The sequence below is a fragment of the Lactuca serriola genome, chromosome 2 (assembly GCF_051521515.1).
Source record: "Lactuca serriola cultivar US96UC23 chromosome 2, Lser_US96UC23_V15, whole genome shotgun sequence".
NCBI classification, from domain to species: Eukaryota; Viridiplantae; Streptophyta; class Magnoliopsida; order Asterales; family Asteraceae; genus Lactuca; species Lactuca serriola.
This window is the reverse complement of record NC_136409.1, coordinates 190,427,418-190,499,506: the sequence shown is the minus strand read 5'-3', so window position 1 is coordinate 190,499,506 and position 72,089 is coordinate 190,427,418. Positions and strand designations below refer to the sequence as shown.

The following is a 72,089-nucleotide window of genomic DNA, read 5'->3' as shown; positions in this document are numbered from 1 at the left end:
TATATAGTATAATCGATAATTACAAATATTTAAGGACATAATAACAATATTTGTGCTAATAAAGTGCATGAAAAATAGATGTCTTTTAAGTTGGGGACATGCCGAATAGAATGAGACACCCTCCATGATATCTTACGAAACATTTAACAGAAATTAAGGTGTGTTGATAAGTTTATATATTTTTAAAACACACGGTCATTTGATACACGTAATCCCCTTTCCTTAATTCATGCCACATGCTCACTCACCTTTTTCTAAATAAGTAGATGAAACATTATTACATTTAGTCATTTACTAATGTTGTTATGGATTCAAGATTTACTTGCATCGTTAAAAAAATATAATATTCTGTTAGGATGTTTGATAAAAACTTTAGCTTTGATTGTTTGCAGTTTTAAATTCAGTTTAAAACCTTTTCTGATGATATTGATATTGAGTCTCCATATCAGATCATTATAAATGGTTACGAACAAAGGTTGTGTATGATCGGTGTTGGATGAGACGATGAAGACTTAGGTCTCGTTTGATACGTATCTTTCCAGGTCAAAACAGATCTTTCTGGCTGAATGGACCGGAAAGACTGTTTGATTTATACAAAAGAAAGGGTTTTTCCCGGCAAGATATGTCTTTCCCAGAAAGCCCCAAAATTATATCTTTCTGGCTGAATGGGCTGGAAAGACAATTATACACAAAACCCCGCATCTTTCTTTCTTTATTGGATTATTAATTTTTTTAAATAACTTTTTTTAAATTTATTTTTTATTGAATTGTTACTTTTTTTCATCATTCAGCATAGTCAATCAGATGTACAATCAAACAACATGGTTTCTTTCCCAGTCAGAAAACTTTCCCAGACAGCACTTTACCGGACATCACTTTCCCAGACAGAAACTATCAAACGGGACCTTACGGGCACTTGTCCTATTAAGTGTTTTAGGTCCAACATCTTAAATAAAGTCAAGACCGCAACACATAATTTTTGAAATCAAAATCTTTATCTTTATATTTAGACAAAATTTTATAGTTGGTCCTTTGCAAAATACTTTATTTTGAGGACTTTCAAGGAAAACGTACGTCATTTGTCATGTGATTTGCAAAATTACATGAAAGGTTGTTATGCCGTTAAATCTAACTTTTCAGCTGTTAGATTTTAATGAAAAAATATTATTTTACTCTTGTACCAAATTTGCAATATACTACATACCTCAAAGACTATTTGTATAATTTTGTATATTTGAAATTTTATATATATATATATATATATATATATATATATATATATATATATATATATATATAAAGGTTGTAAAAATTGTTTGACGTTAGCTAGTCGGTGGACTGGGGTTAAAGATTAATCGGCTAGGCGGAGATTAATCGGAGACCATTAATTATTGATTTGTTAGATTTTTAAAAATTAAATATGACTAATATCATATAAAAGTTCATAAATATTACTAATGTCATAACAAAATAGGTTAATATGATTAATAAAAGACTAATCATACCTTAAATGGTTTCTATTGAGATAAAACTTCTTCAAGGTGTTAAAATTTCATCGGGTTCCACTGTTTTACTCATTGTGTATGCAGGGATTAATCGCTAGGCATCTCTTATCGGTCGAGTAGCGCGTAAGGATTAATCGGGATTTTTACAACATTGATATATATATATATATATATATATATATATATATATATATATATATATATATATATATATATAAACAATTTGATAACTCTTTCTTTTTAACATTTTGTTTTCTATTTTATTTCATAATTTTAGTTATTTTTAATGTTTTTGTTTATTTTGATTCAAGTAAATAAACTTAAATTCGATAAACCATGTCGAAATCATTTTTCTTTAATTTTTCTTATTTGTGAATTGAAACGTTAATGTTTTTATTTTTATTTTATGTTGTTACGGTTCATGTTTATTTTTTACTTTAATGCACCATAGTTAATATCGTTAACAACTTAATGTTTGCATTTATCATTAACATTATTTCACCTTTTATTTCTATTTTTTTTTATTTTAGTTATTTATTATTCTTCTATTGTTTTTATTTATTTTGATTCAAGTAATGAAAAATAGAAAAGCAAAAAACAAAAACTCAAACACCAAAATTGAAAGATACTCTAATATATTAATACATTTTACACTTTTCATTTTTTTCGTATTTTTTTTTTAAATTTTCATATTATTATTTTTTTAATAATTTTCATATTATTTTTGAAATTTTTGCTATATTTATTTTTTTAATTGTTTCAATTTATTTTTCATCAATTTGATAACTTTTTTTTGTCATTTTCTAAAAAGTATAAAATATATAAATATATTAGAGTATATTACAATTTTGGTGTTTGAGTTTTTTTTGGTTTTCTATTTTTTATTTTAATTTTGGTTATTTATGGTTTTTGTAACTTTTTCTATTTTGATTCAAATAAATAAAATAGTTATATTTACAAATATAAAAAAAGAAAATAAACATAACTTTTTTATTTACTCGAATCAAAATAATAAAAGTTACAAAACCATAAATAACCAAAATTATTAAAAAAAATAGAAAACCAAAAAAACTCAAACACCAAAATTGTAATATACTCTAATATATTCATACACTTTACACTTTTAGAAAAACGTCAAATTTTTTATCAAATTGATGAAAATTAAAACGAAACAACGAAAAAAATGAACGTAGGAAAAAAAGTAATAAAATAATACGAAAAAATTAAAAAACAAAATGCCAAATAAACAAAAAAAAATGAAAAAAAGATGAAAAATGTAAAATGTATTAATATATTATAGTATATTACAATTGTGGTGTTTGAGTTTTGTTTTTTTTTTTTTTTTTTTCTTATTTTTCATTACTTGAATCAAAATAAATAAAAACAATAGAAGAATAATAAATAACTAAAATTATATAAAAAAAATGAAAACAAAAGTTGAAATAATGATAATGATAAATGTAAACATAAAGTTACTAACGATATTAAGTATGGAGCATCCAAGTAAAAAAAAACTGTAACAACATAAATTTTAAAAACACACACACACACACGTTAACATTTCAGTTCACAAATAAGAAAAAAAATTTAAAAATGGTTTCTATATACTTTATCAAATTTAAGTTTATTTACTTGAATCAAAACAAATAAAAACATTAATAAAACCATAAATAAATAAAATTATAAAATAAAAATAAAAAACAAAATGTCAAAAAAAAAAAAAAAAAAAAAAAAAAAGTTATCAAATTGTTGAATTTATATATAGACAAAACTTCAAAAATGGTCCCTATGGTTTTCGAAAATCTGAAGTTTAATCCCTAATTTTAGAAAACCTCATAAATGGTCCATGTGGTTTCAAAACCTTTAACAAATGGCCATTTTCGCTAACACTTTTAGCTTTTGGCCGTTAAGTGAAGGATATTTATGTCATTTCACTATCACAGGGACCATTTATGAAGTTCTGTTTTATTTAAAAATATATATATATATATATATATATATATATATATATATATATATATATATATAATTCTTTAATATTGAAGGGTCTCTCTCTCTCTTGCCAACCTATGACTTCTTTACTCAGACCAGTTAAGTAACTAAGCTTTTGGCTACTAATTTTGTTATTTCTTCATGATTCTTGACTTTTGGTTCTCTATTTCTTCTCTAGTGCTTGCTTCTTGACTTTGTTGCTGAAATTTTTAGATCTAGGTTGGGGTAACTGCCAAATTCCTTTACCTTGTTGGTATTTGGGATGAGTTCGTGCAAAGCCTTAATCCTCTCTGTAATAAGAACAAGGTTTTGAAGAAAACATAATACGAGTTTTGCAAGAAAGATAAGAAACATGGGCCTGAATCTCCTAGCTCTACTTCTCTGACGTGGCTGTGATGGTGATCCATCACCAGTGTTGCAGTTGCAGTCTGTACTTGGTTTATCAACACCGTTGTTGCTGCTCCCGTAGATCGAAGTTCTATCAAGCCAATAACAATAATAATAAAAAAGCATCGATTTCATGGATCAAGGGTCGTTCAGCCTGCCATCTATATTCCTAAAAATCAAAACCCTAGAACTATGTTAACAACAATTTCAACAATGGAATTTGGAACGTGGGTTAACTACTCACGATTCACTTGTGGTTTCTAGTCTAAGACACAAACATAGGACATGACAATAAAAATCACGCACACACATATGGGAAGGGCGGTGATTATCGCGTCCACAAATTTATGATGACAACAAGCAGCTAACAGTGGTCGGGAGATGTAATCAAAATCAACAACGCTAGGGTTTCTAGGAGGTGGTGTCGTCGTCAGAGTCGATGGGTAGTATGTGATGCAGTGATAGATGATGGTGGCTATGAAGGGGTTATGAAGGGGGAGGTCGGAACAGGGGAAGGAGACAGGTTGTGTACGATGCATGATTTGGCGGTGGTGAGTATGTTCACAGAGAAAAGAGAGAGACGGGAAAGAGGGGGGACATTGTGTTCTCCAATTAAGAGAGAGAGAGAGAGAGAGAGAGAGAGAAAAAAAAAGAGAAGAGAGAGGCCATTTAATATTAAATAAGTATATATATATATATTTTTTTTTTAAATAAAGCAAAACTTCATAAATGGTCCCTGTACTAGTGAAATGACAGAAATGCCCTTCACTTAATGGTTAAAAGCTAATGAAGTTAAGGAAATGATCATTTTTTAAAAGTTTTGAAACCACAGGGACTATCTGTGAGGTTTTTTTTCAAATTAGGGACTAAAATTTATATTTTCAGAAACCACAGGGACCATTTTTGAAGTTTTGTCTTTATATATATATATATATATATATATATATATATATATATATATATATATATATATATATATATATATATATATAATTTCAAATATACAAAATCACAAAAATGGTCCTTGAGATTTGTAGTATATTGCAAATTTGGGAGAAGTGCAAAATAGTTTTTTTCATTAAAATCTAACGGCTGTAGAGTTAGATTTAACGACAGGATAACCTTTCATGTAATTTTGCAAACCACGTGGACCAATGGTGTACCGTCTTCCATGAAGTCCTCAAAATGAGATATTTTGCAAACCACATGGATCAATTATGAAAATTTTCTTATATTTAACTTTATCTTTATCATTATATTCTTATAAAATTAGACATTTGAATCAATGTGGTTTAAGATAAATCATATATCTTAAGGTAAATCATCTATCTTGAATAATATTTATTTGAAAGTTCCAAATTATAAACTTATGCTAATTAATTACTTGATTAAAAGAAATTTTTTCATATATAAGAAGTTTATTCCATGCTTCGTTACACACAAAGAAAGAAAAAAGTCAATGATAAAATATTATTATTATTATTATTATTACCTTATTTATTAATATTTGTTTTTATGGTTTGAAAATCTTGTAATATTTTATACGTTTTATTTTAATATATTAATTAATGTTGTTGTTGCTTTTTTTTTTTACATTTTGTTCGTTTAAATTATATAATAATTTTTTTGATATTTTTTTTCGAATAAATAAATTAAAATAATAACTCGGATAACTATCAGTCTTCCAATAAAAAATTTTAATGTTCATTTTTTTCCTTTTACTGATATATATATATATATATATATATATATATATATATATATATATATATATATATACACACACACACACACACTAGATTGAATAGTTTTACTTTGTTTTTTTTTTCAGAAATAGTTATACAAAAAATTATAATTATTTAAGAAATAAATGACAAAGCACTGATATATAAACGAATGATGTAAACGAAAAACAAATATTCCATGAAACATATTACAACCGAATAAAAGAACACACACTAACATATAAGTGAATGATATAAACAAATAACATATAAAAAACAACATTTAATAATTATATTTGATGATTTAGAGTTATCAGTTTTATTATTTTAATTTGTTTATTCAAACAAAATATAAAATATATATATATATATATATATATATATATATATATATATATATATATATATATAATATAAACGAAAAAAACGTTAAAAAAATAACATCAAATAATATACTAAAAAAAAGCATCAAAAATATTAAAAGATTTATAAATCTAAAAATCAAATATAAATAAATAAACTTAATAATAAATTATAATGTGGTTTTATATAACTTAGATAATTGATTTAAAATAATAAAAATAATTTTATAAATAATATATAATAATCCTATTAAAATAAATATCAAATAAAGTCTCTCTCTCTCTCTCTCTCTCTCTCTCTATATATATATATATATATATATATATATATATATATATATATATATATATATATATATATATATAGAGAGAGAGAGAGAGAGAGAGAGAGAGAAAGAGAGAGACAAAACTTCAAAAATTGTCCATGTGGTTTTCAAAAATATCAAGTTTAGTCCTTAATTTCAAAAAACCTCACAGATGGTCCCTGTGGTTTCAAAACTTTTAACATTTGGTCCTTTGAGCTAACTCCGTTAGATTTTAGCTGTTAACTATTATTTGATTATAATATTCGGAGGGTATTTCCGTCATTTTACTACCACAGGGACCATTTATGATATTTCGTTTTTTTTAAAAAGAAATATATTAAACCTAACCCCCGACCCATTCTCTTCCCACCGGACCTATCTATGCCCCTGCCCTTCGTCTTCATCCTGTGTGACAAAAAATCGAAGGTTTGGTATTTCGATTAACATCCTATGAACCATCCCATTAACATCCTTGACCACATAATCAGTCTTGAAGATATCAATTTTGCAAGCAACGAACTCGAGTGCAGTTTCGAGAAAACGAAGGGCTTCGATGAAATCGTGTATGCGTATGTGAATTCAGAACTAAAATCAATTCCCTAGTGGGTGAAAGTCCTCTACACCTGTGTATGTGTGTGTGTTGGCTCTTGTTCCTCCTACGATTACAATGCACCATCTCCTTCGTTCCAATCAGGTTTAATATGTTCAAGATTTGATTTGCAAGTGTGTTAATTTGATATGCTCATGTTTTGATTGCATTTTTCTGGTGGAAGCACTATGTTAGAAATAATTTTTTGATTTCAATATGTTAATATGATTTCTGATCAAGCTCGATTATGATGTTAAAAAAGAGTGCGGTTCAATTGATAATTGGCATTAGAATGTAATCATAGGTTTTAGGCATTTGAGCTTGAACATGAATCGAAATGGAATCAGAGGTTTAGCCATTTCAAAACCAATGGCGACGGAAAGATTTTTGTTGAGGAATGAATCAATGAGCTCCACGAAGCGTTTGACCTTTACGATTTGAATAAGAATGGGTTGATTGGTGATGCACGAACGAAACAAGGGAGTTGGAGTGGACTTACGAGAAAGAAGGCATCAGCACAGTGGAGGGTGGTGGTGGTTGTGAATCGGTGGTGATGGCAGGTGGCCGACAACCTCCTGTTGCCGGTTTTTCTTGCTTTTTCCGGTAAAGTCGAAGGCAAAGGGGAATAGAGAGAGGGTGGAGAAGGGTTTCTAGACATCACACAGTGGTAAAGGGGTGGTTTTCCGGTGGGAAAAAGGGTGGAGGCAGTGGGTGTTTGGTGGTGGCAGTGGGTGGTTGATGCCCTATTTTCTCCTTTCTTTTTGGACATAACTCGATGGGTGAGAGGATGAGGAGGTGTAAGGGAGATGTTTGATGGTTTTAGTGGTGGTTTTTGGTGGTTTAGGGTGGTATAAGGTGGTGGGTTATGGTGGTGGTGTTGGGTGGTTTAAAGCATAACACACACACACACACATAGAGAGAGAGAGAGATAATATATATATATATTTTTAAATAAAACAAAACATCATAAATGGTCCCTAGTAGTAAAATGAAGGAAAATTCCCTGCAATATAATATTAAAAAAATGAGTTAACGGTGAAATGCTAACAGAGTTAGCTTAAAGGACCAAATGTTAAAAGTTTTGAAACCACAAGGACCATCTGTGAGGTTTTTTGAAAGTAGGGACTAAACTTAATATTTTTGAAAACCATAGGGACCATTTTTGAAGTTTTGTCATATATATATATATATATATATATATATATATATATATATATATATATATATTGTTGAAAGAAATAGACAAAAGCAAAAAAAGGTAGTTTGGTATTTTTATATGGACTAAGGACCTACAATGCAATATTCTCAAAGCACAAAGATTTAACCTATAAAATTTAAATTGAAGGACCAAAATTGAGAATTTGATCAAACCACATGGACCATTTCTGTAATATACTCTAACTAATATTATTCATATATATTTCACAGGAATATATATGTTACTCAAGACTTTGACAACATGATGATATATTCAATTCTAATGTAATAAAAAGAAAGCATAGAAAAACAAAAATAGATTTTACTATCAAAAAAAAAAATCTAATTCTTTTGTGTTTCCTAATATATATGTTATAAGAATCTCTTATCCATATTTATATATCTATTTAATTGATGCCCAAACACTTGAAATTCATGCATTTTAATAATGATTGTAATCATAAATCATAAATATTATGATAAATTTTGATATTATGATATGACTTATAGTAGTTTATTTTATATATGCTTTTATTATTAACTAGACGATATTGCGCGTGTCACGTAGTTATACTTAAAATATTGATAAATATATGTTATTAAAATAAATGTATTCTTGTTATTAACTTTAAATTAATAATTCTTACACTAACTTATTATAAAACATTCTAAGTATTTCAAATAAATGATAATCATTATTAAACATGAGTGTACAAAATTACTTTCGTGAATGGATTTATGAGTATGAAATAGTAGATCTCATATTATTTTATTTAAAGTCGCATAATCTTAATAGCCGCTACCTGTAAAAATAAAAATAAACGCAATTTAAATAGACATTTTATGTGATATTATTCCAACGAAATATATATATATATATATATATATATATATATATATATATATATATATAGGTTGTATGTGAATTTGGAATTACGATGTAGGTTTTATGTTTAACATTATATTTATATCTTTATTATTTTTAATAAAATTTAAAACTATCTTTTGACACATGTTTTAGATTTAATATTATATTTAAACTTTTAATATTTTTAATTTATTTTAAACTATCTAATTTGAGGAAAAAATATTACTATAAAAAGTACATTTTAATCTAACTTTTTTTGTTAATTTAACATTTTTATTTAGATCTTATATTTAAACTTTTTAACTATTTAGAAAAAATAGGTTTGTTAATATATTATAAAAATTATGTTTTGAGTTTAACATCATATTTAGATTTACAAACTAACTATTTTATATTGAAAATAAAGAATTAATATTGAAATTACAAAAGTTAAAAAGTTGGGGGTTTCAAATGAACATAGTTGAAGAAAAAAAATGTTTCTATTATAAATATACTAGGCGAATACCCGTGTGTTGTGTAAAATGCAACAATATATTTGAAATTTTTACAACTATATGTTTTTAAATATATCAATAACGTTGTTGTTGGCTTTTATATAATAAATCTTATAATAAATTGGTATAAACATTGTTTGCTTTGAATTATATGATAATATATATATCTTTTAAAATTCTATAATATAAATTGTTTTAGAAAACGTTTTTTAATGGAAATTTTAATCTACTTCCATTTGTCTCAATAACCTCTACTTGCGGGTTACCCATTAATATAATTAAATATAATATATTGTTTAATGATATTTATAGTTGTTGTTATGATTAATTAATTTTAAAAAGTTTATTTGCTTAAGATTTTAATTTCTATCATTGATTATTTTTTATATAATATATTGTTGTTATTTTTAAAGGTAACACTATAATTTTTTTATATAATGTTACTTCTAACTATTGTTGTTGTAAGTTATTTAAAATAATGTATTTGAAAACTATAAATTATTTTAACTTGGTTTAAAAAATTAACTTTTTTAAAATTTATTTGATGAATATTGTTAGTTTCTTTGATTACAATTATTTAAACAAACAAACATTATTTTATGTTTTTAAAGGTAACATTATAACTTTTTTTATAATAGTACTTTTAATTATTTTTATTGTAAATTATTCTTAAGCTACTTATTTGAAAAATATTAATGAAATAAAAAACTGTTTCATGGTTTTTTTTTGTTAATTTATGATTATAATTTAGGTTTAACACTATAATTTATAACTTTTAACTATTTATATAATAATCTCTCGATTTTTTTTTCAATTTTAACCGAAATTTTGATTTAAGTTAACCACTTAACATTATATTGAAATTAATAATTTAATTATTTTACACAAAATCATAATATGCAAAGTTGTGACTTTAAAATTATAATTGCTCACGTAGGACAACATATCTAAACTAATATATTAACTATAATGTTAAAATGTTAAATTCATAATTTTATAAACAAAAGTAAAATATAATATTTTAATATTGTAGTTTAGTTAATTTATAATTAAAATTGTTATGTTATTGACATTAACTTTGACATAGTATTTTGAATAATATTATTCATTGACATCAACCCACCTTCCTCATTAATAAAATTGAATATAATTATCTATTTAATATTATTTTAATAATTTTTATGATCGATTAATTTAAATTTTTACTTACACGATTATTTTCTAATTTTAATAATGATATTCTTTTCAAATACAATTTATTTGTTGTTAACGTTAAGTAATTTATAAATTCATGTTGTTATCAATTAAAATTATTATTCTTTAGTTTTAAACCACTTATTATTATTAATAAGTTAAATCAGACTTTTAAGAAACATTTAATATTACTCTTAAAATGTGAAACATACACTAAATAATAAACTGATAAGATAGACAATTTACATGTTAAAAAAGATTTGCATGGATAATATGACATATCCATTATTTTTATAATTTGATTATATTATTTATAATTATGGTTCATTAGGTTTAAAACCATTTATTATTATTAGTAAACAAAAGAAAACTTTTAAAAGACATGTATTATTTATAATTAAAATGTTAAACACATATTAAAATATAAAGTGATAAGATAGACAATTTGCATTTTAAAGAGACTTACATGAATACTATGGATAATATTGTATATCCATGATTTTTTATTAATTATTACTTTGAAGCAACACAAACATACAAACATATATACAATATTTAATTAAATATTATCTATATCACTTTCCATAATATATGATCGATAATATGAATCTATATCACTTTTAATATTTAATTAAATATTTAATCAAATGAACCTGAACCTCTCTCTCTCTCTCTCTCTCTATATATATATATATATATATATATATATATATATATATATATATATATATATATATATATATATATATATATATATATATATATATATAATTTTATTTTCCGAATAAAAATAGTTTATTACTCATCTATAACATTAAATCTGAGTTACATAAAATACTTTAAGGTATATATTTGTTGCTTTTGTATGAATGATTAAAGGTCTTTTAAGTTTTTAAATTAAAAATAATCATACGAAACTTAATAAAAAGAAATCAAAATAATAACTATAAAAAAGAAAAAGTCTTCAACTTTCTTTGTCCAGTTAGATGAAACTTTGTTCAAGGGTTAGGACCAGAAGTTCATATAAAGTAAGAACTTCATGGAGAACTAAAACAAACAAATTTATTTGTTGAAAAAAAAACACCCTTAATGAACTCAGATTTATGTCATTAATATCGTATTTATTTAGTACAAGTCCTTAATATTTTAAGTGTAAAATAGTTTTTTTATATATAAATATAAGTGTGAAACCTTCACAGGCATGCAATTTTATTTGACAGCACCCGTAAAGAGTTAAAAAGAAACCAAGATTTGATTTAACATTTCAATAGCCAGCGACATCCATAAAAGAACAATACTATCAAATCATATACTAATCATAAAACAATCTAAACAGGTAAATAACAAAATTTCATCACATGCTTCCCAAAAGAAATTATCTAATTGTAAAACAAAGTTTCATCATTGGTTTAAACTTTATTGATACAAAATTATATTTATTGATCCTCCAAATTTTATAGTTTCATAACTTGTTTTTTCTTTTTGTTTTGCATTAATTGTGGTCCAAATTTTTATTTTCTAATTAGTTATTCTATCGAAGTTTTTCATAACTATTTTATCAAATATATATACTTAAGACATTTGATTGTCAATTTAAATTTTGATAGAAATATCGTTATTACAAATAATTGAAAATATTGGTAAGCAATCTTATCGAACTGGAATGTAGGAACATGGGCCCCTGCCCATTTAGTAACCAATGGCATGTGGACCCGACCCGAACTTCGAACTACATGAACCCCCACCTCGGCACCTCACCCTCTTCAAAAACAACAAATTTCTTCTCTCACCTCTTCATCTCCCTCTCTCCTCCTCTCTCCATTTTCTCTCCAACAATGGAACCACCATGGATAGATGACCTCGCCGATGACCTCCAGAGCATTAGTTTCAACTCCACAACCACCACTACAGCCACCGACATCAACCGTAGCACCAGCTCCGGCTCCGAAACCACTTGGACGACAGCTACCTACTCCGCTCGCCATAACCTCTCCACCACTTTCAAATCCACAGCTCCTTCTGGTAACCCCTGCTTAGACGCAATCCGGCTCGCAGGATCTGAATCCGGTGGTAATCTATCCCTCACTGACCTCCGATTCATAAACCGTATCGGCGCCGGAGACATCGGCTCCGTCTACCTCTCTGAGATTAAACGTTCTTCTTCTTCTTCTTCTTCTTCCACCTCCTCCCCTGCTGTTTTCGCCGCGAAGGTGATGGACAAGAGAGAGCTAGCAAGCCGGAACAAAGAAGGTCGTGCGAAAACAGAAAGGGAAATTCTAGAGATGTTAGACCATCCATTTCTACCGACGCTATACGCGTCGTTGGAGTCACCGAAATGGTCGTGTCTGTTAACGGAATTCTGCCCCGGTGGTGACCTCCACGTTCTCCGGCAACGTCAGCCCTGTAAACGCTTCCCTGAATCCGCTGTGAGGTGCGCATTTCACCACTCTCCCTTCCAAATTGCATGAACTCTAAATCTGTTTCATAAAATGATCCCATGTATCGCACGCCTAGCTATCAATCAATATTTCTCCGGCTATTTTATTTAAAATCCACGGCCAATAACGTCTCATGTGCTCCGGGACCACATATGGACCCCTGCTGGAGCATATGTTATGTCGTGGACTAACCCGCACTTGATCATTCAATTAACTTAAACGCATTGAGGTGTGAAGAAAGTAAACAATATTTAACAGTATCATTGGTAGCGATTACACATGCTCGAGTCCACGTGAGTCCGTGTGCAATGTGCATATTAGAAAAGTCAAAACTTTTTCCGACTTGTTTATTGCCACGTGGGTCATAATTGCACCACTTGATCTAAACGTTTAAGAAATAGATCCAGTCTATACCAAATTTACATAAATGCCATTTATGAACTGTCATATAGAAGTTAAATAGAGCCCAGTAGGGGCTCATTCAAATTCAAATATATATATATATATATATATATATATATATATATATATATATATATATATATATATATCATCATAAATTATCGTTCGTTGTCTATGATTTCTCGCATTAAAATTTTCCATCTAATTGGATCAGTATTTTAAAATGGCATTGATTATTTGTATAAAAGCTAAGGTTCCCGGATTATGCGGTCGGGTAAGTTTGACCCGGAACTGATTACTGTTTTTGTTAATCGAAGTCTTTAATGGTTATCGTGCGATTTAAGAAAAGTGTAGTATTATAATGAATGAATGAATGAATGAATCTCCAGGTTTTACGCATCGGAGGTGGTGGTGGCGCTCGAGTATCTACACATGTTAGACATCGTTTACCGAGATCTGAAACCCGAAAATGTTCTGGTCCGATCTGATGGTCACATCATGCTCACTGATTTCGATCTCTCTTTGAAATGCGACGGATCTACTTCCACTCCGGCACAGGTCTTCTCCGATTACAACCGCCCAAATCCGCCGTCGTCAGCCGATCACTACGCCTTCGATCCACCCAAAGTTACTTCGTCTTCATGCATCCTTCCGAAATGTATAGTCCCTTCCGTCTCCTGCTTCAACCCTAGACGGAAACGGAAAACGAAGCTCGGGAATCAAAGAGGTGTGCAGTTCGTGGCGGAGCCGGTGGACGTCCGGTCGATGTCTTTTGTCGGCACACATGAGTATTTAGCTCCGGAGATTGTCTCCGGTGAGGGACATGGTAGCGCGGTGGATTGGTGGACGTTAGGGATTTTTATGTTTGAACTTTTCTACGGTGTTACGCCTTTTAGGGGGATGGATAACGAGCTTACTTTAGCGAATATCGTAGCTCGAGCTCTGGAGTTTCCGAAAGAGCCTGTGATTCCGGCCATGGCGAAGGATCTGATATCTCAGTTGTTGGTGAAGGATCCGGCGTGGCGATTGGGGTCGACGATGGGTGCGTCGGCCATTAAACAGCATTCGTTTTTTCAAGGTGTGAATTGGGCTCTGTTGAGATGTACAACACCGCCGTTTGTCCCGCCACCATTTACTAGCCGTGAGGTTGTGTCAGATGATAGTTGCTCCGACACGGCGGTGGAATACTATTAGCACCATTCCGGCAGCCAATTTTTGATCCTGGTTAGGGTGTTTGAGTCGAGTTGCAGTTAAGATAAGAATTCACACACTGTGTACAGAATTTGGATCATCATGTGACTTGTCGTGGGGGGAAACTTTTGGAATCATATAGTTATAATTTCATCAAACTTATGAAAACAACTTGTTTGAAGTAGCGGAACTATTTTTGTTCAAGGTTAATGAAGTTATTTAACTCGGTTTATCTATTACAGTTAAATATTTATGTCTTTTAGTCGTTATTTATTAACCGATTAAACTTAAAACCGGATCATGTAGTCTATTTATTAATTGATTAAACTACATTGTTGATTTGTTCCAGGAGCCAACTTTTCTTCCAACTTCTGCTCTTCATAACTTTTTCGTTCTATGTTGTTACTATGGTTTTTTATATCCATGTGGGTATATATTCTATAACCCTGTTAAGTCATTTCTCGTTAAGTCACAAAGTTGTCACAAAAAACATAAAATTTTCCATTTACCCTTTTAACCTAAATATATATTCTCATGCATATCTTCTCGTGAACTCTCTTATCTAAAATCATCCACGTGACTTAAACTTATCTTGTCCATTTTTATGGAGTCGCAACTTCATAAACTTAGTAAATTCTCCTAAATGACCATTTTGCCCTTTTGGTCAATAATTAATAATTGACTAAAAATCAAATATCTCAAAATTCTAGGTTCTTATAGGGACAGATTTTGGAACTTCTTGGGGGTGATTTTTGATGATTTTTGTAGGCGTTTGAAGACTTCTAATCATTGCAAACGCTAGCAATTTCAATTTGTAAACATTAAACATTTATAATTTCATCTTTTTGTTTGATTTGTTTTTAGCCATGTGTGGCTAAAAACCCTAGTTCTAGTTCTTGTTCAGAACATGTTGATCGTTTAATTTGATACATATGGCTTCTTGTTTTGTTTATGATTTTATTTTAGTGACTGTGTTCTTATTTTAGCTAGAATCCTTGAATTTGATGTATGTTTGATTGACCACTTATATGAATTGAGTTCTTGTGTAGTTAACTAACTTTTAGGGCACCTAATCGTTTTATAAAGTAATGTGAGGTAACAACCAATAAGATTTCTTATTGTAGAAGATATATCACATGTTTTCACCCTTCCGAGCATATGAGAAGAGAGTGTTTTTCAGTACCATCAGAGAATAGTAATCATGAATTGCATCGATGCACAATCAAGTTAAATGACAAAATTGAGAACTATAATTGGAACCATTTAATTCATTGTTTACAAATCTATTTCATTTTCTACAAGTTTTTCAAAGTAGATTGTTATTTGCGTTATTCAACATTTTGCATACAAACTCCATTTTTTTGTAACCAAAGTACCTCACACAAAGTAGTATAGACTTTTGTCACGTGTCTCTGAGGATCGACCATTCTTGCATTGTACTTCTTTTTAGTGCAATATAGTAGTGTTTTTCGAGTCTATTGCACCCTTATTATTTGTTGGGTTTGACATCCTAGCAAATTGACACCGTTTTCGGAGACACGGTGTTAATAATTGTTTATGCATAGATCGTTTCGTATATGTACATCTTTTCCAAAACGGAACTGAGATAGAAAAGACTGCAAAGAGGTTATGGAATCAAGCAAAGCTTTGGAAGAGGCAACTGGATTTTAGGACTTCTTCTTTATTTACCCCTCCGACCATTAACATTTACGAGGGCGTGCCCCTATCTAGTGTATTAGAAACAAAAACACAAACCCTTTCATTCTCACCTCAACCCTCCTCACCTAGAGATACTTCTCACCTTCTTTATTTACTCATAGTGCTCCAAAATTTACATCTACAGAAGCCTCAATCCAAACTCCCACTAAGTTAGGAAACAATAACAAAAATCTTCTAACAAATTCACCACCCGAAAGAACCCTTCGCCAATGGGCTCAACAAGAAGTTACCCAACAACCTTTATGCATCACTTATCCAAATATGACTAACTTTGAACTAAAGTTCGGTCTTGTGCATTTACTCCCAACATTTTGAAGGGTAGAAAATAAGGATCCTCACAAGGATCCTCACAAGTTTCTCAAAGAATTCCATGTGGTTTGCTCTGGTATGAATCCAGATAATGTCACCGAGGATCAAATCAAGCTTAGGGCATTCCCCATCACAGTCGAAGACGGAGCCAAAGATTGGTTGTATGACCTCCCACCGGGCACGGTCACCACATGGGTTGAGCTAGCACGTATGTTCTTAGAAAAATACTTCCTGGAGATGAAAAGCTTCGGGTCTATTGAGAAAAATTATTGGAATCAAACAAAATAATAAAGAAGCCTTTCATGCATGTTGGGAAGAATTCAAGAAGTTGTGGTTTCACTGTCCGAAGCATGGGATCACAAAACACCAACTCGTTAATGCCTCAAGTGGAGGGTCTTTGTTCAATAAAATCCCAAGTAAAATCCATAATCTTATAAAAAAAATATGACGGAAGATTCTAAACATTCGGATCAAGATGAGGATTGGTATGTGGATGCACCCTGGGGGTGTTAAAGAGGTAATTACTCCCCATATAGAAGTTCAAATTTATGAATTAACGAAGGTGGTCATGATGCTTACCAAAGACAAGGGCGTGCAACCCGCATCTCGTCCTTATGCCATTTGTACTTAAACCAGGCATCCCGTCGACATGTTACCTAAACTTTAAGAAGAATATTATGAAGAAGCAAAAGATTTGTGAGGCTATTCCATGCCTAATCAAAGGAATTATGATCAGCCCCAAGGCAATCAAGGGTGAAATAACAACCAAAACATGGGATTCCAACAAAGACTACCGCCCCAAAATCAACAAAGGTCACCATTTCCACCATAAAACTATCCACCAAGGCAGCCATACCCTCCATCTCCTCAACAAACAGGTTAATCAAGCATGTCCTTGGAGGACATTGTGAAAAGCCTTAATACTAACTCTCAAAGCTTCCAACAAGAAACTAAGGCTAGCATAAAAATCTTGGAGCAACAAATAGCACAACTTAATCAATCCATAAATAGAACGGAATTGCAAGGAAAGTTACCATCACAAACCAAGAAGAACCCAAAACACAATGCATGTGCTATTACCTTCAGAGATGGAAAAAGTTATGATGGCCTACTAATGCCGATTGAAGAGGAGCAAGAATAGTATATTGAAGTAGAGAAAGTTGTCAAGGAGGATGAAAAGAAAGACATTTCAAAGCCAAAGAAGCCAGTTGATACTGAGGTGAAAGTCACTCCAACCCCATTTCCTTCAAGACTAACAATCACAAAAAGAGAGCGGGAAGATTATAAAATCATGTTTCAAAAGGTTGAAATAAACATCCCTCTTTTAGATGCTATTACACAAATTCCTAGATATAATAAGTTCCTTATGGAACTTTGCACATCCAAGAAAAAACTTAAAGGGAATGAAATAGTAAAAGTAGGGGAAAATGTGCCAGCCGTGTTACAAAAACGGTTGCCCAAGAAATGCAAGGACCCGGGTTTATTCATGGTTCCTTGTAAAATGGGTAATATTTTTGTACCATGTATTATGTCAGTCCTTGGGTTATTAATTAATGTCTTGCCCTAATTGAGTTTAAAAATAAGGGGAATTGGACCTTTAACCAAAATCAGAGTCATAATACAACTTTTCGTCTAGTCTATAATACACCCAGAAGGTGTATTAGAGGACGTGTTAGTGAAAGTTAATGAACTTGTATTTCATATTGATTTCTATGTCCTGGATATGGGTGAAGAAAACACCTCACACTCAAGTTCCATCCTTTTATGGAGACCCTTCATGAGTACCACAAATAAAAAGATAAATGTTGCTAATAGTACTTTGTCTATGGAATTCGACGGTGAGGTGATTGAATTTAACATCTTTGAAGCTATGCATTATCCTAATGATATTAATTATTTAAACTTCATAGATGTTATCAACCCATGTACTAATGATTATTTGGAGTTATCTCGCCAAGATGTGCTAACCACCATCTTGAGCAAGCATATTGATGAGACATGGATCAAAAAATTGGCTAAGAAGTACACTTTAGAGGATGAGCTGATTGAAATGATTAACTTTTTGGAAAAAAAGGCAAGCTATGAGAGTTGAACCGCCCCGCATGAAGCTCACAAATTCCGACCTAAAACTCTTTCCTTCCGTACTACAATCACCGATACTTAAATTGAAGAATCTTTCCCAGACATCTCAAGTATGCTTACATTGGAGATGAAAAGACATTATCAGTAATAATCTTAACTAAACTATCAAAAGAAGAAGAAAATAGTTGGTTGGTACTTTGAAAAAGTACAAGGAAGCCATCGGTTGGACCATAGCAGGCATAAAGGGATTGATTCTATCATTATGCATGCATAAGATATTGATGGACGAGGATTTTAAGCCAACCCGCAAAGCTTAAAGGAGACTGAACCCACCCACGATGGAGGTGGTAAAGAAGGATACCATGAAACTCTTGAACACAAGTGTAATCTATCCCATTTCTAATAGTAAATGGGTAAGTCCTATGCAAGTTTTCCTAAAAAAGGTTGGTGTTATAATTTATAAAAACTCTGTTGAAGAATTAGTACTCACCCATGCGCAAAATATGTGGAAGTTTGCATTGACTATATGAAGTTGAATGCTTCCACAAGAAAATACCATGTCCCCTTGCCATTCATCGATTAAATTCTTGAAAGATTAGTCGGGAAGTCCCACTATTTTTGTCTCAATGGTTTTTCTGGTTTTCATTAAATTCTGGTTGCCCTGGAACACCAAGAGAAAATGTAACGACTCGAACTTTCCATTCTATTACCAAGGTTAGTTTTCATTATTTTTCCTTGTTAAGTTACCTCCTTGGTTGGTTAAAGTTAACTTTTAAGGGCCAAATGTGCAAGGAAATGATACTTGATCATATATATATATATATATATATATATATATATATATATATATATATATATATATATATATCAGGGTTATGGGATCATTTTCTCACTCTTTAGGGGCCTAGAATGAAAATTATCAAGTATTTAAAGAGGCTAAACCCTAAAATCTAGGAATCACTTCATTTTTCAACCACCAAACCCTAATTTGTAGCCTCCAATTTCTTTGAAGTGAGTTCATAAGTGGGGTTTCCATTCTTGATGTTTTGGTGAAGATCCAAGAAGGTGGTGTAGTGTTTTGGTGCTTTTCGAGTGAGGATTCTTTTATTAGAGATCAACTCTCCCTTCCTATTTATTTCTCCTGGAATTTCATCACATTTCTAGACGTATAAATGAATTTCTTACTATCCATTTCTATTTTTTAGTCCTTGTCTTAATCCTTGAAGTATTTGGTGATGTTCGTCAAAGTTAAAATCTAGACATAATTGTTGATCTATTTTGTGAGGGCTATAGAGCTTGATATGGTCCAAACTAAAGGTTTTCCCTAATGATATGAAATTGTAGGAAATCGACTCTAGTTTCTAGAAAGTCTGATAACACTCTTTTGGGAGTTGTAGATTATATTTTACGCTCAAAACACTAAATAGGGTCAAGCTGTGAAAATTAGACTTTTTTTTATGTTTTGATTGCTTATTTCTAATCAGGATTTTGTGCAACCTTTTAGGGTACTTAGTGACCTTTTGGATAGTGTCTTCCTCAATTCATTGTTTCCCACAACTTGGATTTGAGGTGAATCATTTCTTATGGTGGTTTAAGTACTTGTTTGGAAAGATAGCATGAACATATACTTGTGTTCTTGCTTAATTAATGTTATGTGATATTATACATTGAATTTCAAGAGTTAATTATAATTTGGACATGTAAAGTTATTTATGATACAATTGAATTTAGGAATCCTTTATATGCTAGAATTCTTAAATTAATCATTTAGTGCAAATTGAGAGAGTTAGGACCAGGCTAGAAGTGGGCATTATTTGTGGGGTTAAATTGTTATATTTCGTTATTGTCACTCTTGAATGAAACTAGGATATGCATGCTAAAATTTGTTTTGTTGAAAGGTGTATCTCTTTACATACTTCTAATTAATGTAATGTATATTTATGTGGATATTCGTTTAATGTGTGATTTGAGATGTATGTTATGGATTAACTATAATAATAATTCACTAGCATGATTACATAATGGTATTGATGAGGTGTGTGTTTGCCCATGTGAGAGAATTAATTAATTGTTTAATTTATTAAAATAAAAGGGGAATACATATAATGGGGATAAAAGAGTAGTAACCTAACTTAGGTATGTGCTCTTACGGGATATCACGATGGAAGGATGCCATTGAAGGAAAAAGAGCTTAAGCCAAGTCGACGTCGAATAGTTTTCTAGTTGACCATTTTGAGGCATGGTTCTGGTGCACTTGGTGTACGGGAACTGGAGTGATTGTGGCTACTCGGAGACACCGGATCAAGCATCATGTTTGGATGTAGGTATGATCGTGGAGTTACCAAATACCAACCTTGACAAAGCATCATGCTCGTACATGCAAAGTCGGAGTAGTGAAGGTGGAGAACCAAGGACAGTGTTACAAGTGGGAGTTGCACCCTATTTGGTGCATTGGGTCGCTAAGTCACGTTAGTTGCGAACATGGTCTTTATTTGGAGAATATTAGTGATATAATAAATCCTAGTAAGCGAGAGACATTATACAAGCCCTGTTTTGTTGATGATTCTGGGACGTAATCATCCTAAGGGGGAGATAACTATAACACCCACAAATTAGGGCTAGTCAATTTGACTACTATAAGCGTTAAAAATTGACTTTTTGATAGAAGATTATTTAAGATAAATAATCTTAAGCAAAGTTATAGTATATGTGACAAGGATTCTGCACATATAAAGAATGCCTAAATATGACTTCATGAGAGGAAGTTATGATTTTTCTAATATTTCAACGTAACAGTATACGACTCAAAAACTATGAAAATGGTCGATTGTTAGGAAAAACAATATAAACAAAAGTTAAAGATCTAGTCAACACCTATTCGTTGATATAAAGACATTCGAGAATGGATATCATATAAGAGAGTTATGAAATTTTTAACGGACTTTAACAGTATAAGCCTATTAAAAATATAAATTTAAAAATAAAGTCAACATTAGTAGACAAAGTCTAAATGAAAGTTGTAGGTCTTATTGATAGATACATGTGGATATAAACCCATCGAAAATGGAGATCATATGAAGAATATATGAACTTTCTAGGGAACATAAATTCTTCGTGCGCACCAGCATGCAACGACAGAGGGTGCCGCGCACACTGTCACTCCATCCAGAATGAGACACGCGACACCATGCAAAATCGACATGTCATCACTTCCGACCAAACGCACGGTGTGTAGGGGACTAGGTGTGCGACGTGCAGTTCAAATCTGCTATAAATAGGAGTCGAAATTCAGTCCATTCTCACACTGTTCAAACGTTTCTCTCTCGATTTCTCTCAATTTTAAGCCCTTTATCCCTTAAGTTTTTTGTTGGTGAAGCCTTGGGGTGTCTGACTGCCGGTAATTAGGAGCTCTCGAGTCAGAGTTCTGCCCGCTTAATTCCTAGTTTTCATCAGTATACTCTGTAAGTTAAGCTATACTTATTTAATTCAAGTGTAACTTTTAATTATAGTCATAGTCGTTATTATGAACCTATAATTAAGATTTATCAGTAATTCCAAGTCATTATAATGATTGATCTACATATGGGAATGATGTCTAGGCTGGATTTAATTAGGTGTTTAAAGTGAGATTTCCAATCGGTATAATCTGTATACCAAATGGACCCTCATCCGATATGATCCTACCTGGTTGTTCCATACCTAATAGATCTTAATGTAGACATCGAGATTAGTGAGGAATCTAGACTATCGTTAGTCACCAGGAATATTAGACCGAGACTTAGTGACATTCGTATTTAGGTCACGTTAGAAGAAAAGTCAAGGAGTTTGGTGGAGCGCTGCCGAATTGTCCAATCACCCACCGAAGTCATGTGAGTGCATAGTTACGTTCTGCTTACACATAAATACACGTATTCTAAATACTTAATTGCTATGTATACTATCTTTGTTATGTTTAATTACTCGTACAAGATGATTGTTACTTGATTTAATCATATATTAATCATACCCAATAATATGATTGGGTAGTAAAGGGTTGTGCGAAATAACAAGTGAGAGGTTGTGATAGGGATGTGTGAGATAGTGGTGATAGTAGGTTAGTGTAAGTCGTGTGAAATAATAAGTCGTTTCCGTTATGCCGATTACAAGTACTTTTGTACTGATGTGCCTATCCCAAGTACTTTTGTACTATTGTGCCTATCTCAAGTACTTTTGTACTTTTGTGCCTATCAAAGTACTTTGGTGTCGTTGTGCCTATCCCAAGTACTTTCGTACTGTTGTGCCTATCCAAGTACTTTCGTACTGTTGTGCCTATCCCAAGTACTTTTGTACTGCTATGCCTATCCAAGTACCTTTGTAATGTCGTGCCCATCCAAGTACTTTTGTACTGTCATGCTTACTCAAAATGTTATCATGTTGTCGACAAAAATCCTTTAGGAAAGATATCTTGAGATCATCATACTAGGATTAGAAAGTGAGGATAACGGGAATGGGATAACTAAGTTATTTGAATACTGAAAATATATAATTTAAAGATTATAATATTGTGGGTTGAAAACCCAATGTACTCACCAAGTTTCCCAACCCAACCCACTCAATTTATTTGTATCACAGATAGCGATATGAAGGTACTGATAGATAATGCAAATATATGCTGAGAGATTAAAGAAGTTCATAGGCTGCTAGAATAATGATGTAAGGCCTATTTATACTTATGTGTTGTATCAGTTATGACATCTCAAGCTTATATAGATTTTAATGTGGAACACTTCCTCGAAAATGTTCGATATTAATATTATCTCACATCGAAATAATATTTTTGGGACAAGTTTCCGCACTAATAAAATACTCTGTTTTTAAATAAGCATAAATAAAAAGTTTAAAATGACCATGAAATTGGGGATATCATAGAAGGTTTCCATGAGAAAGACATGGAGGTTGATAGCTTGGAACGCTCAGTCTACATCAAGTAAAATTTGAAGGGGCAAGGTCAGTCCAAAGACTTGAAACAAAGGCGCTGACCGAGGGGCAACTTGGGAGTATTTTTTTTCCGTTTTTCATCCAGTTACTTTATTTTCCTTGTGTTCCAATGTTTTTGAGTTTTTTGGAGGGTCCCATATAAAACAATTTTCAAATCAAAAGGGTCGAGAGAGATTCGTGTTCAAAAAAGTTGAAAAATACATGTTTGTGAGGATATTAGAAAAACACACAGTCCGTAGGTCAAAACTCATGGTCATGAGTTTTAATTATGAGCTGTATTCGAGTTTCTTAAAAGAAAAAAAATCCAACGCACAATCAAAAATCTAAATCGCAAGGACCAAGACCAAAACGCACGGTCTTGGATGACACCGTGTGTCGAGATAGTTGTTTTAAAGAAAACAACTCACGTGCAAAACTTGAAAAGCACGACCTAAGGCTAAAACATGAAACCTCACATTAGACCGTGCTTCATGTTGTAGATCTCCCTTTGTTCACTCTATTTCCTCATGAACACCTCACGATCGTGCTAAGATCTCTCTCTCTCTCTCTCTCCCTCTCTCTCTACCATCTCCATACAAAAACCCTCTTAAGCCACATAAAATTCAATTTTTGTTTAGTTTCTTCGAGATTAAGTGAAAAGGTATGAAATTTTTGCTTCCTAACTTCATCCCCTTCATCATCTTGGTCGATTTCCCCCATGTAAATTCCAAAATTGGATCTTCCATCAAAACCCTAGTTTTTTGTTTTGCAAGTTTCAAGATTAAGCTTGGGGAAGGGCTTTGGAGGGAAGATTGGAAGTTTTTACCTCTGTTTGTGAGCTCCACCATTAAAGAGATCAAGTTGTCTAGAGATTGAAGATGAAGTGAAAATTTTAAGTAAACATAAAAAAAGTCAAGCATTTGATTGGTGCATTCCTTTTATATTTCATGTTTTATGCATAAATCTTAAGTTTGTTTGACTAGAATTGTTGAAAAATTGTTTGTGTGCTTAAAATAGTTGTACATATGTGCTTCAGTAGTTGTACTTTATATTCAAATCACATTTTTCTATCATATATTCGGTTTGTTCACATCATGAAAAAAAGATTAGAATCCAAATGCGAAATCGGTATCCAAGTATAGTGTCACCACCATTGTCCACCGTACTCCTACGGTGCGTGACTGCTACTGTCATCTCAGTGACCGCGAATATTCTCAACAAGGATTTGTAAATATTCATACTCTCGGAGAAATAAGAGTTTATGATGGCGTATGTTGACCTTTTAACATTATCGGTTGGGAGAGTCCCCTCACTTTAGCACTATAATGGAATCGTTTTAAAAACATAACTCTTAAATTAGTACAATGTTTGGATTTCAATGACGACTCCAAGACACTCTCATTCTATATTTTAAAAATGTAAATTTTTTGTCTTTAGACGAGCTTAATAGGTTTGTATTGATTTCTATGGACAATACGTATGCTCCTCATTTAGGTTTTAGGTGAGAAAAAAAATAACATTTTTAAAGCCAAGGACTTTTGGAAGGATATCTCAGGGTTGGATAGTTATGAGGCTCGAACCTCCAAAGTATCATAATCATTCATCCAATCTTGAAGGTGACCCTCCAAATTATCGCTAATGTTGTCTTCTCTAATAGGAAGTTAGCAGAGCTGTTAAGATGGAGTTAGAAATTCTTTGGTGCATGGTCACGGGTCTAAAGAGGTCAAATTTTGGCGCCTTTGTTGCTTCTAAACTTCTCAAGATTTTCATTAGTGATTCCGACCTTATTCATTGCGGCAGGATAATCACTTATCTCACCAATCGCTTTCCTTGTGCCATAATTTTTTAGGAGAAGCGTCATAGTATCGAGAAAATCACACAAGGCTCCAATGTCATCACATCCACTGTCCTTGAAGCCTTACATTTCTTCAACAAAGAAAGTGACGGTAGCTTTTTGTGGCTAGTACAACAAAAGCCACATTTTTTAGCTCCTGATGGAGACTTCATCTCACTTTACCTCTAGTAGGACATCCTTATACTTAGTGGTTAGTGCCATGAAATACTCCTGCCGAGCCCATTCCATGTGCTCCCTAGTGGATGGTCATCGACCATGAAAATGAGACTCGGGCTAATCCCTTATTTTCCTTATTCACTCTACCCATTCCAATGTAGGGCATCTACTTCTTTTGCCCCGGTGGATACCACACATTATATTTACACCCGTCAGGTGGCTCGTTACCATGACATGTACATGGGGCATTTTGATATCCTCAATCAAAATCTTGCTGACATCCGCACTGATTTATATACGATCAATGTCTCCGTTCAACCATTGACACAAAGTGTAGAAAAGAACCATTATGAGGTTATGCAGTTCTTCTGGAGTTGGAACCCTTACGGTCAACCTCTGCCTCCTCATCCTTCCGATCAGTAGGTTTCCTTACCATATCCAAGCATCGAGCACGATGCTTTTGTTTAAGCTTGGGGTTGGGTCTTAGTGGTCTTAAGTTCTTCATGCATTTCAATTGAATAAATGTTTTTCAAAATTCCAAAAAGATTTTAACTTTCTTATTTTCTAAATTCTCTTTTATATATTCATTTTAAAACATCAAAAAAAGAGAAGATATGTTCATTTTTTTCTTGTTTTTATGATCTACATTTTAAATCTTACAAAACCAAAAACATTTTGTTTCTAAAATTTTTAAAGTTTATTCATTTCATTTTTTGCATTGCATCCAAACTTACAAAAACAATGGTATCATAGAATCGATCCATCAATCATAAGGATGCGAGTAGTTGACCGCCTTGAAGTCTAAACACATAAAAAGTAAAAAATAAATAAATAAATAAGATAAAATTACTCCTTAATTCGAATGTGTCTCGCACAAACAAAGAATGATAGGCCCGAAGGCTTCCTCTTTAGTGATTAGAGGCGTGGGTTTGGTAACTAAAAACTAGATGGTAGATGATTCTCTGTGTTAATTATGGACTGAAAGAAGGTAAAACAACTTTTAAAAAGATCACACTCTTAAAGACTCGATAGTTAACACCAATTCAAGTTTGAAAAGACCATACATCCATCCTTAGAATTTATTTTGGGTAGACCTCTTGAAAGTGGATTTCGTTGCATCCACTTGTGCACGTATCGTCTTAAGTAGTAAAGACTCGGTTGGCCATTGCACTTAAATATGGCCAAATCTACACAATCAAGTATGACATTCAAGCAAGTGATTCAATAAACAATACATATACAAATGAAGAAATAATCCATGATCCAAGTCTTCCACCGAAGAGATTTAAAAGGAAACAAGTCAAACCAAATCAAACAATCTAAAAAAGTTCAACTTGAAGAAGTGAAAGAAAAAAGTTCATCAATGCAGGTTATTGTGAGGTAACAAGCAATAGGATATCTTATTGTAGAACATATATCACATGTTTTCACACTTACGAGCGTATGAGAGTAAATGGACATTGTTGGGAAGAAAGTACAAAACTTAATGCATTTTTTCAGTACAATCTAAGAGTGTGTTTAAGTTGAATTAGTAAAGTTAGGTCTCGTCAAAGAGCGTGTTTTGATTAGATAATTTGGCAAGCAATAGGTATTAGAGCGTTTCAGTATCTTTCGGTACTAACATAGAATAGTAATCATGAATTGCATCAAGGCACAATCAAGTTAAATGAAAACATTGAGAACTGGAATTGGAACCATTTAATTCATTGTTTACAAGTTTATTTCATTTTCTACATGTTTTCAAAGTATATTGTGATTTATGTTATTCAACATTTTGCATATAAACCCCCTTTTTTTGTAACCAAAGTACCTCGTGCAAAGAGGTATAGAATTTTGTCTTGTGTCTCTAAGGATCGGCCCCATACTAACGTATATGACAAGTACATGAAGATATTCGGAAAAACTGTTGGGGATTGTTTACACATTACACATCTAGCGGAAAAATTAAAAATGATATACCTAAGTACTCATGCAACCTAAGGATCATTGTTTTACTATTATAGCATCTTACTATGAAAAACAACATAGAGTATAATTTTCTAATCTCTTGATGACTTCCTTGTGATCCCGTATGTCCTAACTTAGTATTAAGATGAAGGATCCAAAGGAGAACCCCTCTAATGGAATCAAACCCACAAAACCAAATGCAAGAAGGAATTAAACTAATCTATGGTTTATTTGAAAATCACCAAAATTCTAGGAGAGAGGGTGTAATTTTTGTCCAGTGAAAAGGGAGAGAGAGAGAGAGAGAGAGAGAGAGAGAGAGAGAGAAAGAGAGGGTGGATGATTTCTAAGAGGATTTATTAGTCTCTAGGGTTTAACCCTAGCAGTCTATATATAGGCATGTAAGGAGTATTCTAGAAGGATACAAACTCTAGGGTTTTATCCTTATCCTTTCCTTATTTCATACTTGCCATATACCTATCATAGGGATATGCCAAAACCGTCCATACCCTCTTTCCAGTGGGTTCTAGAATATTTCAATTAACCCATTAGATTAATTAATATTCAACCTCCTTAATTAATTAAATCTTTTTTTATTAATTTATCATATAATTTATAATTAATTAATTCCTTAATAAATTAATACATTATTAATCTCCAATTTCCCTATGCTAATTGGGTCACGAGGCAAACCCAAAAGGACCCTGTTAGTATTGGAAATAACAAATAGTTAATGTAAGAACCTGAAATTTAGGGAAAGTTGACTTTTAGTCAAATATTGATCAAAAGGGAAAAATGGTCAATTATGAGAAAAAGATGACAATATGAAGTGGTGACTTCATGAAAATGGACAAGAGTATAAGTCAATAAGATGATATTAGATGAGTAAGTTCAAGAGAAAGAATGCATGAGAAAATGCATTTTAGTCAAAAGGGTAAAATGGAAATTTTATGTTTTTAGGCCAACTTTGTGACTTAAAAGATTAAGGACCATATTAATTCAATGAGAAGTACTTAATAGAATGGTATAGTATGTTCCCACCTTCGCGTGCATATAAAGATCATAGAAAACGTGTAAGAAATGAAGAAGTTATGCGTGTTAGAAGTTGGGACAAAAACTGTCCCTAAGCTGGAATAAAATCAACCAAGGAGATGCTATCAAGCAGTTACCACGACGTGGAGAATACATCACCAAGACACGATGAGAGATGATGAGGATCCAGTAGAGACTTCTTCAAAAGAGATAAAGGCAATGTAAATTGCCTATGCGGTGTAGTATATGGGCACCACACCGTGGTGGCCAAAGTAGGATGTTATTGAGAAAGAGCACACGATGCGGCAAGTAGGTCGCCATGACATGTCATTGACCATGGGTCAATTGGTTACCACGACGTAGTAAATAGATGAGAGCAAATTGGTGTCGCAACAACTTAAAGGTTGTTAAGCCTTTAAATTGATACCACATGTAGGAACCCATGGAGATGACAATTGCGGAATTAAGAAAATGCATAATCGAAAAGACATGAATTAACATTTAAGCATAATTTGTATAGATAATGGAGTAGTAAAAAATTTTAAAAGCATGTGCTTGATTGACTACAACACACACACACACACACTCTCTCTCTCTCTCTCTCTAAACTAAACTACTCATCTATAGAATGGAAGGTCTCTCAACCTACAGAGAATACTAAACTAGTATTTATAGGCTAACTCAAACCATAAGGCCTTCCACATGAGAAGCCCTTTATATCGAATAGGGAGAAGCCTTCTAAGTCACCATCCAATGGAGAGATTTGAACCCCAACACTTCTTATTATAACGCCCCCTAACCCTCCCTAAGCGAAGCTCTGGTGACTTGGAGAAGGAATAAGGGGAAAGAGACGGTCTAGGTTGCTTATGGCTTGGATTAGCCATCAAAAGCTTGTGAGGTAATCATCTACTTAATGGTTAAGCTCTTAGAGCTTCAATGGTGATTTATGGAATTGAATTTAGTATGAATGATTATTCTTAAGAAGCTGATTAATTGATGTTATTAGTAGTGTATATAAACTTTTAACAAGCTTTATGTGTGATTTCAAAGGAGAAATTTGTATGTGTGAAGTTAGGGTTTAAAACACTTAGCTAATTATTATGTTAATTGATGCATTAGATGTTAGATTATGATGAATTAAGTGGTATGGAAATCTTAATTCATTGATTGGATTGAATTTGGAAGTACAAAATGAAATGTTAGGATTATGATCAATTAAGTGATCATTTTGACATTCAGAAGTAGATAAGCTGTTAATAGGTTAAGACAAGTTTAAGGAACTTTAAATGTTGTATAAATAGGCATTGAGCAAGAGGATGAGCCAAGATTCATCAATTGAGGAGAAGAGCATAGAAGGGTAGTTAGTCCTCACTAACTAATAAGGTGAGTTATAACTCTCAGTCTCTCTCTTTCTTTCTATGTTGTAATATATATATATATATATATATATATATATATATATATATATATATATATGTGTGTGTGTGTGTGTGTGTGTATGTTTGTATGCGAGAGTCATGTATCTGAGCATGAAAAAGGAAGAAAGAAGAGGATTATATGTACTATAATCCTATATAAGATTATGTACTTGTTGTTACACACATAATAACATGTACTGAGCATGTGTTTATAAACAAAGTATGTAGAGATATATAGAGGACAAACAAGGTTATCATGAGTAATATTCTTAAGAGTAGATAAAGAAAGAACGAGATTATATGTATTATGGAACTATGCATGAATAGATGATGAGAAAAGTATCTATGGATACCTAAGAGATTGTAGATATAGAAAGAGAATGATTATATGAAGTATAATCGTAAGTGTATGTATGTATGTATAAACATGAGTGGTATTGTGTAGAATACCTATATGTTAATAGACATAGATAAAGGATAAATACTTAATGAGTTAAGTACTAGATGTGTAGCAGAAGATCTCTTGAGACAAAGAGATAGAATGTCCGTAGGACTAGAATTATGTGATGAGTCACACAATAGAGATATAGATGTTTAGAAAGAAGACACCTTCGGGAATGAGATAAAGGTTGCTTCGGGGACTAAAGTATGATTCCTTCGGGAATGAGTTGATGGCTCCTTAGGGAACATAAATAGATGATCCCTTTGGGGTGTAGATAGATTATTCATATGGTAAGTAAAGATTACGTATGGTTAGAAAAGATGGAGAAAAGGTTCCATGAGTGGAACAGGGTAATGGAGTTCTTTAAAGAACTTAAAGATAATCCATGAGGGATTTAGAGTAAGGAATCCATGATAGATTCAATAGAAGAAACAAAATGTCAAGGGATTCGTGAGGGATTAAAATGAGAAGTATGAGATGAAGAAAAAAGAACAAGAGAAGAGCATGCATAGAGCATATAGAAGAGTATAGGAAAGATGAGAGGATATAGAGTATGTAGGGAGATAGAAAGATTAAGAGAAATGTAGAGAAGAACCTAAGAAGAGGCTAAGAAAGATTAAAGAGATAGATAATTGGGAAGAATAGCAGTGTGTGCTATTGGAAATGAATAGAATAGGACAAAGTATGAGAATAAGAGAACAGAATGTTGAGGCCTGAGAAGAGATTAAAAAAAGAGATAGATTTAGTGATATGAGAAACATTGACAGTCTTTTCCATGAGAAGAAGAGTTTATAATGTAGAGCATTAGATAGAAGAGAAGAAGAAAGATGGAAAGAGTATATGAACTTGACTATAGAAAGAATATAATTCACTAGACATTATTGTATGATGTCGTAGTGATGTTTCATGTTTTGTAGGTTCAGATAGCAACCACTATATGTGAAGAAGATAGGAGCATACGAACTCAAAATAGGTTTTATTTCCCTAATTGTTTCAGTTTGTAGGTAGGATCTTATTGTAAACCCGATTGTAACCTAGGATGTAGATAATTTAAATTTTAATAGAATTACACACTTTTTAGAAAAATCTGATAATTACCTAGTTAATTAGATGATATAAATTCAGGTCGTTACAATTGGTATTAGAGCCATAGTTTAAGTGAATTAAGTTTGGTGTATCCATTCCTAGTCTTAAATTATGGAAGATAAATGAGAAGTGGAGATTATGAGTTAGTTTTATGATAAACCATGCTATGAGACCAAGTTACACGGCTGAAGATATGTGAAGATAAAGAACCTAATGAATATGAGCTTAATATATTGATCAACCTTGGAGGTTTGGGTCCAGAATTTTAAAGAAGAAAGAAAGAAAGGCTATTTTACGAAATGACAAGAATGGGATCTCTAGTTAAAGTGATTCCTAATTGTTCATTCATCTGACCGTAAACTAGAGCTACTTTTTATTTTGGAAAACTTTTTTCATTAATTACTCCAGATTCTTTCATTTCCATGTAAAGATCATTTCCTTCATGAGTTCGTTCACTTATGCAGAAAGAATGATATTGTTATATCTTGAAAGAAAGATGTATTAGAGATAATGTGTTCCAGTGAGTGGACAACATATAAAGTACGTTTCCCAAATAAGAAGAGATAGCGAAGATTAGAGAGACTGAGGACAAAAAGAGGGACAACAAAAGATAAAGATAGAAATAAGGACAAAAAAATGTAGAGAAAGAGTAAGAGGGTTGGTATACCCAAAGAATTAAAAGAAAATAGAGAGAGTCTATCTTAGAAAGATATCAGAGTCAAAGAAGTGTACTTATGAGTACTAGAGTATATTGGCATTACTTGAGAGCAATTAGCCATGAAGAGAAGAAAGTTCATTGTTGGCTAGAAAGTGGATGAGTTATGAAGAGTAGAGCTTGCACCATGTTACTAGATGATATAGTGATAGCACTGGCCAAAGATAGACAGGAAGAGGAAAAAGATAGATGACTAGATAGAAAGAAAGAGGTGCAACAAGTGTCATGATGGACATTTAAGAGAAAGAGAAAGTAAGTAAGAATGTTACATTGTGTTGTGTTACGAGCTAAGGAACATGAGAAGACGGGTCAAGACTTCTAAGGATGTAAGAGATGTAGAGTATGCAGAGTAAGGGGACACGTTGTTAGTGTGTCCATAAGAGAGAATGAAGAGGAGGTGTACTCCTTGGGTGAGAAGAGATAAACCTGTTAGATTATGTGTGTGTGTGTGTGTGTATATATATATATATATATATATATATATATATATTAATGACAATATACTTGTGAGTAACTGTTAGAGAAAAAGGATAGACTAGACCTTATGTGTAATAAAGGACAGTTAGAAAGAGGGTAAGAAGTAGCATAGAGAAGTGGGAAGATAGTGGACTCATGAGAAGAGTCTAAGGCTGGGTGTAGAGTCTCAGTAGAGGATGAAAGGAGAAATTTTCATATACAAATGAGAAGTTATAAACATTGAGAGTGTGTGACTTCCCCATGTAAGAGATGAATAAGTAAGTGAAAATACATCTTTTATATGTATCAAGTATAGAGTAAGTAAGAGAAAGTTAGAAAGCCATAGCACTTGGCTTGTGAATAATTGATGACTAAGGAAGAAGAGTACCTAATAAGTTTTCATGTTGAAAAATTAGATTATGAGAAAGAGATAAGATAATTGTGAATAAGGTGATGTGATGGTAACATTGAACTGGGTTAAGTATGATGTGAATGTAGTGTATGGGCGTTGCAGACACATGTCACTTAATGTGGTTCAATGAGCCATTAAGTTGCCTGAGGATACAGTGGATTAGAGAAGAAAAGTGATAGCATGGTAAATGGATAAGAATTTACCACGAAAAAGATAGAAAACTTGAGAATCATGAAGTGTAATGGTAAGATTAAATCTATGTAAGTATAATGTGCATGTAGAAGTAGGGATGTTATTCGAGTCAGAATTGGACATAACCGACCTAAACTCAAATAACCCGAAACTCGAATAAGGATAATTAGAGGAACCAAAAACCAGATTGATTAACCTAATGCGATTTCAGTTCAATTAAGGTATTAATCGGTCGGGGTCGTCTATTACCCGAATAACCCGAATAACATTCACAGTATGATTAACGACCTAATATAACTGAAAATAACCAAATAAACTGTATTATGATTCCATAACCCCCTATTTAGGGGCATGTAGGTTATTTATTGAATATACAAATAAAAAATGCATTGAAACTATATAAATAGTTGTTTAAATTGTGAACTACAAGTTGGAAAAAAAATCAGGCAAATCGGGAAAATAACAAAGACCTTATGACAATTCCAATTTGCCTAAATTTCTACAAACATGCTGAAATAGAAAACTCAACTTCAATATGCCATGTTTAGGGGTCTGTATCTCATTGAATATATAACCAAAATAACATATAAACTATGTAAACTACAGATTAAAATTGTGAACTACAAGCTGAAAAAAATCAGGAAGATCGGGCAAATAACGAAGATGTTATGACAGTTCAAAGTTGCCTAAATTGCTACAGACATGCTATTTTTTTAAAGCAAAGGAATGGAATATGAAAGTACCTTTAACTTCAAACTTGTCAAAAACTGTAACATTCCAAATATTCATAATAAAATTTCATTACTATCTAATCAAGCCATTCATTCATTTGCTTCTAAAGGTAATCAAAGTAATAGTTTTCTCAAAACATCAGAGTATAAATCACAAATAGTCAATGCAGAATAAACTCTGGGGTATGCAGTGTGATCACGTTGGGCCCTTCCCTTTGGAATCAGAAGTACTTGAAATAATAAACATGAAGCCATAAGCACAAAGCTTAGTGAGGTACCTTAAATCCTCGATGAGAATGATGACAAGAACAACTACTAAATTGACAGAAGAGAATGAGTGTGTGGTTGACGGTCGTCCTACAACAATGACATTCAAAAAAGTAGAATCTACAATCAGAATAATTATTATTTCATAAAAATAAACCTAAAATTCCGAAAACTTTAGCAATACTAATAAAGATGGTGATGATGATCAAAATCGAGAATCAGAAAAGGGCTAAAAGGCAGAACAGCTGATGGTTATTGGGCACTGGTTGTGTTTCAGTATTTAGTCTACTACTGAGACATTGATCGAATCAGACAATCGAAATCGAGAATGAAAGAATGAAGAAGAAAGAATCAAGAAGGGATTGAAGGAAGAAAAAGTGAAGAACACTAGAACAGAGGCAGCGTTTTGTGGAAATTGAATCGCCGTCGGCTGCTCTTGTTGATTATGGCTTCAAACGTTTGTATTGTTGCTCTTGTTGATTGTGCGTAAGAGGTTGCGTAACTACCGCCGATTTTAAAAACCGGGGCCCTTTACAACTAAGGCCCCTAAGCCCTTGCTTAATTTTTTATATGGTAAATAACATTTTGATTTTCCAATTGGAAAGTTTTCTTCTAAACTTTTGTGAAAGCACATCCCATGCTTTAGTTCTGCTTATTTTTTCACCGACCTGTAAACCCAAATAAAATAGGTTGAATTCTCGGAGCTTGAAATTCTTAAATTAGATTTTTAGAACAATATATGGGTTTTAATATACTACAAATAATATATATTTGTGTTTAATTTATATAAAAACTATGTTGAATATCTTTTATTTATTCTTAGCAAAAAGAAAGGTTAACAAAACAAGATGACTAGGACAAAAAATTATAATAATAACTAATTTACAGCTTTGACTACAACCATCAAAAGCATGTCTTCATATGTAATAACAAGTAGGGTCGATCATTTTATTGGAAAATTGAATATTGAGAATCATTTAATTGGGTATTTGTAGTTTTATGTATCTTTCTTTATATTTGTTTGTTCAAACCCAAAACGTATATGTCAACGAGAGTGGGGCCAAGGCAGCAAAGAGAGGTGCTTTTGTGGTTGAAACATACATACACCTAATGACGGAGGTGGCCACCGTGTGGTGGTTCAACACCACCGTCCCCACCATGTGATCATGTTTACCGCGGCGGTGCAATGGTGGGGTTTGGATAATTTGTAAATTTTCTTATCATTCAAAAAAGCAAAAATGTCATTTCTGTCTTATTGTCATATATATATATATATATATATATATATATATATATATATATATATATATATATATATATATATATATATATATATATATATATATATAAAAGTTTAATTGAGAAAATAAAAAAGATTGAGAATGAGGGAATCATTCTTAGACAATCATTTATCTAACATGTTCAAATTAAAAAAAAAATGCACGTGTCCATTTTCATTAAGGGTATCTTTGTAAATTAGCAACTTTTTACATAGAACTTACATGTTCGTTGTTATCAGTTTCCAATTTGATGATATCTTTAGCTCGTTTGAATCGGATATGAGGAATTCATTATCAAGATTATTTTCTTTATATAAGTCGTTAGCAATTATACGTATTCATTCCATTAATCGTGAAGTTTCGCATCTGTGTTTCAGTTTTCTACTTTGTATTCAGTTTCCAATTTGATCAGGTATGTATATCGTTTGAATCGGATAGATCGGAGTTCATTATCAAGATTATTGCTTTTTATAATTTGTTTGAAATTACACTTATTATCTTCGTTTTGGAGTTGTTTCATCGGATTTCATTATCAAGATTATCAAGTTTCGAATATGTATTGAAGTTATTTCATCGGATTTTTGTTAAGTAGTTTGAGATATTTATTTCAAATCGGAGCTAATTTAATTTTTAATCGGATATATCATTGTAGTTTTTACGCTCTGAACTGAGAGAGATTGCTTAATTACATCATCTGATCATATATGATTTAAGTTTCTTTCAGATATTTTGTACGTTGAGGTGAAATATATTCGAAATTAACTAGGTTTTCATCTTTACGACTTTTTTTGTGAGATAGATTCGATATTAAGATTGTTTTTGTTTATTTATATAGATATTTGGTGTATTATGTCGAATTCTAGTGTTATTGATGGTGATTTGTATTCTTCTATGAGTGAGAGTGAAGAAGAAGATGTTGAGAACTCATTTTTTGAAGGTATCAGTTATTGAATTATTTTGTTGTTTTTAATTTTGTTGATTATCATTTATTTACATATGAATATGTTAATATGAATAAATTGTTGTCTTATTCATATATGAATAAACGTGTGATAATTGTAATTTCGAATTTATTATTATTTTCGTTTTATTCATATATGAATAAGTTATGTTTTATTTTATTTATTTTGAATCCTCATGAATTTTATGTATTCATATATGAATGTTTTATTCATATATGAATGTTTTTTGTTTTATTTATATGAGTTTCATGTATTCATATATATTATTGTTTTATTCATGCATTATTATTTTAGGTGGTGAATCTTCAAGTTCAGTACATGATGCGCAATATTGTGATGATATAATTGGAGAACATGTCTATAAGCCAGATGTACCTGTTCAACTTATTCCATTTAAGGGTTTAATCTTCAAATCATTAAAGTTGGCTATCAAAATGTATTCTGGGTATGCTGAAATTGGTGGTTTTGATGTTAGACTGAGCACACAGTCAAGGTTTGATAACAAGATTATAAAGAAGAAACATGTTATATGTAATCATGGTGGTAAACAGAGAAAGAAATCTTGTGACACATTAGGTACAAGTGGTGTTAGGAGGAAACGAAATTCAAATTCAAGAGCTATTGGTTGTCAAGCAAAGATTATATTTGAATCTGTGTATGGAACTCCAGATTATAAAGTTTTTCAGTTTGACGAACTTCACAACCATCCACTTGAGAAGAGAAGCGATTTAAAAAAAGTGAGACAAATGTCATATTCAGAAAAAGAGTTTATTGTGCGTGCTTCCACATCAAAAATAGGTCCAACTATGGCTCATAAGCTGAGGGCAAGTCTGAGAGGTGGGTATGAGTTTGTAAAGCCCAAAGTAGTTGACTATAAAAATTTAAGGAGAGATATCAACAGGGTTATTGGTTATAAAGATGTCCAAATGATAGTAAACACATTGAATGACCGTCGAGCTCACTATCCAAATTACTCATTTGAATTTAATTGTCAAGATTAGGGATGTTATTCGGGTCGGAACCGAACCGAACCGAACCCGAATAAACCGAAAACCGAATAAGGGTAATTGTATGAACCGAAAACCGAACCAAATAAGCAATACGGGTTCGGTTCGGTTCGGTTCGGGTATTATTCGATTCAGTTCGGTTCTGACCCGAATAACCCAAATAACATGTAGAAGATGATTAAGGAGCCAAATAACCCGAATAAACCGAATAACATTTACAATGTGATTATAAATATTTTATTTTGTATGACTTGAATGGAGTTTGATCATAGTAGAAACTAGAAAACAACGATGATGAGACGATTATTTTTTCCAAACGCAAGGGCCGACTTTTTTTTTCTTATCGTGAATGGACTTTGAAGTTTGAACTTTGAACCGGTGATGATCGATCAATGAGTCCAGGTTATCGTAAGTCGCAAGGGCAGTAGCCGCAACTGTCGATCAAAGAGTAATGTCGCAAGGATGAGAAAAACCTCAATCGATCAAAGAGTAATGTTGTCGACTCGTCGATTTGGTGTAATATGAATGATCGAATTCGATTGCGTTGATTTTTTTGGTGTATTACGTGGGTTTTGTTGGGTAACGATTGATAGAAAAGAAGATCGAATAAGCAATCATGTTAGGAAAAAAATGTGACTTTTCATATTCGGTTCGGTCCTTTTGGACCGAATAAGCCCTTATTCGGGTAACCCGAACCGAATAACCCGAAAACCGAATAAGTCGTATATAGATACCCGAAAACCGAATCGAATTGCTTATTCGGGTCTAACTCGGTTCGGTTTTCGGTTCGGTTCGGGTTTTCGGGCCAAATTCTCATCCCTAGTCAAGATGTGTTTTGGACTGTATGTTTTGGGCTGATGAAATGGAGAAGACATATTATGCTGAATTTGGTGATGTTATCTCGTTTGATGCGACTTTCCGAACAAACAAGTAAGTTATTCTATCTACTTTTTTTATAGCTTATTCATATATGAATATTTTTATATTCACTTATTAATACATCAAAAATTGACTTTAATTAACATTTTTTTTGTGTGTTAGGTATCGAATGGTTTTTGTTCCGTTTACTGCTATTGACCATCATAAAAAATCGGTTACTGTTGGATCTGGGTTGCTAAGCAATGAAAGCATTGAGTCTTACTCTTGGTTGCTTAAAGCATTTCTTAAAACTCATGGGAAAGAACAAACACTTATTTTAACCGATCAAGATGCTGCAATAAAACAAGCTGTTGAGAATGTGTTTCGTAATTCAAAGCACCGATTATGCATGTGGCATATAATGAAAAAGTTGAAAAAAGGTATTATTTTAATATATTTCAAATATATTACTTATTAGTATATTCATTTATGAATATTGATTGTTATTTTACTTATTATTATTTATTCATTTATGAATATTTTTGTTTTAATACAAATATCAGATGATTTATTTACAAACACAGATTTTAGAAAAAGGTTTTCGAAGCTTGTTTGGGACATTAATATGAAATCTGAAGTTTTTGAGGTGAAGTGGGGTTTGCTTATGAAGGAATTCAATCGTGAAGACACAAGATGGTTTAAAGACATGTTTACAACACGTGATTCATGGATACCTGGATATTTTAGTGATATTTCAATGTGTGGTTTGAGGAAGACTACATCGAAGTCAGAGAGTATGAATTCATTCTTTAATACATACTCAGAAAGTGGGAACTTACTTTTGAATTTCATGATGAATTACGACACTGCCATTCAAAAGCAAAGGAATACTCAACGAGAGCTTGATAAGGAATCAAAGAAAACATCATATAAAATGCAAACACCTCGAGAAACAGAACTACAAGCATTAAAGGTTTGTACAAGTATATTATTTTTTGAGGTGCAAAAAGAAATATATAAAGCATGTTTTTTCTGTACATACTCATATGTTGGTATTGAAGATGGTTGGGAAGTTTACATTGTGGAGCACAACAACAGTAAAAGTGAATTTAAAAATGAATTTAAGGTAATTTTACTAGTTTTTTATGAAAAATGTAATAATATTCATATATGAATATGAGAATATTCATATATGAATATGAGAATATGAATATATGAATATCAATATTCATATATGAATATATGAATACATGAATATATGAATATATGAGTGTTGATATGAGTATTCTTATATGAATGTAAATGTGTAAATTTTGTTTTTGTATCAGGTTGAAATAAAAGTTGAAGAGAAAGAAATAAATTGCAGTTGTGAACATTTTAAGCGTATAGATGTTTTATGCAGACATGCTTTTACAATAATGTTGAGATGTGGTGTTAAAGCAATTCCTGAAAGGTACATTTTGAAAATATGGAGAAAGGATGTGATATCAAGAAATTATCGTTTTAGTTCTGTTCAATCCGATTCAGGTGATTGTGAGAATGTAAAGCTAGTCAATGATTCATATTATAGTTTTGAATCATGTTTGGATATTGTAAGAGATGACAAAAAGAGATTGGCTTTGTTTGCTGAGAAACAACAAATGTTGTTGAAGGAATTTGAGAGTGATTATATTTCTCCTGGAATGAAAAGCAAGACAGATGGTGAAGTCGTATGCAAGCTTTTGGGTGTTACTATTCCTATTCCAGAAGAGATTAATATTCATGTTCCTGAAGTTCAAAGCAATAAAGGTTCTGGAATCAAGAAAAGAATTCCAAGTGCAGGTGAAGTAGCATATGAAAATTCTAAAAAAGAACATAGAATGTGTTCAGGATGTGGAAAACGAGTTCCACACAATTTACGTACTTGTCCAGAAAGAGTCGGAGCTACTAAATTAGTAAAAGACAGTTAGGGATTTTTTAGTTTTTTTTAATGTTTTTTGGTTTTATTCATTTATGAATATATGCAGATAAAAACAATAAACAATAATATTCATGTACGAATAATACACATTTATATTGATATGGTAAATTGATATGTTGATATTTGTTTTTTAAATTACTATAAAATAAGTTATATTGATATTGTAAATTATTCATAAATGAATACAAATATGTGAAATTTGCTATACTAATAAATAAGTAATATTCATATATGAACTTTTTTATGTTAATATCTGAACTTTGTTATACTAACATATTACTTTGAACTTATTCATAAATGAATATATCATATTCGTATTCATTTATGAATAAATAAAAATAAACTTTGAAAATATTTGAATATAAAAAAATGACATAAATAAGCAAACTTGTTTCTACTAATAAGTTAGTTATATTCATATCTGAAATTTGTTATATTCATATATGAACTTTGTTTTACTGACATATTACTCCTAATTTAATCATAAACGAATATATCATTTTTGTATTCATTTATGAATAAACATAATTAAACTTTGAAAATATTTAAATATAAAATTTTTTTGACAGAAATAAGCGAAGTTGTTTCTATTACATAATCATTCAACACAAGATAATAAAAGCTATTCATAAGCATTTCACAAAATATTAAAACGAACATTTAACAAACCATCTAAAATTTGTTTCGCATAATCGTCTTACATGTACTTCAAATCCATTCATCTTCAACACAAATTGTTCTATAGCATCACACTTCATCACAAGCAATCATCAATATTCTTTTAACCTTTTTTGAATTGTTTGCATAGCCTTGTATGCATAATCAGTACGCACTTTGAATTCAACTTTTTGATATTTTTCAGCAAGATCCAACACCTTAGCCTTCAACATGTTAATTTCAGAAGTTAGCATTATGTGTGCATACCTTTTCCTGAGCTTCTCTAAAGTAGTTTGTTGGATTTCACTTTCTTTATGAAGACCTGGTTTCCACTTTGAGAGTGATTGTCCCATATAGGTCTCCATATGTCTCATTGCAAAGATTCCACAATCAACTTTTTTTTTTTAACTATTCTCCATGTCATTTCAAGTCGTTGGGGTTTGATACTTTCTTTTGAGATTGCATTTGCTCTTGGATGGTTTATTTATTTTAAGTATCTCACAAACAAATTTTTCTGATCATTAAATAAAATAAAAGTTAGATATGTAATAAATTGGTTCTTTTATGTTGTTGTGAATTGGGTACATACCAAAGGTTTCAATAGTACTCTGTATTTCCCTTCATAATCCCCCTCAACTGCAATGTTGTCTAGAATTTCAATTGATGGTTTCTTTAAGTTGTAGACAATCACAAAAATGTGAGGACTTTTAACAACTGGAAAGAATACATGTTTTTATGTATATAATGGTAAGTATTTTGTTGATAATATATATATATATATATATATATATATATATATATATATATATATATATATATATATATAACAACTTTAATTAACATACCATGTCAATATCTTTTATGTTCAAGATTTTTTTGTACCCATTGGTACTGTCATGAAAGTTCTCCTTGAATTTTTCATACTTTCTTTCATCGGAGAATGTTGAAGTTAGATAAGCAGTCTGTAACCAATATAATCATATGTGAATTTCAGTTGAATATATATAATTATATTAAAGAATACATCATATTTTGTATAATCATATGTGAATTTCAGTTGTAAAAAAATATAATATTCATAAACGAATACATCATATTGGTGTATTCATTTATCAATAAGGAAGGAATTAAGGTTATAACATAAACTTACAGAAACTCCAACTTTCAAGAAGAGTCTATATGGTGAATTTCCAAAATCCCTTTCTAGTTCTTGGTGGTTAAGTAAATCAGACCAAGTGTCTAAAACTTCTCCAAAAATCTATGTGTTTGCATATAGACTTTCATAACTGCTCTTTCTGTTATATGACCATATTTTGTCTGGACAACCACATCTCTGCAAATATATAATCAAAATGTCATAGATTATTATCTATATAATAATCATATATGAATGTATATAAAATAAAGTTACTTACGATGTATTGCCTTGTAAGTTGAACAACCATTCACAGACAATACTCTCCTGATGTGTCAGTTTGGGTTTTGTGTCGGTTATTCTGCATTTGAAAGGTGATTTGAAAGCATCAGCAAGCTTCTTCTCTCTTGGTTGGTCCAGATCATGCTCTGATGGTCCTACTTCAATAGGAATTGATCCAGAGATTGGATTTGGATTAAAGCATTTTTCTTTGCTAATCTGATAACAACCTTCTAATGGTCGTCTTTGATTTGTTTCTTTGTAAGTGGTTTTTTTGGTGAAGATTCATTAGATTTTTTACTTGAAGTTTGATCTGAATCTTGACTAAGAGCTAGACTAAAGCTTGGATGAGTATCTGCATGCCAGGAGATTTATCATATAAATAGTTGTAAGTTAATTATAATATTTGAGTTTATATTTTAAAATGTTTATCCAAATTGTTACCTCCTTTATTTCCTTTTTTCTTGTTAGCTTTTTCTCCTTTCTTGTTTTCATTTTCTGACTTTTTCTTTCTTGAAAGATAAAGAACTTTGATTAAGTAATTCATATGTGAATAAGTAATGTATTCATTTATGAATAAGTAATGCATATCATTATTTATGAATAAGAAATATTAAAATTTTATTTTTTTGTATATTGCGTTATTTATTTGTGAATAACTTATTATATTCATTTATTAGTGATTCAAATATTTACCTTTATCTTTTGCATTTCCTTTCTCAGTTTCTCTATGTTTATCTTCACCTCCATCTTTCGTGTTATTAGCTTCTGTTCCTCCTTTATTTCTATCTTCAGAGTTTTCCTTTCCTAAAACATATACATCATATATGAATATTTTTTATTTTTTAGTCATTTATATAGTGTATTATTCACTTATGAATAAACAATGTTATTAAAAAAATCAATATAAATATTGTAATATATTTTAAATCATTCATTTACCTATATCATCTCCCTTTGTTTTTTCAACTTTTGTTCCTTGTTCATGTACACCTTCTGATTTTTCCTTTTCTGCAAGAGTATTAGTTTTACATGTACTCATTGGTGACCCTGGTCAAAATTTAATAAACAAAATTGTTATTGTGTATTAATATTTTTATATATTTTTTTAAAATAAAAGTAAGACAAAATTTACCTATATCAATATCATCCAAAATAGTTTTCATTTCATGGTCATTCCAGATTTCATCTTCTTGACTATTTAAACTAGAAATTTCAATTCCAAAGACATTGTCCATAATGTTGTCAACAACTTTATCCAACAAATTTTCATTTTCAGTTTGTTGAATAGTCTCTTCATGATTATTTGTTTCTTCATTATCATCAGCTTTTTTCTCTTCATCATTGTCATTTTGATTGTTCTTTCCATCTTTCTCTTTTACTTCAGTTTCACCTTCTTTTTTATTATTATCTCCATCATTCTTTATTCTTTCATTCTCCGCTTCATTTGAATCAAGCAAATAATTCTTCTGGTTGACTTCCATCATTATCATTGTCTTCTTCACCATTTCCCTCTTTATCTTCATTTTCTTTTTGATCATTTGTTTTTTGACCGATTATTGGTGTCAAATTGATTCCTTCAAATCTAGTTTGATTACTTGGAAATTCAAAAATAGTTGTGCCTTCTGTTTTTTCTTCACCAATTATATTTGTCATCTTTTCTTCGAAAATCCTAAAACTTTCCTTTTTAGGGAACTTTGTTATCGCATCATTGAGCTTTGAATTCAGTTTTTCCTTCATCCTCTCGAAACTATTAAGCATTTTAGATATTTTTGATTCATATGCCTATGTAATAAAAAGAAGTATGATTAGAATTTAATGTAATCATATATTATTAACATGTTCAAACTATTTACCTCAACAGAATGATCTTCATCTTTATCAGAATCACTGTCTTCGAGACTGTATCTCCTTCATCTTGTTCATTAACAAATTCTTTTTTTAATTCTCCAAGTCCAAATCTACCTTTTTCTTGTTCAAATGTCTCTCGATATCTAATCTTCTATGAACTCCAATAACAAATTGTTGGACGTTTATGTGTTACTGTTAAAGCTTCTGAGTGGATGTTATCAGCATAGAACAACTGCAAATAAATGATAACTAATTGATAATCATATTTGAACAAGTAATATTATTTTTTACTTATTCATATATGAATAAGTAATGTAAAGCATTACGTGTGAACAAATATATTTTTCTTATTCATATATAAATATTTGCTATTAGTTTATGAATAATCAATATTATTAAAAATTAAGTATAAACATTATATTAACTTACCACCAAGAAAGCTGAAGGTCCAACAAAAAAGTTGGTATCTGAGTATGGTATGTATGAGTTTTTTGTTCTGACAAGACAGTCCAAAACATAACTGCACCAGTCTATGTTGCTGATATATGTTTTTCTTGAAATATTTCTCAAGGGAAACATGTTGCATCTTCCCATTGATGTTGACTCGCAAAACTTGTTGACAAAAAGAACTAAGAAGTTCAATTTGAAATTGAAATCATCTTGTGTGGTAGAAACAATAACATTTTTTATTGCACTCAGTCGGATGATTGAATCTTTTTTAAATTGTTGCTTCCATTCATCATAACTTATATCATCCTTAGGCCATTGATCCAGTTGTGTAAGTTTGGTTCCACCAATTGGTATGCCCAACATGTCATGAACAGAATCTGTTGTTACTTTCAGTTCCTTTCCTTCAATATCTATCACCATTCTCTCAGAATCAAATTTTTGAAGAACATAAAATCCCAGCTTCAGTAGTATATCTGTAATTTTCATTTTTAACAAAGCTCCAAAACCCATAGATCTTACAGATTATTTTTGTTCTTTGCTCATCCCAAGGATTATAGATAGTAATGCCTCTGGTGAACATCTATTTTTCATTGAGTAAAATTCTTTTACCATTGTTTTTTTTTTGTCTTTTTTGATTAGTGACTCCTTTCTTTTTTGCCTTCTTCGATGGATGACTACTTTCAAAATTAGAGTCTGAATCTTGTAGTTGTTGTTTTTCAGGAGTTTTCCTTTTTGATGGACTTTTTCTGCTTTTATGCTTTATTTTCTTTGGTACTTTTGTTTCTTTTTTATTTGGGAAATGAAAACATATAATATTTGAATAAGTTACTGATATATGAATATGATATATGCTCGTTGATTTATTAATATTTATTTATTACAAAAATATAACTAATATATACAATTTTATTTATATATGAATATATTAGATATGATAAGAATTTTATACCTTTCACATTTTTCCTCTTCAAATATGTTTCTATCATAGTTGTGAGATCTTTATCATAAATACAAATCTTCTTACCTTCATGAAAGAGTGAGTAGAAGATAAATAATTTTGAAATATATTTTACAAAGAAAATATATTGTATTCATAAATGAAAATAGAATATTCGTTTATAAGATATGATATGTATTTTATACCTTTTTATTTTTCTACATTGATCTTGTTTCTCTCATTGTTGGTGAATGTTTATCGGAAATGTTAGTGTTCTTACCTTCATTCAATAGTAAGTAGAAGATAAATGAGTTTGATATTCACGAATGAATATTTGAATAAAACATATGTATTCATATTTTTTTATTCTCATATGAATATGTTTTGTTATATTCATATGTGAATAGAACATATATAAGTCATTCTTGTTGTATTCACATTTGAATAATGTATGTATGGCAGCAAGTTATGTTCTATTCATATGTGAATATAACATACATATTCACGAATGAATATTTGAATAAAACATATGTATTCATATTTTTTTATTCTCATATGAATATGTTTTGTTATATTCATATGTGAATAGAACATATATAAGTCATTCTTGTTATATTCACATTTGAATAATGTATGTATGGTAGCAAGTTATGTTCTATTCATATATGAATATAACATACATATTCACGAATGGATATTTGAATAAAACATATGTATTCATATTTTTTTATTCTCATATGTTTTGTTATATTCATATGTGAATAGAACATATATAAGTCATTCTTGTTGTATTCACATTTGAATAATGTATGTATGACAACAAGTTATGTTCTATTCATATATGAATATAACATACATATTCACATTTGAATATTAGTTTTGCTTGTGTTCAGAAGTAAACAAAACATATTTTATTTACCTTTTTGATTTGTTCTTGTTTTTCGTTTATATGTATTCTTCACTGTTGGTGTTGTTTCTGTAAGGGTAAGTAGTTAATATTAGGAAAACATAAGAGAAATGTGAAGTAACGTTTGTATTTTGACAGAATAGTTTTGAATAAAGATGAAAAATGAATAGATTATGTAAAATCATTTATATATCAAGTAATAATGGATGATTCTTACAAAAATTTCAAGTAAATAAAGTAATAACGAAGGAGGGTTACGAGAATGAACGAGTATCATAAAAAATTGAAGTAAACAACCTTTTTTTGAAGAATGAACAGTATGAAAACAATGTTTTTAGTTCTAAATCAACTAATAATTATCGAAGATTACGAGAAATTTCAAGTAATCGAGTGATAATTTTAGAAATGATTCGAAATCGTTAAAAACGCAAGAAAAAACGCCGATGGTTACCTTTCATTGTCAAGAGTGAGGAAATGGTCTCGTTCATGTTTTCATCGGAAGACATTTTTCTTCGTTTATGTTATTTGATACTTCTGCAAATGGTTTTCTTCTTATCAATTCTTCTGCAAATGGTCTTCGTGTTATGGTGTATCAAAGAGGGAAATGGTGCTTTTCTGTCGAGATTTGATGTGTTATCAAATTACTCAAGTGCCCTGAAGGTTTAATGTTTTTGGATTATTTACAAATTTGTCACCACTCATTAATGTATTTGGATTATTTATAATTTTGCCACCATGCCTTTTTTAAGCTCATTAAATGATTGGCTGAGAATGGTTCCCCCATTCTCAACCTTTTTTTCTCAATTGAACCTCTCTCTCTCTCTCTCTCTCTCTCTCTCTCTCTCTATATATATATATATATATATATATATATATAGAGAGAGAGAGAGAGAGAGAGAGTTACGTTATTTTGTTTCTAGTAACTATTATGTGCCAGTATATACAGATCTGGACCATTAGATGGAATATAATCAAAGGTCATGATCTGAGAGTCTATGATGGTAGAATATGATAACATGTACCATATACTCATATAAATTTCAGCATCAGGGCATTTTAGTCAATAACCTATATTAAAAAATGAATTTTTCGAGTTTTTAGGGATAATTAATTCATTTATTTTTAAAAATATGAATATTTTAAATTAATTCAAAATTAAAAATCCGATTTTATTCTGTCAGAATGATAGAATGTTAACCAAAAACTAGTAAATATATTTTTCGATTTTATTCTATCAGAATGACAGAATGCTAACCATAAACTAGTAAATACATTCTGAAAAGACTACATAAAATCAATTCTTAAACTAATAATATACAAAATAATTACATTGTATGATTTTGATTCATTGAATAATAACAACATTCTGAAAAAAAAATCTAACAAAAACACTAATCTATTCTGAGAGAATATTATTTTAAGCAACACTTCTGGTATAATACACTCTCGTTCTCTATATTTTCTTCCTTCTCCACATCAATGTTAGCCTCTTCAAAACCTAAATCCATAAAGAAAACAAAATCAAGTTTCAAAAGTTAAAAAATTCAATGCATTCTAAGAGAATAAAACTATAAATTCTGACAGAATGTATTAAAGACTATAAAGTTTGACAGAATATAGTAGAAAATAAAAACTATAAATTCTGACATAATGTAGTAGAGATTATAAAGTCAACCATAAAGCATCACAAATTCATTACCAGTTAAACAAATGCTTGTTGTTAACAATTATTCTCAAATATTCTAACAAAATACATTTATAAAAATAAATTCTATTAGAATACATTGCAGAATTCAAAGTTGTGATTGAATACATAATTCATGAGTAGTGATTGAATACAGAATTCAAGAGATGTGATTGAATCATCAACACACATCTGCATCCATTCCCAGTCATGAATTCAAGATACAAACACACATTTGCAATATCGATTTAGAAATATGAACACCAATTTTGAATTTTTCAAATGCAAAGAAGAAAAAAAATTAAAAAATTAAGTTGTTCTTTTAAAAATATTTACCTGGTACTACGATTTTTGACCAAAGACCATTGAATGGTAAAAAGATGATATTTGGTTGAAGCTTGTAGCCATGATAATTTTAATTTCTTTGAAATAGTCGATACTTACTGAAGAATAAGATTGATAAAGGATCACATCAAATCATGGAGGCGACATGACCTATGTTAGGGTTTTTAGATTTGTTCAAAATTTGAATCCAGGAGGATGATACTAGTCGGCTATGAAGGCAATCCGTTGATCGAGTCGTTAGATGAACGGTGTGCAGAGCTTGTATCTTGATCTGTGTGACATTCAGTCCTGATCCATGTGCTTATCTCTTGTTGATAAAAAAAATGTATGCAATATTTGCTGATAAAGAGTAGCAAAATCTTGAACAAAGCGAGAATCAGTGAAGGAGAAGAGGAGTATTTGTCAAATAGGGCTGGAGACGATGAGGATTGAGGATGGTCGATGATTTTGAGATTAGGTTACAGATTTTTGAGGCCAAACGTTTGAAGATAAAGATAGGAGAAGACTAGGTTTTAGGAAGTTAATGAATTACCATAATTAAACATGCAAAGATTACTATAATACCCTTAACTTATTTATTTAATTATTTATTATTTCCTCAATTCTCATTGGTGCATACATGCAGACAATAGTTGCTAGAAACATTTGAACCTAGCTATAAATAATAAAATCCAATATAGATTTATGTCTGCGAGAAAAAAAAAAATTACATCATTATAATTGATCTATAATTTAATTTTAATTTTTTATTTTGCATCATTATGATCCATGATTCAATTTTAATGATCCAATTTTTTTTCTCCCGGACATAGATCTATGCTGGATTTTTTTATTTGTATTTGTTTTAGATTTTTTTTTTCAATTTTTTTAAGGTTTTCTCACGTGTACTCACTTTAAAATGAGTCCTCACCCGATCCTGTTTATATATATATATATATATATATATATATATATATATATATATATATATATATATATATATCCTCCCTAATAAATAAAGATCTTTTTGTCACATGTCACATTCTCATTTATTTTGCCACATGTAATTTTGTGGTTATTTTAAATTAATTTTTATTTCACATGTCATTTTATGGTTTTTTTTCATTTTATTAAATTGTAGATAGTATTTATATTCAATAATAGATGCATATCAATTTCATTAAAGAACTTTTCTTCTAATTTCAAAATTACCAAATTAAAGATTCATTAATTTTATTTATTTATTTATCTAACTTATTTGTTTAAATTTAGTAGAGAAAAAAAAACACTTAAATTTTTATAATTCAATATTTTCTCATTTTTCTTATAAATTCATACTTTTCAAATGTTTAGAATTTTGTATTGTTCTTTTTAATTAAACTCGTGTAATATATAGGTCTCACACCTAGTGTGTGTGTGTGTGTATATATATATATATATATATATATATATATATATATATATATATATATATATATATTACTATTTTTTTAAAATAGATTCAATATAATAATATTATTTTTTAAAAATGTTTAAGTGCTTAATTTTAAATTACAACAAATCATTAATATTATAATATTATAATATAAATCTTATAAATAATAATGACATAGGTATAAATATTTGATCCACCAACAATATAATATTTTTGAATTAGTATCCCTTACTTTTAGGGATTGAATTGAATTGAAACTCCTCGTATTTTCAACAATTGAATCGGCATTTTCAACGATCAAATCAGTCAAAAACAAATGAGAGACATGTTATATAAATGCATCTCCTCTCCCAGCCAATTAAAACCCTAAAAACGTTGAATCCCCGCCCACTGATGATCTTGGTTCTGTGTAATCATCGTCCTCTATCTATAAACTCCATCTCTTTGTTTTTTTGTACAACTTCATCCAGTGTAACCAACCCTAGATCTCGTATCTCACCACAACACACCACCGACTTCTCTTTTCCTCCGCCTTCATCTCTCTAAAAAACCCAAAACCACGACACCACCTGACATGCCCAACGTCCTCACCGTCGTCACAACTCCTTTCACTCACTTGATCAACATGCCAGGTTTGTTTTCTGATTTCACAAATTTTAGTTTTTGACATTTTATTTTCCCAAGTTTGATTTTGATTTCTACGATATGGTTCTTTTTCTCACCCATGCATTATATTTGTCCCTGAAACTGAAATGTGACTATTTTACCCTTTGATATTCTCGCTCGAAATTAACCTTCTTTTTAACTATGTTTGTGCATTTAACAGATGATCGTCATCCTTGAAATTGAAATCGGTGGATTAAAGATCATGTTATCTCTCCCACCCTGAGAAGGAGGAGATATGTGGATGACCTACTTCTCGTTGCTCCATAAGTCCTCCTGTTACACGACGCCATCTTCACGTCCCCTCTTCGTGAACCCTAAAAGTTTGAAAGAATGCTCTGTCTTTCAAGGTTGTAACGAGAATTAAACGGAAAAAATATCTTTTTTTTATCTGATTACACACAAATTGGCTCAATCGATAACTTTGTTCCTTATAGTAGATTGCTTACTTTGTAATTGTTGGATTTTAATTTTCAGATACAACTGGAGAAAGAACTACTACACCCAATTGCTTGTGAGGTGAGTACCACTAAGTTCAAGAATTACTCATATGTCTAGCATGTAAACTGTGTAATTGGTGACCCAATCATACAAGATTTAAGCTTATTACTTTTAAATTGCTAAATTTGATTCTTTTTGATAGGTTCAAGCCCGAAAAATGTTCTAAATATTAGAAAATTAATTATGTTAACAAAGTTCACGGGATGCTCAGGAGGAATCAAGGATTTTAACTACGGTTGCTGCTATAATAGGTAGTTCCTAATTCATTTCTCTTATTGTGATATAGCAATAGATGACCATTTACACAATATTGCGAGGTCTCATCAATATATGGTTCTATATATTGAATCATTTACCTCTTTTATTAGAAGAATAATTTGGAAGAGAATGTTATGATGCGTGTAATACATTGTGGTACAGAATGCACCCATCGGCACAAAATGTCGAATTTTTATCAGTGTATGGCTTTTACATTGTAACATAAAAAATTTTATCAGAAGCTTTGTAAGGAAATAATTGGTAGTTGCATGTACCATAGCATGGTACATGCTATACCCATCAACTTATAGTTTTCAAGTCCTCATCAGTTTCTGGTATCATACGCTGAATCATAAGACTTTAAAGAAGAAAATTAGGGCAAGAAGTGGTTGGTATGTGTGATAAACTACGGTACATCATCAATTTTTATGCTAGAAGATGTGTTGTGAGAGAACAGGATGTATTGGTCACACTAAGGTGTAATTAGTGTGAATCATAGACAATAACTCATAATTAGGGTGTGGTTCAACTCCTAGTATCATAGAGTTATGTTTAAAGTTTCAGTCTAGAATCAACGATTCACCATCAATTCCTTTTGATATGGTATAATACAAAATTAAGAATAAAAATAAATAGAAATAGTCAAAATAAGAAAGTCAAAAGGAAAATGGGTAGCTTTTTTCAGAAAAATCATAATGACCTGATATGGTGTATATTTTAAGTTAAATGATCATAAAGTACTTCCCTTTTCAAGAAACCTACCACACCAACTCCAGTATATAAAAAAGAGACAGATTAGCACTCATTTCACATTTAAAATATATCAGAATACATATATTTTAAACACTAAAGGGGGAGAGAGAGAGATGTTCTTATCCTTCGAAGATGAGATTATTTTGATGGATTCCAAGCTCCATATTAATCATAGGGAGAATAGATCTGAAGTAACACAATCTTTTCAACCAACGAGTTAAAAGGTTCTAATATATGTAACCTTCGATTTATGAAAGTTAACAGGAGAAGACTTAAAGGAACAAATCATTATGAGCTTTCATAATTAGAGACAATAATCATTGTTTTGGCAATGAATTCTTTGGATATCAGATGGATATTGGTGTAACATTGAGAGCGTGTATGGAAATTAGACGTGACATGCTCATTATCTTCACCTGAACATGTCTCAACAGGTTATGGATCAAAGAGAGGCCAATAATAGAATTCAGAACATTATGTCAAGAAACAGTTCTTTCTTATCTTGTATTGACAATAAGAGGCTCAGTGCCTATCCCTTAACCGTCAGCTTCATACTGAAGGATCCAACCACTGAAGAAAAGATGCAGAGCCACTAAGAATGTTCAAAGAGACCAATCTTGATGATAAGATCCTACAACAAGGGTGTGCAGGGTTAGGCGAGATGGTCTTTTCTTTAAGGAGGAAAGATGCAGGTTAACATCAAATTCTGAAGATGGATGATCTTGAGATTCAAGGATTGAGAGAAAAGAAAATACTAGTGATTAATAATAGAAATATAGAATCAATGTATACTCCTTTGGTAAAATAAAATAAAATCTTGAATTTTAGTTTTTATTTATTTATTTATTTATTTAAAGCAAATGACATATTTTTTTGTAGTTTTGAAAGCAACATAATAAAGTATTGAAAACGCAAAGCAATAAATGTCTAATAATCAACAAACAAATAAAACTCATAAATGTCATTTTTACGAATATCAAAAACAAGATTGAATTCTTTGAGTTAATGTTGTTTCCCTCCTTCTCGCTGAAGTTCACTTTGTAGCCAACGTCACAAAGTTGACTGATAGAGAGGAGGTAATGTCTCAGACCTTTGACATAAGAAACATCATTGAATTCCACATTCATGTACTCAATCGATCCAAACCCCTTATGTATTCCTTGTTTGTTATCTCCAAACGTCACTACAGGGCCATATTTCTTAACATAGTTACTCAGGAGAGACTTACAACCTGTCATATGCCTGGAGAATCCATTGTCAAGATACCAAAAATGCTCCTTACCTAGCAGTGCTAAGAAACAAATTAGGACACACTGACCCATTTTTCAATGGGTCTTTTCATTAAAGAAAAAACATCATAACAAGCGGTGGGAAGACAGTTTAGAGAGTTATCATTTTTGATCCATTTCTCATTTATTAACGAAGTTTGTCAAATCTCTTAGTTTTCTCACCAAATCTACACTCATTGATCTTATGAGAAGGATCTCCACAATGATAACATACCCTTACTCCATGTTTTTTTATTTTTGTTGACACTTTTCAAAAATTTAGGTTTCCAAAGAGTTGTAACTTTTTCATGAATTTTTGCACAAGACCTGGAAATATAGGATTTTTCTGAGTGACAGGTTATGGAGCGGGCCTGAGACGCTGACATACACAAATGATCCATCAGTGTTAGAGGGCTGAGAATTATCAGTGTCATGACATTCAACAATACATTTTGGGAACTCACTAAGTATCTCACTTGTTGAGTGAAATTCGCCCTTAGAAATGGGAAACCTGAGATACATCTCAGTGGTTGGGGTAGGAATGTCAAAGGTAGAATTTATAATGATATGATCCAAAGTAGTTAGATGAGTAGTGCAAATAGTGACACTATCATGGCTAGTTGTGCAGTGTTTATCAATAAGAGATTGATATATGAATGAGTAACTAACAAACCTGGAATTAAAACCTTCCGTGAGATCATGAAAGGAAGGAAAATTTTGTTCAGTTTCAATTTGTTTATAAATGTTAACAACTTCCTCAATATTACCACAAAGAATTTTGTCATACTGATAAGGTATTTGGGCGTTTGCTAATCATCCCTCTCGCTGGCCTACCACAAATCATACTAACTCATGAAACTTCCACTAACCTTGCAATCGCTCGTGCATGATAATTATACATAATGTTGGATTCGATAAACTGTCGAATACTTAATTCTACCCTAAGCCCACAACTAAACAAGGAACAACAAATAAGGTTAAATCAAACATTATCAGGCTATAAAAAATCTTAGTTATGTACAACTATGATGCACACACTAAGCAACCACATTAATAATGTCAGTTCCATATAGCATGTTAAGAAATTCCCCTATGCTATCAGGCATCATAAATTAGGCAATTCTAACATTCAATTCTTGAAGATCCCTAGCCTAGAACTAGCATGCAATTTAATTAAGTGTTCGTCTAATTGTCTCAAACCAGTGTTCATCCAATTGTCTCAAACCAGGGTTGTGATACCAACTTGGAATATCCCAAAAATCATAGTAAAAATTTTCGTTTTAAAACCCTTTAATAACCCATAAACCATAAAAAAAAAACATTGTTTGCATGAAAATAGTCAAATTAGAGTATCCCAAAATCATCAATCAATAAAATATCCAAGGATGATGTGCACAATCACGCATTCGCCTTGTCGCTATCATCTAATGTACCTGAAATCATGAAATCAAATTGTAAGCCAAAGCTTAGTGAGTTTTCCCCAAAATACCACACATAACCAAACATATAACAGCATGTATATACGAGCCTTCAGCCTGACGGGACCACCTCACGCGGCCTACAACGTATCTAGACCGTTCTACGGGCCTATGGCTTGACTGGGCCGCCTCACGAGGCCTACAATCTATCCAGACCGCCCCGGGTATCTTGGCCTTCATCACAAAGCAAGACTGCCTCAAGCCAACCCATCACAATATGTCGACATATATACATAATCAAATAACAAATAATGACTAGCAAAACATGTAATCATATATGTAACATCCCAAAAACCAGGGCTAAATTTTTCATTCTTAACATAATATAACATCCATTTTTAGAAAAGTTACAAATATTTGTTTATAAACAATTTTTTCGAAATCAGAGTTAATAGGAAGATAATGCAAAATCTCAAATCATAAATTTGTTGATGTGAGTGTACAGTCCTGCCATCGTAATCCGATAAGTACCTGCAAAATATTTAATCTACAACTGTAAGCACAAAACTTAGTGAGTTCCCCCGAATACCACATACAACACAACATAATAATCAGCTAAAGGTTATCAACGGACTCTGGGGACTATCAGCAGTCCCAATGGGCTAACAGTATGCCCGGTGGAGTAAAAGCATACCTCACGAGTTATCAGCAACCCTAGGTAGTACCAACAGTCCCATGGACTTACAACAGTCCATGAGTTATCAGAAACTCATTTTAGAAATCAACAAATAAGACACAACTGGTCGAAATACATATACTACCATACAAACAAGTATTATGAGAAGACTCACCTTGCGAATAGTAACTTGCACACAACAGCTTACACACTGGGTAGACAGGTAGGTACAAAGAGACACGTAACATCAATAAATAAGTACCTTATCAGCCTATACCATAAAACCCCAAAATTGACCACGTGTCAACTATGGTCAAAGTCAACGGTCAAGGTCACAACAGGTCGCCACGTCGTGGCCTCTTTGTTGGATGTGGGGACATGTAAACCGGTTGACCTTGTTTTTCTATGGCCTTAATGTCTAATGTTGACCCTCATTAAAATATAATTATGTTTTAGTTTTACTAGTTTTTATTCAAAAAAAATCTCTCATCAACAAACTTTTTGTATAAGTTAACATTTTTTGAAGACATAGTTTAGTTTGATCTATCATAAACGTTTTGCAACTAAGGAATGACCCCATGCGTTTCTACGGCAAGCTTTTCAGACAAAAAATAATTTACCGTAATATTAAACTTAAGTATACAAAAAAAAAACATTGGTAATTTATTTACACATTCAAGTAAAAATGACTTTAAATATTTTGGATTTAAACAAATTTGTAGCATTATATATATATATATATATATATATATATATATATATATATATATATATATATATATATATATATATATATATATATATTAAACGATCCCAATGAAGTATACAGATAAAAATTAGACAATCACAATACATCTGTGTACTAAAAGTTATAATAAAAAATTTGACTAAACAGCTTCGGTTAATAATAATAATGATAAAAAGTTTATAACTAAAAATTAATGTAGTTAACTTATTGCGGGAACTTAAATATTTACGAGAACTAAAGAACTTCTAATATGTTTATCATTTTCCAAAACAAAGACCAGAGACTCCTAGAGTTGCATCTAAAGAGAAATTTGTGCTCTATCCAGAAATCCAGTGGTGGTTTTGGTTTTAACAAATTATGAGCGGATTAGAATTCTACGAGTTCTTGCAAATAAAACACCATCTTTACACTGATTTTTTTGTTATTAAGAAAATAATTAACGTGTAACATTACAATATTACCCTTCTCCCATATTGTTATTCTCAACACATTTTATTTCATGAATCTATATAAAATATTAACACTTACATTGAAATTAATTTTTCCATTACTTGTAACTAAAAAACCAAAGAAATGAACAAAATTGTTTAGAAAAGAATAATTGCATGTCTCCTAAATTGATTGTGGAAAATGTTAGAATTTTGAGGTATTAGAATATCAATTAAATTGGATAATTTCTAAGATCATGATTGCAATCACTTTTCAAAATCTGTGATTTCGACCTTTATGCTTGGAGTATCACGAAATCTGATTTAGGATAATCCAAGAGATGCAATTTGGAAATCAAGCTACTTCCAAATTTGAAACACATAAAATATATACCTTGCTTTTTTGTGTGCTTTGGAGATAGAGAAATTATAATGCAATATCGAGTCTATGAATGTTCCAACCTCTTTTCTGAAACTAGAGAAGAGTTCTTATACAAGAGGGAAAAGTAGTTTGTGGTAGTTACATGCATTTTGGCGCCAAAACTAGTGGTTGAATATATGATTATAAGACATAGCCAATTCTGACATCAGAGCGATGTCACCACTTTATAATTGGTGGGAAATGCATGGTAGGAGTTTAACTTGTTATAGAAATCTATTTAGGTTTCGCGGGGTTGCCCTTTGGAACCCCGTCTGATGACCAGTCAGCGGAAGCATCGCCAGAGGCTCTGCCCCTTGGACCTCGCTGCGTTGCCCCTAGACCTCGCCCAGAGGCTGCAGCCCCTTGGAACCCTACACCCAGGGTGCTGCCCTCGGACCCCCATATTCCCGAGTTCACATTTATCATACCAAGTGTGCACCCCGCACCTCCAAACTCGGTTAGTAAATAAAGCTCAACCTATCTAACTATTAATAATAATTACACCAAAATATGTTGATAACACTCAAATCACCAACAGAAGATAAAATATACTATTTACCAAGCAATTAGTAATATGCAATCACCAGGTTTTGTTAATAGATTATCTATTCTAATAAATGAAGGGTTTTTTTGTTACTTATCACACTCTCATTCAATTCTCCAAATGTCATTTTATGGTTATTATGAAATAACTTTTTTTCTACATGTCATTTTATGAGTTTTTTTAATTTATTAAATGTCATATAATATTTTAATGTAATAATTACAATAAATGTAGTAATAAATGGATATCAATTTTATTAATTAACTTATTTTTTAATTTCAAAATTCTCAAAATTAAAGTTTATTAGTTTCTTTTGTTTATTTATTTAAATTATTTGTATAAATTTAAAGTTCTCAAATATTTTGACATTTATATTTAACTTTTTTTTTAAAATTAACTCATGTAATAAATGGGTCTCACATTTTTTTTAATTAACGCATATAATACATGGGTCTCACAACTAGTAAAGAATATGAAATGACAAAGAGTCATGTCACAAATGAAGAGATCAAATATGGGAAGGATTCCAAATTGGTATTTTTAGTAATTTAATTATAATCTAATTTAAAGATAATGCTATTGATTTTTAAATATATTAAATACGATTAAATTAAATATTTAGGTATATATGTAAGTTTATAGGTGTTATAAGAATAAACATGTAATTTGAAGCTTTATAAGGTTATAAACATACTCACAAATGTTTATAAGGATATAGACTAAATTTTCATATTTTTATACAATATGGTGTGAAAAGGTTTATCCTTTTACAGTTTTACTACTTATATAAATGTTTGTAGACTTAATTAAGGATTATCCTTATGTGAGTTTATAGGTGTTATAAGTACAAGGATATAAACATAATTACAAATGTTTACAAGGATATAGACTAAATTCTCTTTATTTTATACAATGTGGTGTGAAAAAGGTTTAATCCTTGTCCTTCTTACATGAATGTTTGTAGACTTAATTAAGGATTATCCTTATGTGAGTTTATAGGTGTTATAAGGATAAAAATGCAATTTCAAATTTTACAAGGATATAAACATAATTACAAAAGTTTATATGGATATAGACTAAATTCTCTTTATTTTATACAATGTGGTGTGAAAAAGGTTTAATCCTTTTCCTTCTTACATAAATGTTTGTAGACTTAATTAAACATTATCATCCAAATTAACAAAAGTAAAGGTCATATAAAACTATGTTAAAAAAAATTTGATGTATAAAAACTAAAAAGAAACTTTTGCAAGGTCTTACAAAATTCTTCATTTGAAGATGACACTAACAAAATACTACCAAAAAATCATATCCAAAAACCACAAAAGAACAGGCTTCATACCATCCTCAGTCAAACAAACTGAATCCCATATCCTGCAAAAAAATATGAAAAAAAAAGATAGTCAAAAACATGCAACCACAAAAAAACAGTTTAAAAACAAACAACGAAGATCAATGGGTATAAAAGAGCTTACATCATCGGACTCTTCTTTCTCTGCAGCTTTCTCCTCTTTCTTTGGCTCAGCTGCAGCAGCTGCAGCTGGTGCAGCACCACCACCACCTGTGGCGGCAACTGCAACACCACCACCGCCACCTGAAGGAACTGAAGCCAACTTCTCCCTTCCAGATGCAATCAATTCGGTGATATCTTTATCCTTAATCTCCGACAAGAGTAATTCAATTCTATCTTCATCAGCATCAGCTCCAACTGCATTAGTGAATATGATCGTTATATTTGCAATTAAGCAAATCTTACAGCTTATGAAGTTCAGGGCTTACATGGATGCAACATGGCACCTTAATTAGAAATCTCATAATTCATATTGCAAGGGGCATCAGAACAAGTAACTTGAATCAGGAGTATCTCACTGATTATTAAAAAGTTTAATTCAGTTATGGAATACAATCAATATTCGTAATCATGAAAGTAAAAAAATTATACCTGAACCGAGGATTTTCTTCAAATCTTCAGCGGAGGGAGATGTGTTACCTCCCAACAAGGCCAACAAATATGCAGCGATAACCTTCATATTGCTGAAAAGACACCGTAAAAAGAATTAAAAAAAATTATTGTAAATTCCTACTAAAATCATTTACGACGTCTAACATTTCATCTTAAACACCTACACAAACAGAATTTCAATCCAGAAAAAACAGCTTAGAATCTCAATAAATAGCAAATCATAGGATTTCGGGAAGGGATTGATAAAGGACAAAAAAAATGGCCGGATCACTAAAATTAATTTTCTCATTTGTTACGACATTGACATGTTTTCCTCTAAATCGATCAGTTACATGATTCTGATATGCAGATAGGAAAGAAGAAGGTACCAGTGAAGTGTGCGGCAGCCGGAGCTCTGTTACGTTTCGATGGTTTCTGCGTTAGGGTACAGTGGCCGGCGCAAAACCCTAACCGTATTTATAATAGTTCAAGAGTCGTCTTCTGTAATATGTGCATTCGTTCGTGGGCTTCGTCCAAAAGCTCCAGTCTAAGTCACCTTGTGTGGGCCTTGACTGTGACATAGTTTGTCTCTCTAAAAAATAATAATAAATGTTAAAAGGATAGAAGATAACATGGAGACCTTTTTGCTTCGTTTTAACTTCATGATAAATAATGCCAAATAAATAAACAATTGTTATAAATATTTGAGTATTTAATTATATTTTTCTATTAAGATTCTTGCAACTCTAGTGATTTTCTAAAAAAATGTTGAGCCTACAAATCTTCATATTCTAATAAATTAGTTGTAAGACTCATGTATTATATGGGTTAATTTATATATAGATAAAGGTTAAATTATTTAAGAACTTTGAATTTTTAAGAAAAACAATGAATTATTATAATATAAATATTTTTTATCTTTTAAATTAAAACAAATAATTTAAATAAATAAAATAAATTGATGAGTTTTAATTTTGAGAATTTTAAATTTAAAAGGATAAGTTCATTAATGAAATTGATATCCATTTATTACTATATTTATTGCAATTTTTATATTAAAATATTATGTGAAATTTAATAAAATAAAAAAACTCATAAACTAGTGGAAAAATAATTAATTCAAAATAACTACAAAATGACATTTGGCAAAGTGAATAAAACTATGACAAGTAGCAAAAAAAACCTTGATTTATTAGAGATGATGAATAAGTTTATTCCCCTATTGACAAATGTCACAATATTAGAAATCATCATTAATATTATGTGCCACCTATCATGGCACATATCAACTTATTAATTCTCTATTTTAAATTTTTAATTTTAAATCTCATTTTAATTACATTAAATTAATAATTTATTCTTCATTTTAAATTTCACACTAATTATATTAAATTAATAACATTAGAATAAAAAATAAAATAAAATTAATATATATTATAATGTGATATAATTTCATGTATTTATTTAAATCAACGATTATAATTTTATATAACTCAAAAAATATCTCTTAATTAGTAATTTATTTAAAATAATTTATTTGAAATAATTAATTAAAATTTTAAATGTTACTATGAAAGTTTAATTAATTTATAACCGTGATGGTTATCAGAGGTTATAAACTAGTAAATAAATAATAAATAAATAAAAATGGTATCTAAGGTATCACATTACAACCATCAAAAGATAACCTTAGTAAGAAGTAAATCTCAGAACACAAATGATTAAGAAAGTGTGCATTTTTTAACCCGAGATCTTGATTTTATATTTCACTCTTTAAGTGTTTAGACTTCCATTGTGAGAGAGACTTATGAACATGTAAAACACTTCGATAAAACAAAAGAAATAAAGCATGTGTCACGTTTGTATAGAGCAATATCATCAACGATGATGTTAATAATCATAGGTATTAATGAAAGACATCGCTAAGAAAATTGGAGCTGAAACCACAAAAGGATGATATATAAGAATCCAAGAGCATTAGTATCTCATCGCCCTAATTTTATATATCAAACCCTCCTACTAACATATAAAACCATTTGAATCTTGACTAGTAGATGATGATAAATAAAGAGACAAAAGCATTTCCTACAAAGACTATAACACCACATGTTAAAAATCCATCCATCTGCTGCCACTTTGCAGGAAAGGCAAAACCAACATTACCACAATAAGGGCAAATAACAACGTTCTACAAACATCCACATCCACATCCACATTAAACCTGTTTTGTTTTTTCTCAAAATTTTCCAAACTCTTCTATTTAAACCTTAACACTCTTACTACTACTCTTCTACCTTCTTCTTTTTCTTATCTTTCTTCTTACTTCCCTTTTCAGTTTCTCCTTCAGTTTCACCATGTTTTCTCTTCTTTTTCTTCTTCCCTTCAACCTCAACATTCTCCTCTTCCTTCTCCACTTCATCATCACCATCTTTCTTTTTCTTTTTCTTTTTATCTTTCTTTTTATCACCATCTTCCTCATTCACCACCACCACCACTTCATCAGCATCATCACCACCCTTCTTTTTCTTCTTCTTTTTGTCTTTCTTTCCATCACTGCCCTCCACTTCATCTTCAACACCCTCCTCCTTCTTTTTCTTCTTCTTTTTATCTTTCTTTCCCTCATCAATGGCTGCCACCATCTCTTCATCTTCCTCAGCCTCTGCTTCCATCCTCCCAAGAACAGAATCTGCTGCCACATTATAAGTCTGCAATACATAACATAACATTAATTTTTTAAAATATAACAAAAAAGATCAACAAAAATACAATCAAAGCAAAAAGAGCACCTTTGCAGGAGTGATCATAGCTCCATCTCCTTTCTTGAGATCCTTATTATAAACCTCAATCTTAGGCTTCCCTTTAGTTGATCCAGCAGACTTCCCAAGTTCTCGCCCTTCAAGACTTCTCAATCTAGCTTCAAGCTAAAACCAATAATAATAATAAAAAAAAAAGTCAACAAACATTCCACCAAAAAAGTCAAACATCACATAACAATACCTTGAGACGATTCTCCATTCCCATAGAATTATCTTGACTATCTCCAAGAGCATCATATCGAATTGCTAAAGCTGTTTTAGCAGCAAGAGAACGTGAAATCTTTCCCTTATGTTTTGGTGCAGCTTGACCTATTAAACTTGCATGATAAATAAGACCATATTTAGGTGTTGCATGTTTTGTCTTCAAAGCCCTAAAAAGAGCCTTTTCAGCTCCAAGAATCTGAACTGTACTTCCAGGCTGTTTTGCAAGATTCAACAAACTACCACCATGAGCAATCAATCGAGCTCCAACAAGCTCTCCAACAATGGCAGTTAAATTAGGGGCAATTGTATTCATCCTGCTCTTCAAATAATCATAAAGTTGAGCTCTGTATTCTGAAAGAGACAACACTTGGTCACATAAGTCCTTGATGTTGACCAAGTCAAGGTCACTCACTTCAGTTCCCATGGAAACCACAGCTGCCTCTTTTAGTTCTGTCTCCACCTCTTCTTGTAGTATCTGTAAAAAAAAGGGGGGGTTATAAGTAAGTTTATAAGTATGGGAACAAGAAAGGACAAAAAGGGTATAAATGTAATTTACCCCAGAGAAATCAAGTTTTGCAGCATTTGTGCGATAACCCATGAGTTTGACTGCCTTGGCATATAAGATATTGTCTTGTACAATTTTAGCAAGTTCTGGAAAATGCCATCCATACCATTCACGCACCCTCATTGCATAGGTGTTGAGCTCTTTATCAAGATCATCTAACAAGCCAATAGCTTGAATGATCATGGTGTCCACCTGGATCATTTTTTAGAAAAACAAGATGTTCAGAAACATGTTCATAGTTCATGCATGGAAGATAAAATCAAAATATGAAGTTATGAAGAAGAAGAAGAAACTTACTTTGTCTGGGCTGAACTTAAGTTTGTATCTAGACAAACTGTGAGATAAACCCAAGCTCATTGGGGCTAAATCTTGTGCGCCTAAACCGGTTATAAGTTCTGTCAATTGACTTCTGACTCCTCTCATAAGTTCCATGACAGTGTGGTTGTGAACACATTCGATTTGCTACAAAAGTGGATTGTTTGAGATCAAATTCAAATATACGGAAATGAAGACAAGAAACATAATGATTACATTTTTTCGAAGGGAAAATACAACTTACTAGTTTTTCTTTGATGGCGTTTCCAAGTTTGGAGTCTGCAACAGCCAATGTCTCGCCATCACAATGAGAACGCAAGAACTTGCGCAGACCTTTGCTGGGTTTGCTGTCAATTAACAGGGTAGCTGCTGAGAGTGCTTCTGATGTGTTCTCAAACTTCGAAAAGGCTTTTAGCTTTACCACCTGTTGATAAATGAGCTCATAGGTATATGTTTTTGATATATATGGTAGATCAACGTATGACTAATTACTAAATGCAAAACACAGATCCTGTCACTTCGTTTTCGACTGTATACAAAAACGTTGATTACATTGAGTAATCATGAAAAAACAGAACGAATAATAACAATTTTTGAGTTCGACCTGTCTGGCTGCATCCGCAGATGAGAAGTCCTTCCACAGATCCTATAAACAGACGTTGAAAACAATCAGAAACATATAAACACAGATATATAGCTATATCTACCCTTGAACCATATAAATGCACTCACATCAACTTTGGAGAGCTTTCCTTCATCCAATACTTTAAAAAGGGCAAAACCCGCGGGGGTTTCAAAAAGCACTAACATTCTCTTGATTCTTTCAGATTATCCTGAAAAACAAAACATAAATCAATTATTTCCTCTTCTATTTTTTTCCTTCAAACAGAAGGTTTAATCTTCAAGTAGCTACAAAGCCTGCAGACAGAGGCTGCTACGGGAAATTAACGAACCCTAGAAACCGCTTTACCTCCAAGGAGTTGCAGCCGCTTATGGAGGAGGTGGTGAAAGAGGCAGAGAATTAGGGTCTAGGGTTTAAAGAAGAGGAGACAGGGTACATGAGAGTAAGGTATAAATATGGCCCTCATTCTTATTTTATTTTATTTTATTTTGTAGACAAATTTCCATGAATAGTCCATGTGATTTAAGAAAATAACAAAATTAGGATAATAGCAATGATTTACAAATATCAACCGTTTATATATAGTAACATGTCGACTATATCTTATAAGTGCACCATAAAAATTTCAGAACAAATTTTCGGTCCAAACAATTATGTACAGTGGAGACCGACAAAAATAGGTTTTAAAAGTCTATTTTAAAAATTAATAAAAATAAAAACTATAAAAAAAATTATACAAAAGATCAAAAAGATAACCTTAAAATTCAGGAAGGGAATAAAATCGTAATTTATAAGATAAATTATAAAATTATGAAAAATATTAAATATAAAAATAAAATAAAAAACATATAAATATAAAAGTCTATTATAACTAGACAATATCATTATGTACAAAAAAGATTTCTTTTACATCTTGATATTATATGTTGTAAGACTTGTAACGTGATATGATTTTAATCGTTTTAGGTCTGAAAATAAACAAGCAAGTAACTTATAGACACATGTCCGACAATAAAAATTAGTAATTATAATGTTAATAATAAAAAACAAGAAATTTATAAATTTAGCTAAACATGTTAATGACTTTTAAAAAAATATATATATAGCAAAAAATTAATGTTTTTTTTTTCGAAAATAGTCACTAAATCGCAAGTGAGTAGCCATACCTGTGATTTTATACATCCTAGCTGCGATTTCTATCACTAGGGTTGTGATTTGGACCCATTTTCGGCCACTACACCGAAATTATATATACCCTAATTTTTCAAGATAACCCTCATTTTTTTTTCAGATAGAAACTAAACGAATTCCTTACGTGTTATGCAAATACAAAATATTTTATATCGGGTTAAAATAGGAAACATTTCATAACTTTTTCTATTTATAAATAAGGGATTCTTTTGTTACTCTCACAATCGATGTGGGATGTAGACATTTTAATAAAATCATTTCTTTATTTGTCAATAATTATATTTTGTTAAATAACATATTAGGTAAATAAAATAAATAAATAAATATTATCCAAAATTTTAGTGTTCAGTAATTTCATTTTTCAATAATCCCATAAGTTGGTATCCAAAAAAATAAGTGTTTATTGAATAACTTTTTTATTAAATCTCAAAATCATAAATCTAGTAAAACTACGTAATATAAAAAGTTCGTTTATATGTATTTTCATGATTCAAAAATTCACTATATAAAATGAATTTATTTATAAAATATAATCGTTTTGTGCTTATAGATCAAAAGGATTTTTTCAAATCGTAATAACTTTATGTTTGGTTAGATGTTTTTGTTATCAATTAAATAATGATTTCAAACTAAATTAATAAGTTTATCTCAAATATTATCATTATGTAGACATATGATAATAAAGACATCTTTTATAAGGTTGGTATTCAAAATTGTATTCGTTACGCTGTTATTTTTTAAAATGGTTATCTTATTGACAATAACATTAACATTTACATCATAATTTTTACACTAAATTTATATACATAAAAAATAAAGTCAAGCACCATAGCTACAAAACATAAGTGTTTGGAGCAAAAATCACCATTCCTACACTAGATTTGTGTCAAAACTAAAAAATGCCCATTTTGTTTCTTACATTAAAGGTCTCGGATTCTAATCCATGTATTGACAAATTTTATTAACTTAGAAATACTAACTTTCAACCGTTAACCAACCCTACAACAACAACAACAACAAAAAAAAAAAAAAAAAAAAAAAAAAAAAACCTTGCAAGTGTTGCATGTTTTTTCTCGCTGCTGAAGCGTCCATGCACTTTGCCTTTGTAGACAATCTCATGTCCAATGCATTTTGTTGCAAATGAATAACAATATTGATGACTTTGTTTTATTATTGGTGATCTCCCTCTTTATGAACTTTTTTTCCCTACTATATTTCTTGGATATAACCCTTCAATTTTGACTAGTGGCTAACAAGGGACTCTGATGCAACAATTGCATTAAGGGAACATTGTGTTGCATAGGTCGAGCTCAACTTGTGCTAAATACTAAAGTCTGCCCTTGAAATAGAGAATGGAGTCACGATCTGACAAATTCATCAAGCTCAAGTACCATTTTTACTACCAAAGCGTTCATGAACTTACTTTGCAAGCCATCATGCTCTTTAGACATAGTCTTTATCCTATTCTCAAATTAATTACAAAGGTTGTCGATCATTGACTCAGTCGTCATGGAAATCATGACATTCTCTTATGTAATCAATTCGATAGTTTCCTCCTCCTCGTCCATATGTACATTTGTCAGATGATTCCAAAAGAGGTCTCAAATCACTTTTAGATTTATGAATGGTTCTTTAGGCACATACTTCCCCATTGTACCTTGGTGACAATTCCACCTTCTCCTTCCAACGTGCAAACCTTCCTCCAAACATTTAAAGTCTGAAGAAGGCTACACCGTTAATCACGAGGCTAAATTTCTAATCCGTGAGTTACTTGGCCATCCGGTGTAAGTGTGTAACACTTTGGTGGCAAACTTGAGGTTAAATATACAAGAAAGCAATTGTAACACTTAGACAATGTAATACTATAGTTATAGATCTCAAATGGGCCAAGTGAGTAAAAATGAAGAGGGATAGCCTATGAATAGACAAGATATCAAGGGACGCATTCTAGAATATATTAGGAAACTAAAGACATGTCTAGACTCTAGATAACTCTTAAGTGATGTGTGGGCTTAGCCACCTTGGATCGGGCCATGAACTTTGGGCAGTAGCAATAGACATTGTATATAAAATTGAGGCATTGTAATCACAAAGTTAGAATTTTCCACAGTCCATACTAAAACATATAGCTTGAAAAGAAACTTCTCCAAAAACAAATTTCTTATCTCCGTGTGTCTATAATTGTTCATTTGCATAATACAACAAATACTATATGTTCCTTGTGCTTCATTTACGCACGTCTATATTCATCTCCACAGTCACCAATCACTCTCATTAAATCTTTTCCCTTGCTTATCACTTCCCTGATGCTGCTGACATCTTCTTCATCAAGTTTAAGTGAAAACACAGCACTACAGTCCTTAATATGTTCAGATAACCCAAGTCTAACACCAACCATTGACCCTGCTACACTCGGCTGTAAATGTAATCCCCATGCACTTTCAGTAAATAAACCAATAAAAAAAATGCAATAATCTTTTATCTGATGAAATTAAAAATACAAAAAAAAAAAGTGAGTTTACCTGATCTAATACAAACTTCACAGCAACAGTTGGAATTGTGACTCCATGTTTCAATGCCACCTGATTTAGTGTCTTGAGCAGAGCTTGAAACAGACTCCATCCACCCCATGCATCAACCATCTGGTATATGCATATTGTATTGAAACACCATTAGCCATAAAAAAAAAAAAATAAATAAAGATTATCCTTTTTTTTATATATATAATTTGGTGTTTATATTTGTAACATACCCTTTTGTACTTTTGAAGGGAAGGAGTGTTGAGGGGAGGTCCAGCAAATGGAATTGACAAATTGGTATCTAGAAACTTCTCAGATAATAATCCTCCCATCACTGTTCCATATCTGCAACACAAACACAACATTAGTCTATACACCATTGTGTGTGTGTGTGTGTGTGTGAGAGAGAGAGAGAGAGAGAGAGAGAGAGACGTTATGAGTTTTACTCCGGTGAGCTGGCAGAGTTCTGCCATTTTTTGTTGAGGTCGCATGTCCACAAGTGAATGTTGAACCTGATAATAGTAACAAATGGATAAGTAGTAAATATATGATGGAATTCAAAAAAAAAAAAAAGGTGTAGTTGCATACATATATTCAAATTATATTACCTGATTGCTAACAATTGGAATCCCGTTTTCCAGAATAATTTGTAACCTCTCTGTATCAAAGTTAGTCAAAGCTACAGTCTTGATCTTACCTGTAAACCAGAAGATGAAGTTATCCAGTCTTGTTGTATCAAGAACTTAATCAAAAGAAGAAGACAATTAATAATGAACAAGTAACAAGCCAAACCTTCGTCTTTCAAATCTGTAAGGTGTTTAAGGGCATCAAGATAGCCATTATTAGAGTAATCCCACCTGGTAGACACATTTCAAATTTCAAGTAAAGAACACATTTTTAATGAATTTGAAAGAATCAAGAGAGGATGGAATAGATACCAATGAAACTGAAGCATGTCCAAGGAAGCAACATCCATTCTTTTTCGTGAGATATCAATGTTTTTCCGGACATAACTGCTTGTCATTTTAACTGGGGGTGGGACCCACTTGGTTAAACTGAATATCAGTGTAAGAATATAAGATCATTAGGGAAGGATTAAGTCATTGATTAAACACCATGTCCAACAATAGTAACCAAGTATAAGTGGATAACAAACCCTTTGACATTTTCTAAAAACTCAGGTGGACGTTCTCTGCGAACACGATTAATGAATATGCCATAAAGATCTTCTGCAGGCCCATCTGCCATATAAAAAAATAGTTGTAATCCAGAAAATTATAGTTATGCAAGCAAAACTAATAGAAAGAAGTAGGCAAAAATAGAGCATAACAAGATTATAATGACCAAAAAATTGTTACATATATCAGCCATATCAAAGGTGGAAAAACCAGCATCAGCATACTTGAGCATGGCATCAATGGCATTGTCCCTGTCAATTTTGCCCCATCCACCACTAGTTTGCCACATTCCATTAACTACACGGCAAATTTCTAAAGAATCTTTCCCATTCTTAACCACAGACACTTTCGTATCTTCTGTTAACACACAATGGACTGTTCTTGAGATTGATTTTCGAGTTTGAAATCCTCTATTGAACTTTGGTTTGATTGAATTCAAGGTGAAGTGAGTAAACGAGTGGTTTAACAGCTCTGTCATTTCGAAGAATTGAAAGAGGTAGCAAGAAAAATAATAACAACTCGTATGTGCGATGTGAGAAAGAAGTTGGGATAAATTTTAACAAAAAGATAAATCTTGGCGATGAGAATTGTTGATCGAGATGGTGCCACGTGGTTACTTCCAAAACACTCGCCTATCTGCTCTTTCGTTAGGGAAAGTACAGTAAATCAAACTTTTTTGTACACCGAGGGGAGAAGAAATTTTACTCGAACAGATTAGAAATTCAATTCCATTGTAGAAATCAATGTGGTAATGAAACTAAATAACAATTAAATTCATCGTATATAAGGTAATAAAAATAAAAACTAGGGTTTCAATGTAAAGTGAGATGGAATTCATGGATTTTACAGTGATCAGCCATGTCGAAAGTGGAAAGACCAGCATCGGCGTACTTGAGCATAGCGTCAACGGCACCATCACGGTCGATTCTGCCCCAACCGCCACTCGTTTGCCACATTCCGTTAAGTACTCTGCATATCTCCAGCGAATCATTCCCGTTCTTAACGGTGGTCACCAGCGGCTTCCGATTTCCGGCTGCGACTCCAACCGCCTCACATCGAACTTCACTCTTCCTTCCTCCAGTTCCGACGGTACGGCGAGAGTCCAGACTTCTCTGAACCTGAGGTTTGGATGAACCTAGACTGCTGAGATTGTAGAACGTACGGGTTAAAGTGGCTGACGCCATTTTTCTGTTGCGCAAAGAATTTGGATTGAAGCAGTCAAGCAAACACAGGGGGAGAAGATAACGTTAATTTGGCGCCCGACGCCACAAAAAAATTGAGTTACTTGACTTTGCGAGGTCCAGCATTTACTAAAAAAGTAATTTTTTTCTTTGTTTTTTTTTATAAAAGGCTAGATAACGTGCTTTATCTTACGATCATTGGAATCCACGGGTTAACAAAATAAAAAATATTGAAAATTCAAAAGTGTAATGATTAATCATTTGGAAACATAGATTTATTTACAAAGTTAGATGTTTTGCAGTAAGTTTTTAATGATTAATTTTAATTAATTTGTAAAATAATTTGAATGTCTAAATGAACGATAAAACGAAAAATTTGAACAATGAAATGTACAATTGAATAAGTAAGTTGCTATTATGGGTATAAAGTAAAATGCATTGTCTATATTAGTAGCAAGAAATAGAAGATGCTATTATTTTTTAAGAAAGATATAGCGATGTGCGGCGGTTATTTCGGTGATTAGTTTTCTTTCTGCTGACTGTTTCGGGATAAAAATAGAAATGTGTTACTTTGGGTTACAAATAAAAATATGTTGTTATTTTGGGTTAAATATGAAAGTACAATACTAATTTTGGTTAAAAATAAAAATATGTTGTCATTCATAGCTATTTTCTGGATAAAAGTAGATGATAACCCTTGAAACCATAGTTAACATATTAAAAGAATTTTGATACCTCAAAAGCATAATCATTGATCATAAATTGTAAAAATTTATAGCATTTTAATGTAATATATAGTAATTTTTTTATTTTAGTGTGAATTATAACATTTTTTTTTCATCTTAATGTCATCCATAGCATTTAACTTTCATGTTAATATCTACTGTAACATTGTTATTCTAAAATAAGTAGGAAGAAGTGAAAATTAAAGATTTAAAATGCAACCACTTGTAGGAAAACAAACATTCTTAATTCCCGACTACAAGAGAATGCGAAATGAATCAACAAATGCTTTTGACATATCAACTTGAAGTTCCATGTTATTTTGAATTGTATTCTACAAATTCACTATATTCACTGTGAATTATTCCATATTGATTTTAATAGTTGGTATTTCTCCAAAATCTTCATAGTAATAATCCTAAATTTCACTTAAAGATAAATTTACAATCTCTGGTTCAAGTGATGTTGGTTCCTTAATAACTGGTTCACAATTATTCCCAATAAACCCTTCATTTTTATTCCCTGAAAGAAACATCCACATCATTTTTAACTTGTAAAATTAAACATCACTTCTCATTTCTATTAAAAATAAACTGTATAAAATATGTTTTTTAGATTGTCAGCTTCTTATTGAAAAATTAATAGTCCATGTCGACTATAAGCTTAAAAAGCATCTGTGTTTAAATTGCTTAAATTTAATTAGATTTTTTAACAACTCTAAACTAACTAAACCAAATAAGATTCAAATTAGTTGATTTTGGATTATTAGGTTTTGGGTTAATTGGTTTGATATATCGGACGAGACAAAAAACATATCTCAAATGGAAAATATATAAACCAAAATTAAAAAATTAAAAATAAAAAAAATTAAAAAAAAATGTAATTTTTTTACTAAATGAGAAAAGAAACATTAAGAGCATATGGTATGGACAACTTAAAGTGGTGTTATAACAAGAAGCAATAAGATGAGGGGGGTGGTGTTCATGGTGTTATAACACCATGTTAAGAG

General features: G+C 31.1%; 5 protein-coding genes across 7 annotated transcripts; 2 read left to right on the top strand and 3 right to left on the bottom strand.

Annotated features, from left to right (window-relative positions):
• The first annotated feature begins 12,366 nt into the window (after window positions 1-12,366).
• LOC145087863 (Protein kinase superfamily protein) lies at window positions 12,367-14,895 on the top strand. Its single transcript, XM_079025958.1, has 2 exons — window positions 12,367-13,048; window positions 13,847-14,895. The coding sequence occupies exons 1-2, from the start codon at window positions 12,453-12,455 to the stop codon at window positions 14,649-14,651; spliced, it is 1,401 nt and encodes a 466-aa protein (XP_078882084.1). The 5' UTR covers window positions 12,367-12,452; the 3' UTR covers window positions 14,652-14,895.
• Window positions 14,896-38,531: 23,636 nt separating this feature from the next.
• On the top strand, window positions 38,532-41,062 carry LOC145089884 (protein FAR-RED ELONGATED HYPOCOTYL 3-like). The gene is made up of 7 exons (XM_079028270.1): window positions 38,532-38,599; window positions 38,711-38,967; window positions 39,091-39,510; window positions 39,589-39,653; window positions 39,856-40,461; window positions 40,534-40,590; window positions 41,057-41,062. Exons 1-7 carry the CDS (start codon window positions 38,532-38,534, stop codon window positions 41,060-41,062), a joined length of 1,479 nt encoding a protein of 492 aa, XP_078884396.1.
• Window positions 41,063-59,031: 17,969 nt separating this feature from the next.
• Window positions 59,032-60,292, bottom strand: LOC145090664 (large ribosomal subunit protein P2y-like). The gene is made up of 4 exons (XM_079028792.1): window positions 60,156-60,292; window positions 59,767-59,858; window positions 59,300-59,532; window positions 59,032-59,198 (listed from the first exon to the last, which is right to left on the bottom strand). Exons 2-4 carry the CDS (start codon window positions 59,852-59,854, stop codon window positions 59,172-59,174), a joined length of 348 nt encoding a protein of 115 aa, XP_078884918.1. The 5' UTR covers window positions 59,855-59,858; window positions 60,156-60,292; the 3' UTR covers window positions 59,032-59,171.
• A 1,583-nt stretch (window positions 60,293-61,875) lies between these two features.
• LOC145087862 (putative nucleolar protein 5-2) lies at window positions 61,876-64,766 on the bottom strand. Its single transcript, XM_079025957.1, has 9 exons — window positions 64,637-64,766; window positions 64,399-64,499; window positions 64,271-64,312; window positions 63,911-64,090; window positions 63,649-63,813; window positions 63,343-63,543; window positions 62,764-63,261; window positions 62,553-62,687; window positions 61,876-62,471 (listed from the first exon to the last, which is right to left on the bottom strand). Exons 2-9 carry the CDS (start codon window positions 64,474-64,476, stop codon window positions 62,049-62,051), a joined length of 1,722 nt encoding a protein of 573 aa, XP_078882083.1. The 5' UTR covers window positions 64,477-64,499; window positions 64,637-64,766; the 3' UTR covers window positions 61,876-62,048.
• Window positions 64,767-67,518: 2,752 nt separating this feature from the next.
• LOC145087861 (NAD(P)-linked oxidoreductase superfamily protein) lies at window positions 67,519-70,479 on the bottom strand. Of its 3 annotated transcripts, none has more exons than XM_079025954.1 (9): window positions 70,024-70,479; window positions 69,155-69,239; window positions 68,937-69,053; window positions 68,791-68,855; window positions 68,607-68,695; window positions 68,431-68,510; window positions 68,232-68,343; window positions 68,002-68,121; window positions 67,519-67,895 (listed from the first exon to the last, which is right to left on the bottom strand). In XM_079025954.1, the coding sequence occupies exons 1-9, from the start codon at window positions 70,358-70,360 to the stop codon at window positions 67,710-67,712; spliced, it is 1,191 nt and encodes a 396-aa protein (XP_078882080.1). In that variant the 5' UTR covers window positions 70,361-70,479; the 3' UTR covers window positions 67,519-67,709. The 3 variants fall into 3 exon arrangements, with proteins under 3 accessions (XP_078882080.1, XP_078882081.1, XP_078882082.1); XM_079025955.1 differs by lacking the exon at window positions 70,024-70,479 and adding an exon at window positions 69,357-69,965; XM_079025956.1 differs by lacking the exon at window positions 70,024-70,479 and adding an exon at window positions 69,401-69,602.
• Window positions 70,480-72,089: the final 1,610 nt, after the last annotated feature.

What these genes read in the sequence shown, in the direction of transcription:
- LOC145089884 (XM_079028270.1), top strand. Translation starts at nt 38,532, where the DNA reads ATGGAGAAGACATATTATGCTGAATTTGGTGATGTTATCTCGTTTGAT. An exon ending in GCGACTTTCCGAACAAACAA is followed by an intron (nt 38,600 to 38,710) that starts GTAAGTTATTCT and finishes TTTGTGTGTTAG; the next exon opens with GTATCGAATGGTTTTTGTTC. An exon ending in GAGTCGGAGCTACTAAATTA is followed by an intron (nt 40,462 to 40,533) that starts GTAAAAGACAGT and finishes GAATATATGCAG; the next exon opens with ATAAAAACAATAAACAATAA.
- LOC145087862 (XM_079025957.1), bottom strand. Translation starts at nt 64,476, where the DNA reads ATGTTAGTGCTTTTTGAAACCCCCGCGGGTTTTGCCCTTTTTAAAGTA. An exon ending in TTAAGTTCAGCCCAGACAAA is followed by an intron (nt 63,544 to 63,648) that starts GTAAGTTTCTTC and finishes AAAATGATCCAG; the next exon opens with GTGGACACCATGATCATTCA. An exon ending in GAATGGAGAATCGTCTCAAG is followed by an intron (nt 62,688 to 62,763) that starts GTATTGTTATGT and finishes TATTGGTTTTAG; the next exon opens with CTTGAAGCTAGATTGAGAAG.
- LOC145090664 (XM_079028792.1), bottom strand. Translation starts at nt 59,854, where the DNA reads ATGAAGGTTATCGCTGCATATTTGTTGGCCTTGTTGGGAGGTAACACA. An exon ending in GAAGAAAATCCTCGGTTCAG is followed by an intron (nt 59,533 to 59,766) that starts GTATAATTTTTT and finishes TCACTAATGCAG; the next exon opens with TTGGAGCTGATGCTGATGAA. An exon ending in AGAAAGAAGAGTCCGATGAT is followed by an intron (nt 59,199 to 59,299) that starts GTAAGCTCTTTT and finishes ATTTTTTTGCAG; the next exon opens with GATATGGGATTCAGTTTGTT.
- LOC145087861 (XM_079025954.1), bottom strand. Translation starts at nt 70,360, where the DNA reads ATGGCGTCAGCCACTTTAACCCGTACGTTCTACAATCTCAGCAGTCTA. An exon ending in TTCCAATTGTTAGCAATCAG is followed by an intron (nt 68,511 to 68,606) that starts GTAATATAATTT and finishes TACTATTATCAG; the next exon opens with GTTCAACATTCACTTGTGGA. An exon ending in CCCTTCAAAAGTACAAAAGG is followed by an intron (nt 68,122 to 68,231) that starts GTATGTTACAAA and finishes TGCATATACCAG; the next exon opens with ATGGTTGATGCATGGGGTGG.
- LOC145087863 (XM_079025958.1), top strand. Translation starts at nt 12,453, where the DNA reads ATGGAACCACCATGGATAGATGACCTCGCCGATGACCTCCAGAGCATT. An exon ending in TTCCCTGAATCCGCTGTGAG is followed by an intron (nt 13,049 to 13,846) that starts GTGCGCATTTCA and finishes ATGAATCTCCAG; the next exon opens with GTTTTACGCATCGGAGGTGG.